General features: G+C 50.4%; 2 protein-coding genes across 3 annotated transcripts; one reads left to right on the plus strand and one right to left on the minus strand.

Annotated features, from left to right (window-relative positions):
* The first annotated feature begins 1,690 nt into the window (after positions 1–1,690).
* CLDN18 (claudin 18) lies at positions 1,691–18,091 on the plus strand. Of its 2 annotated transcripts, none has more exons than XM_056499178.1 (5): positions 1,691–1,910; positions 13,477–13,641; positions 15,139–15,256; positions 15,616–15,726; positions 16,522–18,053. In XM_056499178.1, exons 1-5 carry the CDS (start codon positions 1,691–1,693, stop codon positions 16,697–16,699), a joined length of 792 nt encoding a protein of 263 aa, XP_056355153.1. In that variant the 3' UTR covers positions 16,700–18,053. The 2 variants fall into 2 exon arrangements, with proteins under 2 accessions (XP_056355153.1, XP_056355152.1); XM_056499177.1 differs by lacking the exon at positions 1,691–1,910 and adding an exon at positions 9,040–9,477 and having other exon boundaries at positions 16,522–18,091.
* Positions 18,092–29,221: 11,130 nt separating this feature from the next.
* A4GNT (alpha-1,4-N-acetylglucosaminyltransferase) lies at positions 29,222–37,449 on the minus strand. The gene is made up of 4 exons (XM_056498896.1): positions 37,190–37,449; positions 33,632–33,843; positions 32,537–32,986; positions 29,222–30,343 (listed from the first exon to the last, which is right to left on the minus strand). Exons 2-4 carry the CDS (start codon positions 33,746–33,748, stop codon positions 29,732–29,734), a joined length of 1,179 nt encoding a protein of 392 aa, XP_056354871.1. The 5' UTR covers positions 33,749–33,843; positions 37,190–37,449; the 3' UTR covers positions 29,222–29,731.
* Positions 37,450–69,741: the final 32,292 nt, after the last annotated feature.

The following is a 69,741-nucleotide window of genomic DNA, read 5'->3' on the forward strand; positions in this document are numbered from 1 at the left end:
GCACCAGGACTGGTCACTGGGCCCAAAAATTGTCTGGGAGAGAGAGCTGGTTGTAAAAGCACATGAATCACCAATCCTGTTCTTTTGGGGAAAAAGGAAAATGGGGTAGTGTTCTGTTTAAACCTGAGGACTGTTTGGAGCTGTCTTTTCCCTGGTTGGTGTTTAATTTTGGGCGTTAATTTAATGATGATGTGTAACATCAGTACTAGGCACAACATTTTTGGAATTGGTAATTGGGGCTCTGGAATCTTAAGTGAGAGTGACATCTCCCTGCTTCATGAGTAGAGCTGCTGTGCTTTGCACATGGTTCCTTGCTTGGTTCTCTCAAAAAAGGGCAGGACCAAAATAATCTCTGGGAAATTTTGCTGCCACAACAGGTTGGAACTTCCTCAGAAGCAGCTGTACAGGGAAATCCTCAAGGCAGTGAGGCCAAGCATCTGGGAGAGACTGCAGGGTCCTTGAGCAAGGGTAAATTCAGCCAGGTGATGGAGGTCCACTCCATGCTTCTTCCTGACCTTCCACTTCCTAAATATCACCCCACTGAGCTCCACTTCTCCCAAGGGTCCCTCCCTGACCCATCCATGCTCTGTGTGTCTGGCACTGCTGAAACAAGGCTCCTCATCTCCTCCTGCTCATTCCCTGCTTTTCTCCAACCCCTAGCAGGCTGGTACTTGTGGAAAACTGGGCTAGGAAGAAAGTGGTGAGGGGTGGAGCAGAATGGGCAAACAAAGCATTGCCCTACAAAGGCATTCTCTGTAATAAGGCCAGGCCTCTTAGGGTGCTCTGTTCTTAACAGCAGGTCTGCCCTGCCATCTTCCTTTGTCCATGGAAACAAGTCCAGATTCCTATTTGGATGAGGGGTATAAAACAATAATAAATGAGGATATGCAGTTTTGTCTATGTTTTCCCCTTGGTCCTCCCACAACAAACTGCAGGTTCACTCTTCAGCAACTGCTGCCTTTCCTGTGGGCTCCCAGCCCAACCTTCCTGAGCTCTGCCCAAACACCCATTGCTATAAGATTCCCTTTTTTACACATTAAACTTGGCTTAAACGTTTTGGTTGAGCCAGGTGGAGCCATGCTAACAAATCATGGAGCCATTTAGGTTGGAAATGCCCTCTAGGATCAGGTCCAACTGCTCCTTCAGCACTCCCAGGTCAGTCACGTCCCCAAGTGCCACATTCTGTGAAATCCAACCAGGGATAGGGACTCCACACTGCTGCTCCAATGCTTGAACACCCATCCCATGAAGGAATTTTCCCTAGTATCCAATTTGAACCTCCCAACTTGCCCCAAAAGCATCGCCCTTGCCAGGAAGGGATTAAGCTTTCCATAATCTTTACGTTTCGTCTGATTCAAGCCCCTCTGTGCTCGGTGTCCCAAACCACCCTGGCGTTTCTGTGGGAGCTTTCCAGAGGGACCCACTGGTCCCACTGGTCCCACTGGCCGTGCTGGCTGCACCCCTGCCTGGAGGGAGAAGGTAAACAGAGAGCGAGGTGGAACAAACGGCTCTTGGTACCGGGCGAGGGAATTATCTCACCGAAACAGATAAAGGCAGGGGGAGGTTTGCCTGGTGCACCAGGGCTCTCCTGGCTGCTGGCCTGACGTGGGCAGTGCCTGCAGCTAAAAGTGCCGGGTGTGCTGGCCGCCTGCCCCAGAGCCGGCGTGCGGAGCTCGGCGCGCCCGGCACCATGTCGGTGACCATCTGCCAGTCCATGGGCTTCGTGGTGTCCGCCCTGGGCGTCGCTGGCATCGTTGCCTCCACCTGCATGGACCAGTGGAGCACCCAGGACCTGTACAACAACCCGGTGACCGCCGTCTTCAACTACCAGGGGCTGTGGCGCACCTGCGTGCGGGAGAGCTCCGGCTTCACCGAGTGCCGCGCCTACTTCACCATCCTGGGGCTGCCAGGTAGGGCTGCTGGAGCCAGGGGAGGGCTGGGAGGGACGGCCACAGTCTCCGTGTGGGTTTCTGTGGGCAACCCAAATTTCAGCCCAAAAGGACCTGGCGTGCTTGCCCCGTTTGGAAAGCGCGTCCTTGGAGATGCCGCAAGGCAAACCATGGCCAAGCTGAGGATCAGCAAAGCTCATCGCAGCTAATTGTGCATCCTGAGGTTTGTCCAGGCTGCTCCATGGGGAGGTTCGTCCCTTGTGCCGTGGCTCAGATTCCTGCCCCAGCTGTGTGGCTCTGTGTGGCGCTAATAGTCTTGTCACTGGAGAAGATCCTTTCCTAAGAGGATATGTCACAGTTCAGCTCACTGTATTTCTATTTGGGCTAACACCACCAGGCTGGATTTCTCCCTAATTCTCCTTTGGTTCCAGTTTTTTCTGCCACGGGAATCATTCCTGTCCCGGTTGTGCCCAGAGTATCTCGGGGTGCAAACAATTAGGTTACAACAGGATTATCTGGGGTTTCTTCTTGCCTTAATACAGGGAGAAAAAAGGCACTTAGGCTCTTATACCCATCTGGCCTCTGTGCTTTGATACAGCCAGAATGGAGGGAAGAAGCCAATTATATCAGGAAATCACTGCAGAACTTCTGCAAAATGGCATTTCCAAAACACACAGAGAGGGGCATTGTGCACAGAAATTGCTTCTCTCAAGAGAAGGCACAAATCAAACCAGTATAACCCAGTGTGGCTGTGGCCTCAGACACCAGCTGAGAGGTGTTTCATCCCCTGAGCTGTGTTTTTGTGCTGCTCCTCTCTGGATCCTCATTCCCAGCTGGCTGTGGTGCAGCTTCCCCAGGCAGGTGCCAGGAATGTCTCTGAGCATTATCATCCTGCTGGAGCTGTGGCTTGGAATGTCCCTGTTTGGACTGTCAGGTACAGAGATGCATTTTCCTAGAAGGACATGAGCCTGATCCTGCCTGGTCATCCAGCTGAGGGATGACATCCAAAGAAAGGTGTTTGTGCAGGGCTGAGCAGCTTCACCAAAGGAAAACTCAGGGAGCAAAGGGCAGGACAGGTGGGAAAACTCACTGGACTTGATCTTAGAGGTCTTTTCCAACCTTAATGGTTTCAGAAAGAGATTAAATTTACCATGCATGGAGTAAATTGAGATGTGAAAACCAAACCCTCCCCACACAGGTGCTCCCACTAGACACTGCAGTTCTTCCAGTTTTTGCAGTTCTTCTGCTCAAAAATCTTAAAATGGCAAAAACTGTAACTCTACGAAAGAAGCAATTAACCTTTTCCAGTTTCAGCTCTGGGAACCACTCCAATCTTTGAAGAAATCAGCATACTTGAGATTTGGGGGGTTTTGTTCTTTCAAAACACCTTTGTCGCTGACCTGAGCCCTACAGCAAAAAGCAGAACATTAGGGATGGTTTTTTTTGCAATTCCAAAACCTCCAGACTAGTGTCTGTCAGGTGGGTATTTATATTCCAAAATGGGAATGTTGAGGGGATGGATTTCCTGCATTAGCAGGATTTTTCTGCATTTAGAGGGGCTGCTGGAGTTCAGTCCTGGGGTGGAACAAGAGGGTCCCTAAAGCCTCTTCCAACCCAAACCCTCTGGGATTCTGTGTTTCCATGATTCCTCAGCTCCATCCCACAATTTCTGTTGATCCCTCCCAGCCACAGACAGAAATGAGCATCCTACCCTAAATAGTGGGGGTTTCTGATGAAGCCCTCATCCTAGAGGGGAATTCCCACTTGTGTTTGCCAGGTTTACTGCAGTCACCTACAAAAAGGGATATAAAAGAGCCCCAGGAATAAAGGACAACCATAAAAAATGAAGGTGGTGGATGCCTGAGCCCTGCAAAGTTGCTGTCCTCACCCTTAGTGGGCTCAGTGTGAGGGAATATGAATATTTATGTGCTTTGTCCCAAACGATCCTTTTCCTGACCAGTGCTACCAGCACTGCCCTACAAAACGAGGTGGAATTTCTCCTTTTCTTTTTAATGAACTGGGCTTGTTCTTCTGTAGTTTCCCCCCTCCCTGCTCCCGTTTTCCATCCTGTTATGGATTGTCTGACACTTGCAGTCTCTGGAGAAGCTGGAGCAAAGCCTCACGTCCCACTGCTGTGCTTTGTGGATTGGCTCTGTCTCCTATGGGCATTTCTTCCCACCCACCACCAGCAAAGGTGGTTCCCCAGCCAGAGGGGGCTGGAATGATGCTAAAAATCCTGTTATTAATTTGTTCAGATACCATTTAAGTGCACCATCCCCATGTTTATTTTAAGTGTGCGGCATCTTGATCTCCATGAAACCCCCCTCACAAACTCCCCCAGAGTTAATGGTTTGTCAGCATTTCCATTATCAACCCCTATTTATTATCCTGACAATGGCAATTTATATTGGGAACAATAGTGCCAGAGTGAATAAAAATAATAGGACTCTGGCAAAGCAGCGAGGTGACCCAAGCACATCGAGGAAGTTTTGGGTTCCAAGGTTTTTTTTTTACCTCAATCCCTCGCTCCCACAGCAAAGATTAAACTTGTCTTGCCCATCATCTATCTTCCATTTAGTTGGGAGTTTTAATTTCAAATAGATTGAGGGAAAATCAAGATAATAGATAGCAATGAGAAATTACCCAGGCAGTTTATGGCTCTGGCTGCTCAGCTATAAACAGTTGCTCTCTGGTGAAATGTGGTGCTGGAGGACTGGATGTATTTGTTCTGATTTTGCTTCCTCCTGTTGTTTTTTGCTCCTTGCTTTGGCCTGAGATGGTCTGGAGGACATAGTTGGAAACTGAGCACACAAATAAAGGATAAATAGCAAAATCTGAGCTGGGCAAGGCTGGTGGTTTCACCTTGTGTGGAGATCATGAGGTGATTTCTGCTCAAAGCAGAATTTTGCAGTTTCTCCCAGTTTTGCTGGACTGAAATTGCATGGGTGGTGATTTCCCTGGTTTCTGTGTCAGTGTCTTTTTTCCACACCTGTTCAGGGAACCTTTTCCAACAGTTTTTCCAAGGATGTTTCTCCCTCAGGTTCAAAGCTCTTTTTATGGGCTGAGATATCTTTGCTGTGGACCAAAGGGTTGTTGGCTTGAAATGGGAGAATATTCTTGCTTTTCCAATGGCAAACTTTGAGTGTCTGAGAGCAACTTCAACTTCTCCAACTGATAAAAATGCCCATGTTCTTAGAGTGCTCAGAGGGAAAAGAACTCATGGGAATGCAATCATGACTGCCCAGATTTTCCATAAATTTCAGTTTGGCTGGTGCAGGGTAGCAGCAGTGCATAGATGTTTCCCTAGGAAGCACCAACATTGGCTTCTCTGGATTTTTCCCTTCTATATTGATACTCTGACAAAGTTTTCTTTCATTTCATACAACCCACAACCATTTTGTGTCACAACCATAGCAAATAACCTGATTTTGGAGACAGGGCAGCCACTGGCCAAGGTGACAGCATCTCTTTTGCCTGGAACTATTCCATGCCCAAAATTTGTAAAGATGGGAAGTGCTAATTGCCATGTCATGATCCTCCACCAGTGATGGCCATGGCAAAGTCTCTTTCAAGGTCTGTTTGCTACTTGAAGTCCTTTCAGCCAGCCAAGTCAGCTCTGAATTTTGAAACATCTGCAGGCAACCGCTGTAACCTTCTTTAAGTCTTTTGAGGTCAAATTTTGGGTGCAGAAGGATTTAGGTGGCCCAGGTAAGCTGGAGACTTGATATATGCTACCAGGACATGTGTGAGGCTCTGATGAGTGGATCTGAGCTGGGATAGGGTCCTTCCATCACCCATTTTCCTCACTGAATTCCAGAAAGGTCATTCAGCCCTTCCTGTCGAGGAGCACACACTCATGGACCCTGAGGGGGTCCCAACAGTGGAGGGGCAGGAAGAGAAGGGTGGGTTTGCTCAGCCTGGGCCTGAGCAGGCTGGGCTGGTGTGAGCAGCTGGCAGGGTGTGAGCTGTGTTTGCAAATTTGAGAGCAAACATGAGCTGGAGGTGATTTTTGTGGGAGAGGCGGCGATAACATTCAGGAGCTGCCTGGGCCCGGGACCGGTTTGAGATAACACAGAGTCAACGCCTGGAGAGATAAAGCAACTATGAGCTGGAATAAAGGGGCACAGGGGAGTGGCCACAAAGCCCCCTTCTTTTCCTCATTTGGGTAAACCACTGGAGTTGTCATAATGCCCAGTGGGAGCCCTGTTCTCTGCTCCTTGGTGAGCTGCAGCCTCGCCGTTCCCCTTCCTCAGACACAGCCCAGCATTCCCACGTGGATTGGGAAACCCTCTGGCCAAGCATTCAGCCACTGGAGACCATCCACAGATTGCTTGGAGAGAGATTCCCATCCTTCAACCAGTCCTGGCTGTGGTCATCCCCATGGGGGGCTGGAGATGAGCATCAGGTTGTGGTGGAGATGCTCAGACTTGCTCCACAGCTTTCCTCTCACCCAACCCCTTCTTGGGTTGTGCTCTGAGCCAACAGTTCAGATGAAACTCCCAGGGGATCTTCTGTTATCTGGGAAAACGGGGTGAATGTATTTTTCCCTATAGTGGCCATCTCAGAAACAACCATTAAAAATAAGCTTAAAATCTGAATAGTTGAGAAAGGCAAAGGAAATGTGCTGGGGAGGGGTTGGGAAGGAAACAAGTTTGGATTTTGTCTCCAGAACTCTGCCTCAAGCATCCACTGAGGAAGGTGTGGGGGCTTTGAGTGCCCACTTTTTCCAAGGATGGTTCTAGTCAGAGCAGGAGAAATGGCAATGGGATAGCTGGAAGACACTTCAGCCAGTGCTTTTAGGGATGAGCAAACAGAAGCCCCCCAAAATAAAATAATTCTTCAAAGATGAGAACATGAGGAATGCTGAGCATGGCTGGGTGTTTAACTCTTAACTGAGGACTGCAGCATGACCATCAATAGCAGAATTCCTTCCTCAGCTCCATTTTTGGGGATGGCACATGAAGCTTCAGTGGGGAATGTCCAACCTTGTGTTGGTTTCTCTTATTTAGAGATATGGCTCCATCTGGCCCTTCAAATCAAAGCCAGACTGGTTCTCCTGGATTTTACTGCACACCTGGAGATTTTGGTGATGCTTTTTTGACTGTTCCACCATTTCTCTGGGGTTTTGATGCCCCCAAGTAAGAGCCATGATGAGAATCAGCATCTCCATGCTCAGGAGAAAATTCCATTCCCAAGGAAGGGATACTGAGGTGACAGACTGGACATGGGCACATCCAGGGATGGCTCTCTTTCCAATAGGTTTCTTGGGGGAGGATCAGCAGAGTTTGGGATGTGAAATACTGGAGAAAGAGAAGAAAAGGTCTCTGTTGGTTTGAGAGCAGCTCCTGCTGCACGTGGCCAGAACCAGCAGCCAGGTTGGAAAAGGAGTGGTGTGTCCCCTCCCACCAAAGGAAATGTGGATAGAGGGATGGAAGGGAATACTGCTGGTGTTCCTGTAACCACCCTGGTGTCCAACAGAGCAGGAAAAAACCCAACCATTTAAAATGTGGCAGAGGTATTGGGGGAGAAAACTGGCTAAAAAAATATTTTAGCCCCTTTAATTCTCCCCCTTCTCTTCCCTCTTCCTCCCAAGGGGTTATTTTTAGCTATGACCAGTCTGTGGGTTGATTTCTCTGTGCACTGCTGCACACACTTGGGAATAGGGGTTATGTCTCAAAGGAATATTGCTCCCTCTGACATGTTCTGATGGGGTTCAGCCCAGAAAAAGGGATGTGGGCCCTTATCACTGGATGGCCAGAAACAAGAAGTGAGTCCTGGGGTGTGGGAAGGACAGGAGTCATCCTGGAGAGCTTCTCAGAAGCATCAGGGCTTGGATGAAACCAGATTTTCTGGACTGAGACACAGTTCTGGCTCTGGGACCACGAGGGATGGGATGGAAGACTGAGCACCTTTTAGCACTTTTTGTCCTTCTGTCTGCCAGGTCCTTCTCATCCCTAGTTGTTGTGTCAGCTTCTAAGTCTTCTCCAGCCCTAATCTATCACAAATTATTATTCAAACTGAGGAATTCATCAGCATTCCCTGTTCTTCACAGAGGATGAGCAGCTCTTTACCTGTTTTTTTAGGGTTCCCTTCTATGGTTTTCATTCACTTTATTATTCTTGCTGGCAACTTTAGGTAGGTCGGAACTGCCCCTTCCTGTGATATAGACTTGCCAAAGTGACAACATTTGAATAAAACTGATGGAAGCAAAAGTATCTTGTGCCTGATCTGAGAAGTCTGTAATTGCCACAAAACATGGAATTGTGCTCTGGCTGCCTCAGCAGAGCCCCACAGGCTGAGGACTGTCCCTCCCTTTTGTTCTCCAGAAGGCAGGAGCAATATCCAGGGTGTAGTAACCCCACTGTAGCTCCTCCATGGACACAAATCAGCCTTTCCTCTCTTCCTGGTGGCTTTCACATGGCATCACATCCAGGTGCTGGTGTGGACAGTTTAAAGTAGGAATTTGTTTCTAGGTCAGGACTGAAGTAAGTCAATTGGAGGGGGATACTGGATAAGAATGCATGAGTGTGAAGCCTGGAAGGTCCTTGTACCTCACTGACTCCATTGGCAGAGTGGCACAGTGGATTTACACTGCTCCCATGAGCCCAGCACCACTGTAATAATGAATTTCCCACTTTTTACATCCCCCATTCCTTTCCCAGGGCCATCCCTCCAGTCAATAGAGACAAGCATCCCTCAGAAAGGCCATCTCCCCATGGTTCCTGTGCTTTCCTCTCTCCCACATGGGTGTCAGTGTGTCCTCAGGATGGCAGTGGGGATATGGGCAGGTGGAGAGCAGGGCTGGAGGAGCTTTGCTGGATCAGTTTGGGGCTCTTGGCTTGGTGCCCTGGGTTGTGCCATGATCAGCATCCAATGGAGGCTTAGTGAGGACACTGGGCTGGGCTGGTGGCCCCAAATCCTGTGACAGAGCCCTGTCTCTCATTGTGTGGACACCTCCACGGGCACAGATTGTCTGGTGGCATCAGCAGAGGGATGGGGAGGTGGTGGCCAGGGCCAGGTGCTGAATCCCTCTGGGGACACAGTCCTTGCCCTGTGCCAAGCAGGCAGGAGAGGCCCAATGGGCAGCAAAGGGTTTCAGGGGGCTGGCCAAGCCCCAAGTGGGTTGCCCAACACTCGTCAGAGCGTGGCTGCTTGAAAGAAGGACAAGCACTTCTAAAGGACAAAAGCTCCTATCTCCAGCCCTCCCCGGCAGCGAGAGTGAAACTGGACTATCTTGCAAAAACACTTTGAGCAAACAGCCCTCAGTGGAAGGCATCTGATAAGAGCAGCTGCAGGGCTGGTGGCCGGGCGCGAGGCCGGGGCGCCCATTCCCAGCGCGGCTGCCGGGCCGTGCCGCCGCTCCGCGCCATGCCCACCACCCTCTGCCAGGTGATGGGCTTCCTCCTGTCCTCGCTGGGCGTCGGGGGCAGCATCATGGCCACGGCCATGGACACCTGGAGCACGCAGGACCTCTATGACAACCCGGTCACCGCCGTCTTCCAGTACCAGGGGCTCTGGAGGAGCTGCGTGCGGCAGAGCTCCGGCTTCACCGAGTGCCGGCCGTACTTCACCATCCTCGGGCTGCCAGGTAGGGGCAAAGCCACTCCAGGTGTCGCCCAGGGGCTCTCCTGGAGCTCTGCACCTTTTTCATCTGAAGGGAGGAGCAGGTGTCTTGAAGCACTTTGCGAGGAATAACGTTTCCAGTGTTGTGTTGTGAGCACAAAAATAGGAGCGCATCTGTCGCCAAAATAACTTTTGTGGTGGGGATTTTTGGTGGAGCATGTGTGGGGGAGCTCTGGGTGAGCATCACGGGTTCAGCACCACTGCTGGCATAAATCAGCACAGCTCCACTGAGGTGAGGAGAGCGAGGATGTTTAACCCCCCAGGTATTGACCCCTGGAATGGAAACACAAGGTGAGGAGAGCGAGGATGTTTAACTCCCCCAGGTATTGACCCCTGGAATGGAAACACAAGGAGGTGAGGAGAGTGAGAATGTTTAACTCCTGAAGGTATTGACCTCTGGAATGGAAACACAAGGTGAGGAGAGTGAGGATGTTTAGCCCCCCAGGTATCGACCCCTGGAATGGAAACACAAGGAAAAGGGCTCTATGCAATTGTGTAGTGTTACAGGATAATGGAAATAATTGAAATGTGCTGTTTTTCCAAAGACAGAACTGGAATGGGAGAAATCTGCCAGTGAGAGGTGCAGGTAGGAAGGGCATGAAGGGGAAGGTGTGTTCAGTCATTCCCCATCACCTGGGCAGTGTCAGTGCCTGCAGAAGCAGAGTCCAGAGGCATATTGCTGTCCTGTTTGCTTGCTAATGTTCCCAAAAGAGCTGTTCTTCCCACCCCACTGCATGTGAGGGTATGCCAGTGCTCCCAGCCCAGCAGTAAATTTGGCCCTGGGAGCATTTCTCACTCCTGGTGCATAACCACAAAAATGTCCAAGCAAGCACTGCTGTGCATACACAGACCTTTTATAACTGTTGATCCAAGTGTGATGTGGGTTCCAGCTCTGTATCCTCAGGGATGCCATCCTCAGGGATGCCCTCAAGCTCTGCTGAGGACCTGTGATGGAATAAATGTGTCTCTGTGTACCCAGCTTCAGGATTGCCAGGTGAATTCTTTCCCGTTTGGAAGAGCAAACCTGATATTTAGAGTCACCTCTCCCATGGGATTTTTTAGTTTAAAGACTAAAAATTTGATTTATCCAACTATCTCTACAAAATGTTGCCCACTATATCTCTTCATAAAGCTGTGGGCAGGTGATTGTGTTTTAAATGAGCCATAAAGAAATGGGAACCATCATTCTGATGTCAATTTATCCAAATCAAGATTTTACTTTTTCAGTTATTTTTAAGTAATATGGCAATAAAGAAATGTGCAAAGCACTCACAGCAATTTCTGTTGTTAGAGATATCTTGTCAGATTTATCTTTATGAATCCATTTAATTGATTAATTCATTCAAAGGTATAGAAAAAATGTCGCTGCTGGGATTTGCTTAACTTAAACTCCAGCTGGAATTCACTTAATTTCCCTAAAATTTCTATATCCCATCAATCATTATGTGTCATAAAGTCAGATTCCACCTTTTTATTATGTATTAGCAACAGAAATGCAGGTGATGACTTTGAAATTTAAATGACTTGAAGCTGTTTTACTTCACTCACCTCTTACCACTCACAAGGGGGAGGAAGATGACTTTCCAGTTTCCTTTAACTCTGGAAAAAACAGGGATACAGGCAGTGGTTTCACTGGCATTTATTTTGGTGGAGAAGCTATTTCTGTTGGTGCTTTTGCTATTCCCTTGTTATGGAACACCAGCCCTTGTGTGGAAGCCAAGTTTATCCTCCCCCATGTGAAAGGTGTGTGCAAAAGGCAGGTTTGTAACTCCGGGGCTGTTTGCTTCCTACTGCTCCTGATACCACTTTTCCTTAGTCTCCCACTTTGTTTGTCTAAGCCCTTCCACTCCTTCCTCCAAGCAGAGGTCATTCACCTTTGGAAAAGCAGCTCTTTTCAGAGGGCTTTTAATGGATGCCAAAATTCCCTTGAAACTGCCGTGCTGCCTTTCCAAAGAGCTCCCATTCGAGTCCCGTGAGCCAAGTGGAGAGGCCTTCGTGCCACAGCAGGCCTGGGACAACTTCCTTCTGCTTTCCATCCATAACTCAGACTCCTGGAGGCAGGAATGGCTGCTGATGGTTATTTGGGATCTTTTCCTGTCGTGTCCTCCTGTGTTCCTCTCCCCTCCCTTTCCAGCAGCTCCTTTCGATGGAGATTCACGGCAGTGCTCCAGCAAAAGTGGAGCATCCTTGGCTGCTTGGCCTGGCCCTGCCTGTTGAGTCCTTCCATGGGCACTGGGAACACCTCTCCTGAGAACCAACAAACTCTCCTTGGTGGGATCTTTGTTTGGGGTTGAAAACAGCCCGGTGATGACACCCAGGAACCTGCAGGAAACTCCCAGGAGTGAAGCACTGTCTCGGGGACCACGATCTTCCATCATGATCCATAGTCTTGGATTACCAGCCTCTCCTGCCTGCCCTGAAACAAAAGCATTTGCAGAGAAAATTTGGTGGTTGCAAAGCCAAACGGAGATTGAAATTTCCTCCTCTTTCTGCTTCCCCATCAGGTGCTGCGGAACAACCTCCGAGGGCTGATAAGGCGTATCCGCCGTTCCCTGCTGGATCATAACTAATGAGCTTCTACCTGGGGGCTGATGAATGGGAGATTGAAAACCCCCGGCTCGTTAGCACTCGTTATCAGCTGATAAGGGCAAATTGAGTCATAAGAGCAGAGCTGAGGCGGTGGGACTGCCGGATGGGACGGGAGAAGCTGGTGTATTCCCGGCCTGTGGAATGGCAGCCCGCCCGCTTCCGCCAGCGCCGCGGTGCCAGCGCGGGTCTGCTCTGCTTCCTGACACCCCACAGGCCAGGAGAGCCTCCCAGGCACCCAGCACCCTCCTGGGAAGGGCTTACAAAGCCTTCTGCCAGCCTGGGCGAGGGCTCTGTGCTCCCCTGCTTGGGCACTGCAGTCACCCAGCACAGCGGTGACAGAGAATCCCTTGGGGTGTGGAACGTGTTTTCCACCTGTCACTCCATCACCAGCCCACTTTTTCTTCTCAGTCATGCCTGGGGAGAACCAGAGCCAGACCCAGGGCTGTGGCAGGGCAAGGAGAGGCTGCAAAGTGTCCCAGCCAAATCCCAACAGCCCTTGAAATGCCTCCCAGCTCCCCTCCAGGGCTCTGCCGCCGTCTCAACCGGGGAGGAGAAGGGTCTGGAAAAAGATGGGATACATGCCACCTCATTAGAGAATCACCTTGGTATTCAAGTGCTCTTTCCCCCACCACTTCTCCAGTTTTAAAGGTGCAAGCTTCCCCTTGTTTTCCCTTCTGCTTTTCTACTCCACCCAAAGGTTTTTGCCTCCTTTAGGCCTCAGCTCCCATGGGCATGACCCACCAGCATTCCCAGCTCATGGCACGCTGCTGAACAAGTTCAGGATGGGGGTATTTGGATGTTTTATTCATTAACATAGATTTATCCAGGACTGATGTTCCAAATAACCCTGGGAAGGAGATGGTGAGGGAGACTGGTGCCAGAGCTTTGATGCTCTCTCCTGCCCATGTAATATTTGTCAAGGTGATTTTTCTCTTTTCCAAGTGCCTTACTAGGGAGCAGGAACACACAGAACTGTATTTTGAGTCATGCAGTAGTTGGAAATATCCTGGATAGGTGGGTGGAGCTGTCTGCTTCCATTGCTGCCTGGGGAGGACAGAAGAGCCTCTTCCCAACCACTGTATTATGGAACAATCCATGCTTATCCCAGCTCCTCACTAACTCTTCTCCATTAATTTCATGACTGCTGCTATTGAACATTTCTAATAAAATGCTGCCTAAACCATCAAACTCTTTGGGAAGTTAAGTAAAACAGCTGCACTTCCAGAGGTAATACAGAGTAGATCCAGTGCCCATTTCCCAAAGCTTTCTTCTTTAATATTTCTATTTTCAGACAAAGGCAATCTTTGAAAATCCCCCAGACTCTGACAAATCCCATTTCAGTCACTCAGCCAGGCTCCTGCTGTTTGTTTTGCAGCGATGTTCCAGGCTGTGAGGGCCCTCATGATCGTGGGCATTGTCCTGGGAATCCTTGGCCTCTTCGTGTGCATTTTTGCTCTGAAATGCATCCGGATTGGGAGCATGGAGGACACTGCCAAAGCCAACATGACTCTGACCTCTGGCATCATGTTCATCGTTGCTGGTGAGTGGGAACTGTCGTGTCTTCCACATTGCATTTCCCTGGAATTGAGGACTGGGCAAGTCTTGGTGCATTTCTGAAGTTATTGGCATTGTCCTCCAGCCTGATTTCCTGGGATCAAGTGGTTTTTAACTCTGATTAGGAAAAAAAAAAAAAAAAAAAAAAAAATCTCTGGAAACCAGAAGTTTGTATGGACAAAACATGGAAGGCTGAAAAAACATCCCACAGATGGAGAAGGGAGTATATATCTGGATTTGTTTTATGTATGTGGTTGCCATATATTATTATAGCCCTTATTTATATAGAATATTTTTTCCAGTTTCAGACTTTATCGATAAGAGTTTTAGGAAGATTCCCAGGACGGTTGTAGCCTGGTGTGTAGGTTTTAAATACGAGGCTACAGGAATGCCCAGCTCCCTCAAACCTGCAAATGCTTAATACATCACTTACAGGTTTTCCTACATTATTTTTGAGATAAGAATGAAATGAAATCCATATCGTAACAAAGGTAAGGAGAATGTCCCTATTTAAAAATCTTCAAATCCCAATGCTTAATTTTCATTGGGATATGAGACACTCAACACAATTTCAATAAGTACAAGCTGGAAAGAAAAAAACACTTTCTGCCACACAGCTTTAATTTTGTATTTTACATCCATCATTTTAGAATCACGGAATCATGGAATGAGTTGGGTTGGGTTGGGTTGGGTTGGGTTGGGTTGGATTGGAAGGATCTTAAAATCATCCAGTTCCACCCCCTGCCATGGGCAGGGTCACCTTCCACAGGACCAGGGCTCCAAGCCCCATCCAACCTGACTTTGGACACTGTGGAAGGAAGAAAAAAACAAAACTGCCATAGGAGAGTTTTTTGCCAAATGTTTTGAACTTCAGCTCTTCTGGACACCTATCTATCCTTGGTCTTTAAGGTCCCTCCCAACCCCAACCAGTCTGTGATTCCATGTTCCAGTGTTCTGTGAATTCCTCTGGTGAGAAATACCAAAGGCTGGCCATCCCAGACATCCCTGTTTGGATGAATGGAAAAAGTGCCCACCTCCTGGGGCTGGTCTTCCTCATCTGGTGATAAACAGGCTGTGAACTAAAGACATCTCCTCTTTCACATGACAGAAAGTGTGTTTTCCCATTAAAATAATTCTGTCAGGGAATTTTTGGTCCACGTTTTTCACTGTAAAACAAATGTTTAAAATTAAATACTGGGTATTTTACACAATGATCTGTTTGTTAAACTCATTTGTATGACAAAACACATCAGGAGGAAGATTTCTGCTGGTCTGACTTGGGATAGTGTTGTGTAACATTGAATTCCTGATGGTTGATTTTAAATGCAAGGAAAACCTGGAAGAAAGTGTAACACATTGTGGGTCCCCCTTTGTGCTGAAGGGCACAGAGCAGTGTCTCACCCACCTTTCCAGAGGTGTGAGATGCTTCCCTGAGGCCCCAGCTGGCTTCTTGCACTGTGTGTGTCCTTCTGTCCCATGCCAGGCCTGTGTGCCATCACTGGAGTGTCCGTGTTTGCCAACATGCTGGTCACCAACTTCTGGATGTCCACCACCAACATGTACCAGGGAATGGGAATGGGAATGCAGAACGTCCAGAACAGGTGGGTGCTCAGCTGGCTCTGCATGCTCTGGGGTGGAGATCTCCCTCAGGGCTGCTGCTGAAGGACTGGCAAACTCTGGGAGGGTGTAGGGAAGATTGCAGGACTTGGAAGATTATTCTTAGGAGACAGAACCTCTTGTCTGGGCTGGAGACCAGCAAATGGGCTGGGATGTCTCTGTCCTTGCAGCTCAAGAGCGAGGTAGCAAGGCCATTGGGGTTCAGAGTGTTGGTGGGACTTCTGGGGACTTTTGGGGACTTTTGGGTACAGCTGTAGGGCCAGAGGGAGGTTGCCAGTGCTCAGTGTGTCTCGCAGCAGCAGACAGCGCCTGTCCCAGCCTAACCAGCCCCCCTGTTTTGCAGGTACACCTTTGGCTCAGCCCTCTTCGTGGGATGGGTGGCAGGGGGCCTGGCCCTCGTGGGAGGCATCATGATGTGCCTTGCTTGCAAAGGGCTCATCCCAGAGGAGTCCCGGTAAGCTGAGCTGGGTGCACGGGGGAAGGTACTGCAGGGTGTCCAGATGTCCCACAGCTGGCCCAGATCACACCCCTGTCGTGATAGTCCTTGTGATGATGGAAACAGAGTCCTTTAGGTTGGAAAAGAGCTTTGAGATCAGAGCCCAGCCATTAATTCAGCACTGTCAAGCCACCACTACCTGAAGTCCATGATTAGTGAGTTGCCCTCTGTGGGTCCAAAGTGAGAATTTGCCCTCCCTGACCCTGTGACTAACACACAAACAGAAGATATGAGAACCAACCTCAAAATGTGGCATTTGCACTGTGCTGGTGGATTCAGGCCCACGGATTGCAGGTTGCACAGCAGACCATTAGCAGGGGTAGATTGCATCAGCTGAGCCATGATTTATACGGAATCATAGAATTCCAGAGTGGTTTGGGTTGGGAGGGAAGTAAAGCTCATCCCATTCCACCCCTGCCACGTGCAGGGACACCTTCCACAGACCAGGTAGCTCCAAGCCTTGCCCAACCTGGCCTGGAACACTTCCAGGGATGGTGTAACATCACCAGGAATCTACTCCAACACAATCAGTTATTGCAGTGGGTCCATCACTGAATAAATGATTTTTTCGAGGGAAAGAAAGTGTATGTTTATAAAAGACCCTGAAAGGGGCTTGCAGCTTTCCATGGACGGTGGGCTGAGCTCTCTGAGTCCCTCCAAGTGGTGACACAGCACAAAGTTCCCTGAAACACGAGCACAGGGTGCAATGCTGGGCAGCCAGGGGCTGATGTTCCTCCTGTGTCTCCTTTCCAGCTACAAAGCCGTGTCCTACAACGCCTCTGGCAGGAACATCTCCTACAGGACGGGGCCCTACAAGCCTGGCCCGGGGTATGAAGCTGACCCAAAGGCCAGGAAGGGCATGGGATATGAAGAAGCTCCTCGGAGTGAGGATGGGAGACGCCCCTACCCTTCGAAATACGACTACGTCTAGCAGACCTCCTGGCCTTGAGCTGTGCTCTCTGATATTTTTAACTTCACCAGCAAAAAGTGCAGCAAACCAAGCAGTCTGTAAACAGGATTGTGTTTTCTAGCAGGTTTTCTCTACTCTGAGGTTGCATCTTTGTTGTGAGCATCAGTTTTACTCGACTGCTCATGAGTATTAACAGCACCACCAGGTCTGTGAGTAAAGTTAAAACAAGAAGTGCTCTCAGAGTAGAACATTTTGCTCCTATTTTCTGTATAAACTGATATCTGGGAGCAATGCCTTGTGCCCTTTCTAAATTGCTCAAATAGTGAAAATCCCCCTTTGATAATCGCTGTGTATTTGAAATAAATTCAGTTGTGTCCCCTTGGCTGTGCCCAAAGCAAACAGAGCCGGTGGTCAGGGCATTTTCCTCCCTGGTGACTTCTCTACACAGTCCCACCTTTGCTTTGCTGGCTGTACTCCAACTCTGATCTGTTCTGATATTTAATCTGATTTGTGTTTGCTGGAGCCTGTGATAGCAAAGTGTATTTATTTCTTTGGATCTCTCCAGGGAGTGTGCATAATCCATTGTTATTCCTGCTCTAATAGCTCCGTGTGCCACCGGTGCTCCCGCAGATGTCGTCGTTAATGGAGCCAGGAGAATTTCCCATTTAGAATTAATTAGAGGTACCTTTGGAGCAGGAATCCCGGGGAGCATGAGATGTGTAACTCCACACTGACATCAGGGCTTCCCTGTGGTAATTCTCCCCCCAGTGATGGGAAGATTAATCCACTCTGTAGTGGAATGTTGCCTCCTCCAGCCAATCCATCAGAGAGGGAGTTTATTTGAAGGGGGAACTGTCAGAACTTTTGTAGGAAGAAACAACTGTGAGCTCTTAGCAGGTCCTCCCACCTGGCTCCAGAGCACATCCTAAAAAAGCTCTAGACAATGCCAATGAATAGAAAAAAGGGATAAATTAGAGAGAAGAAAGGGGTCCAGACCCTCCAGAATAACCATTTTAATGGCATCTGCAGTGGGCTTGAGCACCACCCCTCAGGGTTACAAATTCTCTGAAGGAATTCAGTTCAGGTGAAATTGTTTTGGTGAAATGCTGGTGTTCCCTGAGTGTTTGATATCTTGGAGGGATCAGAATCTACAGCTGAACACTTCTGCAGAGTTGGACCTTTGGAAAGTCAAGTTACCACCAGCTGCTCTGTTTTTAAAATATTGCTATTCTTTACTATGGTTTGTATCTCTCAGTATAAACTTATTTTTTCTGCTTTTTTTTTTTTTTTTTTTTTTTTTTTTTTGCCTGCTGGATTTTATTTTTTGCTTGTTTGTTTTGTTGGTTGTTGTTTTCTTTTTTTTTACATGAATATTAAAAAAAAAAAAGAGAAAGTCTTAAAGACCAAAATCACAGTTTCCAGTTGTTCTCTTCTTGTCAAAATCATCAGCTCCAACTTTCCTGGAGCCAAAGCCCCCAGCTCATGTTCTTCATGAACTTGGGAGGAATATGGATGCAGATGGGTGGTTGAGGGAAAAGGGAAAAGATTTGGGTGTTGTATTTCCTTAGTAAGATATAATGAGTCACACAATGAGAGAAAATATCAGAAAATCAGATTAATAATTATTGGGGGAGCCCAACTCAGTGATGTGATGAAGTCAGAGATCCTTGGTGGGACCCTGATCTTGCTGAGGAGTGGAGTCCAGCAAGTTTCAGGGCAGAGATTAAACACTTCTAAACACTTTACTGTTCTTAGCAGGGCAGAAAAATTGTGGGTATGTTCTCAGCCTCCACTGGAAAGGGGCTGAAAAGCCCAGGAATGTTTGATTTAGATAGGAAACACATAAGTGGTGCTGAGGGAAAGGTACACAGGGGACTGCAAAAGGCAGGAAAACACCCAGAAAAATTCAAAATGCAGATTCACGACTGACTTAGAACTAAAAAAAATTCCCAAGGAAACAGCTTTGAAAGTTACATTTTATTTTTCTGCTGCACAAATTCTGTGAGAGAGTCCCCGAGCCGGCTATCTGCCGGTCACACTTTGGTGTGTGCAGCCGTGTAGATGACAAGATTAGGGGCAGGAGCCGTGTGGGGAGCTGAGAGGGCTGTACCCAGGAATTCCTGCTCCTAATCTTCCCACATCAGTTTTCATTTCCTTGCCTCGCAAATCTCGCAGGATGGAATATTCTAATGTAGTGAACTCCAGTGAAAAAATCCCGTTCTGGAGGAGAGAATCGTTTATTTATGAGCCTGGTGGTGCTGTAGCTACACTTGGTGTTACAGCTGCTCCTGTGTTTGTGGCCCCAAGGGATCTTATCTCGTGCTTGGCACCATGGAGGGTGGTGAGCATCACTGTTGGGAATGACACTGGGAGAATCCACATCCAAAACCATGGAACTGCAGAGAGAACTTGGGGTTTGGACCTGGAGCTGCTGGAGAGTCCAGAGGAGGCACCAGGATGAGCAGAGGATGGAGCAGCTCTGCTGGGAGGAAAGGCTGGGAGAGCTGGGATTGTTCAAATGGAGAAGCTTTGGGGTGACCTCATTGTGACCTTCCAGTACCTGAAGGAGTCAACAAGAAACATGGAGACAGAATATTTCCAAGGGATGGAAAGGACAAGGGGAAACTGAAAGAGGGGAGATTTAGGTTGGATATACAGAAGAAATTCTTGGCTGTGAGGATAGGGAGGCCCTGGCACAGGGTGCCCAGAGGAGTTTAGGCTGCCCCTGGATCCCTGGAAGTGTCCAAGGCCAGTCTGGACAGGGCTTGGAGAAACTGGGAAAGGGGAAGGGAAGTTTCTGGGAAGGGAAGTTTCAGGGAAGAGAAGTTTCAGGGAAGTTTCAGGGAAGGGAAGTTTCAGGGAAGTTTCAGGGAAGTTTCAGGGAAGGGAAGTTTCAGGGAAGTTTCAGGGAAGTTTCAGGGAAGTTTCAAGGAAGGGAAGTTTCAGGGAAGGGAAGTTTCAGGGAAGTTTCAGGGAAGTTTCAGGGAAGGCAAGGCAAGGCAAGGCACTTGCCCAGGTGCTGCCTGGGGACCATCCTGGGGCCACCCAGCCCAAGCACAACCTCTGTCCCCACCCCATGCATTGCAGGGAGACACTCCACCCCCAAGGATGTGAATCTGGGCTCTGAGATCCATGGCATGGGGCCAGAGCTGCTGGAATGGGCAGCACGTGTGGAGCACACAGAGCTGGACCAAATCCATCCTGCCTGGCTGTGGGCTGGGAGGAGCAGGTCTGTGCTTGCTGGGCTGAACTGGGCTTGCTGGTTTGACCAATTGATCAGCAGCAAGGAGGTTTGGGCCTCTGGAGTTGCTTGGCTGAGTAGAATCTGGAAAAAACCAGATCCCAGAGAGTGCAGAACACGTGGGCTGTGAGTAAATCCAGTGTTTCCAGCTGCTGCTCCTGGGAGGGAGGGAAGAGAACCCTCTCCCACCTTTTATTTTGCCTTTTTTGACTGTCAGCTGCAAGGGATGGATTTGGTGGCACTTGTAGAACCAAAGGAGATGAGTCAGGGAACTCAGGAACAGTTGTTGGGGTTTTGCTTCCATCAATTTGATCGTCCTCTAAAAAATGCATTTCCTGCTCAGAGGAGCTAATTAAATCTAGGCTTGTCTAATAAAGCCAAGCTTGCAAAGGCTGGGTGCATTATCTGACAGCCCTGAGCAGGTTCTTCCCAAGCCCCTGCAACATCTGGAGTGGGTGAGAGCTGGCTGGATTTGCATGGAATTTGACCAAGGGACAAACTGGAGCTACAAATTGGACTAGGAGATAAGAACTCTCCTGAAATCTATATGCAATTAAAAGCCCAATCTTCCTCCCTATAGTGACAAGGTTATTGCTTTTATGGAGTTGAACAGAGATGAATGAGTCTATGGATTAATGGCACTAAGATTTATGGCACTGTGCTTGCCCCAAATATTATGGGAGAATAGCTCTCTGGGTGAGATATTCCAGCTGAATAAATTTGATAGGATTTTTATTTTCCTTTATTATGTTTTTTCAGCTTTGGGAGAGCTGTGCTGCATTCAGAGCTTGTTAGTGCTGTGGGATGAATATTTACTGATATCCGCTTGGTTATTCATGATTTATAAAAGTATTACCAGTAACAGGAGCCCATGAAAAAAAAAAAGTCATGGGGAAAAACAAACCCCACAAACTCACTGATTTGTGTGATTTCTCCTTCATTTAATTGGCCAGGTCTTTATCTTGCTGGCTCTGGGCTTGTCTTACTTTTCCCTGAGATTCCAGAGAGGATAAAGCCAAAGGAGTCACTTGTGGCAGGAGAAATGAGGTGTCAGCAGCTGGTGGAGACCATGGAAAACCCTCTGTGCTGTGCTGAGATAAAAAATTAAAAAATTAGGAAGGGTCAAATAAAAACCTGTGGGAATTTAAGGAGAGCAGTTTGGAAGGGATGGAGTTACACACCAAGGGCAGGGCAGAAGGGTGAGGACAGGGAAAACCATGCCCAGGAAAAACCAGGGGTGTGGGACAGGCCCTGCTCCTCCAATCCTGTCACCCCCTCCGTGGAACAAACTCTCACTGCCACCTGTAACTTCTTACAGGTACAAAGGGTTTTTCTGCTTATTTGTGAACAGTTGTGCTGAAAACATTTTTATTTTATTTTTTTAATTTTTAGAGGAATTAAGTTAGCTCCCCTTGTTCTGCTCAGCCCCACTTGTGTGTGTCCTGTTTCCTAATATAAAAACCCACCTGGAAATGTAGGAAATAGAGAGGGGTAAGACTAAAAAAAAAATGGAATGGGTTAGAAAAGAGAAGAGGAATTGAGTGCCAGTTTTCAATCATCTTCAAATTCTTGAAAAATTTCGTACCTTGAGGAGACCAAGCTCATAAATGCTCTGCTAGAAATGTCCAAAATAGAGACAGAATTAGGAAAATGAATTTAATTCACACAGATGAGCTCTAGAAGGGAGCTGAGGAGGCGGCCATGTCCACAGTGCAAAGAGTCATCCCTGGGGCTGGATTTCCCACTGATTCCAGGAGGGAAGGAGGGAGGGCACAGCAGCTGTGGCTGGGCTCTGTCCAAGTAAATTCAAGTTCCCCCTGCAGCAGAAAATGAGGCTTTTCCCATCACCTTCTGGAGTTTGGCAGAGAGGAGAGTGAGGCAAGAGGAGAAAGAGGAAAATGAGGAGAAGGAAAGCTGCTAAAGACTCCAGAAGCCCCACAGGAGTGTGGAGAGCTGCCCCCAGGCTGTGGGATGCCACATCCCATGGGAAGGGGTCCTGCCTGTGCCCTGGGGATGTCCAGAGCTGCTGGCACCACCAGCCCCTCTTATTGCTTAGTGTGTGATGAAGGGAGAGGAGAAATCACACCTAGGAAATGCCATTTATCCTCCTCGGTGACAGGTCCCAGACCTTGGGGATGCTCGAAAGGAGAGCCCTGGAGCAGCCCTGGGCGGCTGCTCTCGTTCCTGGTCCTGTGGCACCATCCAGTGGCTGCTGGCAGAGCGCTGCCACCTCCCTGTGTCCCCTCCCCGGCATCCCTGGTCCCCAGGGAAGGCTCTGACAGATTTGGAGAGGCAGATCTGCAGGAGAAATCCTAAAATAATTAAAGCCAAGAGGGTCAAACACCATTCCTCTACTTCCATGGCTTGAAAAAAATCTTCGTTTTTTACTTTGAATTTGCCAGACTAAGACCTGGAAATTCATTTTTATTGCAATAAGGAAAATAAACTTTCCCAGTGTTTCTGCCAGGCCTTCCTTGGGTAAAATCTTCGTAATTTTTTTTTTTTCTTTGCAAGAAGCAATTTAATTCTGACACTGCCACCACTGTAATTACACCAGTTCTTCTCATAAAGTGAGGTTGTTTTAAATCCTCTTTTAGTAATTCCATCATTTCACCATTACATCACTCCAATTATCTCTAGATTTGTTTCAGAGAGTTTTTCCCAAGTTAATTCTCTGGTAGTTACTCTTTTGTTCCCAGTTGCATGAAAAATGATTTTTTTTCTCCCAAAAAAAAGGGTGAATGGACAAACATTAGGGAAAGCTGGATGAAGGGCCAAGGGCCACATCTGCTGCTGTTGGTTTGAATTCCCAAACTCTTCCCTGTGTCTCTGCTGATGGGCAGGAGCTGGGAAGAATGTACCACATGACTTTTCTTTTTATAATTTTAATATAAATGATGTCCAAAAGCATCCCCGTGGGTTTACAGAGGATACCTGGAGTTTCTTGGCTGGTTTTGGGCCTTGCTGAGCTCACACAGTTTCCCCTGCTGGGTGATCTCTGTCTCAGCACCCAGGGGTTTTTCCAGGAGCAGTGTGGATGTGGCTGTGACCCAGCCCCACATTCCCCATGGGCAGACCCATCACATCCACTGCCCTGGCTGCTGGAACATCCAGCAATTCCTGCTTGGGCCTGCTCTGTGCTCAGTGTTGCTCTGCTGCTGCTTAAAACCAATCCCTCAGCTCCTTAAATCCTATAAATCCCACTCCTCTTGCTCCTGGAGCAAGCAGCTCACTCCTCTTCCTCACCTGCTCTTGGACTCCTCTGCTGCCACCTCATTCCCACCCTTCTCTGCATTCATGCCCACTTGCTCCAAGTTTTTATTTTATACCTTTATTACTTTTGTTTCCAAACCCCAAGACAATTTTTTCACCCCCATGCCCAAGGTTCAGGGAAGGCACTAAGGATAAATTCCATGTTTGTCCCCAGTCCCACAGAGTGGGTAAAGCCCTCAGGTTGCTTTGGTTTGTTGTTTGAGTTATCCCATGTGGGCAGGGAGTCCTCAGGAAAGTCCTGTGCCAAACAAACCCTCCTGGGGTGGGTTCACCCACATTTGAGAACTTCCAAAGGTGTTGGGGCAGCACCTGGAATACTCAGGGCCAGGGAGCTGCCTGGAGACCAAGGGGATCTGATGGGACTCATTCCTCCACGGAATGGGTGGAATTCCACAGGTCCTTGGTGGGGTTTCTGCCTCTGCAGGTCTGCAGGATGCTCCAGGGAGTGCTGGGGGGTTTGGAGCAGCCTCTGCTCCAAGGAGCAGCTTTGGGACCAGCAAAGGTTCAGCCCTACTGCAGCTGATGCCCCTCCAGGGACCTGGGGGCTTTGGGATTTGAGCTGGGAGAGAGCAAGGAAATTTTGTAGGAAAAGGGATTTGCAAGCACTGCCAGAGCTGTATTTCACCCTGCTCTGGTTTTGGGAACAGGCAGTGTTGTTTGTTTTTTTTAATACTCCCTGCTTTTCCCATCCCACCCATCTCTCAGAGCATCCTCCGAGCTGCAAGCCCTGCCCAAATCCCAGGAAAGGTCCCTGACACCCATCATTTCCCAGCTGCACACATCCCAACACACAGCCCATGCTTGCTGAAGGGTCAATTTTGGGAATTTTCAGGCTATAGGGAATGTGCAGCATTTTCCCTAGGGAGTTATTTACAGCTCAAGGGCGTTTTGTGACCACGAATGTCCTGAGGATGTAAAATATGAGAAGAGAAGGGAGGGGTGTGGGTCTGGCTTTGGGCACCTCTGCTGCCTCCCACACCCCAGCAGCATTCCCAAAAAGTGAAACAAACCCAGGAATGCTCCTCAAAAACACCTCCAGGAGACATCCACGGGAAAAGTCACCGGGTCACTGCTTCTCCTCTGTGCTTTGGGCACCCGAAGCAGAAGTGGTGCCGTGCTCTGAGGCTGGAGCATCCCCGGCTGCCCGTGTCCCTGCGCCCTGCTAGGTGGTGGTGTTGCATCGCAGCCAGATCGGGAATGCTCCCAGGGAGAGCTCTTTGAGATGCCTGGCGTGAAGAGGGTGAATATCCCCTTGAAATCCCCGTGCCAGGCTGTGCCCTCACACTCCCTCCTTCCCGCAGGGAGAAGGAGCTCTGGGAAATGAAGCACAGGAAATGCTGCTGGAGAGGCAGAATTGCTGGAGAGATCCTAAAGGCAGCCTCAGAGGTGGGAGCAGGGAGGTTTATTCCCCGTGTGACCCTGTGGGTCTGCCCCCACCATCCCATCTGCCTCTCAGAGGGGCATTTTTCCAGATGTGGGTGGGTTTTTACTGCTGTTTGGGTGGCTCCTCCCTGTGGACACTGCTCGTGGAAAAATCCAATCTGGATTTTCCCCAGCCTGATGACTTTTCTCAGCTCCAGCTCGAATCTTTCCCAAGTTGGGGATCTTTCACAGAGACAAAACAAGGGAAGGCAGAAAGAAAACACAGATTAACACCTGGTGTTGACCACCGAGCAGTGTGAGTGTCTCGTGATATTTTGCATAAGGCAAGTTTTCAAAGAGGTGTTGCCTTCTTGGACCAACGAGCCTTTTCCACTTTGGTTTCCATGATCTCCCTTATATAAATGCCATGGCTTTTCAATAAATCACTTCTTCTTGCTGTTTGGAAGGAGTTTTGTTGCTGTGTTCTTTTGCTGTTCCCCAGCCCCTCAGCAACACCTCCCCATAAAAATAAAACCATTTTGGGGGCAGATTTTGTGTCCCTGGAGCAGCTCAGGGCTGGTGGCATGGAAAGGACAGACTGACCCACAGGCTCTCCAGCTTTTCCTCCAGCATATCCTCCAGGATGGGGTGGCACTGCCCCCAGAGTTTGGGTTTCTCTGCAGGGCTTTCATCCTCCCTGAGGTGGGTGCTGGTACCAGTGCAGCAGGGACTGGGCAGGGGCTGGGGGGCCCTTCTCCCCTTGATGGGTCCCAGCAGCCCCAGAGTGAGGAGTTCCTTCTTCTCACAGCCTACATCCCTGTAAGAAGGAGCAACTTCCTCCCCTAATTCAATTAATTCCTGCCCACAGCACCTGGGGCTGGGAAGTGCTGGTCATGGAGCTGCCCAGCTGAGGGGAGCAGGGAATTCATCCCCCCTGTACCCCCATCATCTCTGCTCATCCCCATCCCATCCCATCCCATCCCATCCCATCCCATCCCATCCCATCCCATCCCATCCCATCCCATCCCATCCCATGAAGGATCCACAGCAAGTCCTTGTTTGTGTTGGCAGAGTTTGAAGGGGGAAAGGTCACCCCTTTGCTGTGAAAAATGGTGGGAATCTCATGGAAATCTCATTCCTTTGGGATCTGGCTGTGATGCCAAGGGACAATTTTGGTTTGTGAGCTGTGCTAATGTGGAAGAACTGGAGGTGCCATGTGAAGGGAAACACAGGCAGCTCCCTGCAGGGACTCCATGGCTGCTAGAGAGGGAGACAGAGAAGGGATTGTGCTCTGACGGGAAGGAAGTTATGAAAAATGCATCTACATCCAAATTGATTCACTTCAAGGTGCCATCATTACTTTCAGCTTTGTTTGCTGGGAGCAGATGGATCTGTAAAGAAACAGACAGGGCATCACAGATCATTTTTTGGTAATTTTTGGCAATTTTTCATCTCTCTGCGGAATATTTTTATGAAATGCATTCAAAACCAGAGCAGAAAAGAGCAAATTGAGCATGGAGATTCCCCAAGAGCTGTGTCCCTTCAGCTGACCATACCTGAGAGGGACCAGCCCACCCCATGTGTCACTTAGATTTGATGGCAAGGAAAGGATGCTCCCAACTGGAATTTAAAGCATTGCTCTGATGGATGACACCCCAGTGGGTGACTCTGCTGTCAATATTCGTGTGATACTTTGTGTTTAATGAGTGCCAAATAGTGTAAAACATCACAGGATGGGCTTGAAATGGGGCTTGAAATCAGGCTTAGTCTAAGCTCAGCTAATATTTTACGGCTGCTTAGAGTTAAACATCTGCTTAAACGCTCTTAATGAGCCAAGGACTTTTTTTTTTTTTTTTTTTCATTATTATTATTTCACTTGTCTTCTTTTCCCAGGTGTTCGTGGCCCTGGGCTGCTGCCCAGGAAAGGAATGAGAAGATGGGAATGTGGTAAAATGGATTTGCAGCCACCTCTTCCCTTCACCAGCCAGGGAAGCCCTCTGGATTTTTATTCATTATTGGCATGTCTTCCAAAGGGCAGAAGACCAGGTACAAAGTCTGCTGGTGACAAATTTGGGTCTTCTCACTGGCCACAACTTCAGTCATTCCTGGTGTTATTTCCTGTAATAATTAAATCATGGAATCCCAGAGGACCTTAAAGCCCATGCCTTGGGCAGGGACACCTCCCACTATCCCAGGGTGCTCCAAGCCCTGTCCAAACTTGAGGGTTCCTTGTGGCACAGTCTCACCCATGCTCAGAGTAGATTTAGATGGGATATTGGGAAGGAATTGTTCCCTGAGAGGGTGCTGAGGCCCTGCATCTGCATCCCAACCTGCTTGGGAAAGTGAGAGCAGGAATTGTGTCAGAGCTCACCTGGCTCAGTGGAGGGAGGAGCTGGTCACAAAGGATTTGTGGCAGAGGTGGCTCTGTCAGCAGAAGGACTGGGATCTGCAGGAAGGGACATTCCTCATGTTCCCAGTGAGGCAGGCAGGGCTTTGGTGCTTTACAGCAAGAGGGGAGACCTCCAAAGACAAGGATGTGTGGGGAGGATGGAGATGGAGAGGTCAGGAGCTGCTTCTGTCTGAAAGAGTGGGGAAGGAAGAGGCCAGGATGGGCAGGGATAATGCTCAGGGAAAAATGCTGCTTTTCCAATGGAGCAGTGAAATGAGGGGAGCAGAGCACCGTGAGGTCCTGGTTATAAGGGGATCCTGTGCTTCAGGGATGCCTGGGCAGGATGAATGATCTGGTCTGGGTAGATTTACTGCCCAGGAAGGAAGGAGGGGATTGATCTGGTGATGGGGCAGAAGCAGCAAAGGGAGGCACATCCAGGAGACTTCCTGATGGAAAGGTGGAGAAAGAAAATCATCATCAAATCCAGGAGCATCCAGAAGCCTTTCACTGATGTGGAGGATGCTTAAATTCTCCATGGCATGAGATATCCATCAGGAGACAGGCATCACACAACCCCTGCAGCTGGCACCTCCCAAAAACACAGATTTCCCCAGGGGCTGGCAGGGAATCTGCCCTCTCCATGAAGGGGAGGAACCAGCAGCAGGGCTGGCTGGCACTTTTTCCTGGGGCCAAGGTGTTGGATACACAGGCAGGATGCAGCAACAGGCACTGTGCCCAGGGGTGTTTCACACCCTCCCACCAGGCACCTTGCAGCTGCTGCTGGGACCAAAATCAGCTTCTTCCACCTCCTGCTCTCCTCCTTTTCCCTCCAGAGCTGTGCTGCTCCATCCCTGCTGCTGGCACCTGGTGTGGATGGCCAGGCTGGTGCCCAGTGTTCCTGGCAGTGCAGCAGGTACTGGAGACCCAGAATCTGCTCAGCACCTGCTCCAACAGCCTCCCCACCTCTTCCAGACCTTTCCCAAATGCAGCCAGCACCTCCTGCTCTTTCCCAGCTTCTCCTGGAACTCACAGGAGATGAGCACAAGAGACATCTTCCATGTGAGAACTTTGCTGAGGTTGGCTGTGCTTGGTGCCCTGCTTTGCTACAAGTCCTGGCAGGATTTTTCTTCTCCTGGCAGGAGAGAGGAATAGGATGGGATTTGACTTATCTTCAGAGGAGCCACCAGATAACAGAGCCTTGGAAATGCCTCTTCCTTGAGCTCACCTGTGAAGGAGCTGGAGTGGTGAAGTTCCCCAGTCCCATCCCTCCCCTCATGGACACTCCCATAGAGTCGAGTCACAGGGTAGAAAAGGCAAATCCTCACTTGTTGCCAGAGACAGAGAGAAACTGGAGAGCAGAGATGAGGATGGGAGCAGAGTGAGGAGTGTGGGTGGTCAAAAGGAGTGGGGAGCAATGGGGGCTGTCCATGTGGGAAACAGGGAGAACTTCCTGGGCTTTAATGTTCCTCCCCTGCATCCCCTCAGTGCTGGGAGGGAAATCCATGGGCAGGAAAACCCTGCTGTAACAGAGAGTGGAGCAAAGCTAAACCAGACTGTGACACTCATGGCTGGGGCTGAGGGAAGGGAAGGGAGAGGAAAAGTGTTCCCTTGTGTCCTGCTCCTGCTCCAACAATCACCAGCACTGGGCTTGGCCCCACCTGGCCTTACACTGGAGTGACTGTGGAGGAGCACAGGGCAAGCAGGAGCCCCCAGCCCAAACACATGAGCACACAAACCCTGTGTGCAGAGCGCTGCCTTCTCCCCCTGGATCCCAAATTCTGAGCTGCAGCCAGCTCAGCAGCTGCAGTGTTTGCAGGAGATAGCATTGTGCACATGGCAAACATTGGATGACGGAGGCTGATCCCCACCTCTCTGCTCCTGGGTTAAAACCAGCTGCTCAGAGAGACTCGGCAGAGATCTGCAAGCTGGGCTTCTCTTTAGGGAATTGGGTGGGTTGGCATTATCCTGGGAAGGAGAGTATCTGGGAGGGGATTGCTCACTGCTGGGATTAAATGGGATTTTTGCTGGACATGGGTGACCACCTCATGTCCGTTGCATTCCATTTATTTAAGAGGGATTTGGGAAGCTGGAGGGCCATCCCTATCCTTCCTTGGTGTCTCAGCATCCCCTTTCCAGGCACACTTCCTACAGCTGGGTTTGACCTGGGAGGATGGGGCAGAGCAGCCACTGCCTGGCAAAACACGAAGTAAAAGTGTGGGAGCACAAGTCTTTGGAAAATGTGACTCATTTCTTGGAGAGAAGTGAGCTCAGAGGAGTTATGGCTTATGAACTCTTTTATTTTCACTCGCACGAAAGTCCCTCTCAAAAACGTAGGGTGTAAAGTCCATGTGAGGAAAACACCAGGAGAAGACTGGTCTGGTTTGTGCTTCTCCTTTTTTGCCCAGGGGGCTGCAGTCCAAAATCTGTTGTGCTTCCAACTTTTCTGACGTGGGAAGCTGCTGTTAGTTCCAAGAGGAGCAGAGACAATTTTCCTCCTGTAAGGCCATTCCTCTCTTTAGGAATTTTTCCCTTGGAGAAGCTCATGAAAAGGCTCAAAGTCTGTCAGATTTAGGAAGGTTTGGTTCATGAGCACCTATCAGGAAACAGAACTGAGTCAAAGCTGTCCTTGGAGGCTACCCTGGATGGATACCCACCACCGTTCTCAGCATCCCAAGGGAATAGGAACGGTTGTTATGGAAAGTTCTTTATTTCTCCTACAAAGGCGGATACCGACAGAGTGGGGACTGTGTTTGGCTGGAACGATCACCCCTCTCCTCCTTGCTGCACGTCACTCAACATCCTCAGGGCCTGGGAGATCCCTGTGCTTGGCATTCCGGATCAGGTCCTCGTAGGTGGAGGGGCAGTAGGTTTTGTAGAGTTTCTCAGCCAGGGTGTTGCTGCCGGCCACCACGACCTTGCGGTTGCGGTTCATGAAGTTCCACAGGTGCAGAGCATAGGAGTGGTTGAAACTGGGGCTTTTATCCCACACCTGGTAGTACCGGCTCCAGGCTGGGTATGGGATGGGGTAGAAACGCTGGGGGTTGAGGAAGGAGATGTTCTGGCAGCTGTGGTCCTCGGTGCCTTGGAAATCCGTGAGGTTGCAGAGCGTTTTGAGCATCCTCGTCATCAGGAAGGGGCCCTGGTTGCCCCAGATGTTGCCGTTGTACTTGAGAACGAAGTTCTCCATGCAGTCCCAGATGAACTTGTGGCGGGCGGGGAAGCCGAAGATGCCGTTGCTGGAGAAGCGCGACTTCTGCGCGGCCAGGAAGCTCTCCTGGGGGATGGGCCGGATGGAGATCACGTCCGTGTCCATGTAGATGCCCCCGTACTTCCAGATGAGCGCCAGTCTGCTGGCGTCCGAGCTGACGTGCACCCAGTTCTTCTCCTGCTCCGGGACCACCTGCGGAGTGGGAAAGGTGAGATGTTGTGTTGGGCTGATGTGGCCAGAAATGTGTATTCTGTCACCATCTGCTGAAGCCGGGTGGGGCAGCGATTCCTTATCTCCATGGCACATATTATCTGCTAATGGGCCATCTTTAAACCAGCTGGGCAATCATCTTTATCTTTCCCACAGCCCATCCTCCCTCCAGGAGATATCTCCTGTTAATGGGCCATTGAGTCCCACTGTATGACTGATAAAATTACATCATCCCACTGGGAGATGCTCCAGCCAGGGGAGCAGCCAAGCCTTTCCTACCTAGATAAAAACTGAGATTTTGGACAGCAAGGTACCTTCTTTCCACTGGATTCCAGAGGAAAACTGGACTGTTTCCCATCATCTCTGGACCTTCAGAGGAAAACTGCACCTTCTACAGGAGCACTGCTCCAGCTGAACCACATCTGCCACTGCAGGAGGATGCAGCCACCATTTAATGGGACTGTGCCAACACCCTGACTGACTGACGGGTGTCAGCTTGGATTCTGACTCTGTCAGGGTTTGGGATCGTTCTATGCAATACTGTATTTCTATTTTAATTTTCTTACTAGAGAACTGTTATTCCTAATTCCCATATCTTTGCCTGAGAGCCCCTTAATTTCAAAATTACAATAATTTGAAAGGAGAGGGTTTACATTCTCCATTTCAAAGAGAAGCTTCTGCCTTTATTGGCAGACACCTGTCCTCCAAACCAGGACAGATTTGATGCTGCCAGCAGGTGTGGAAGGAGCAGAAACCCTGACAGGGCCTCCCTGGAAAATCATCCCTTAGATTAGAAATTGCTTACTTAGAATGACTAATACTAGAAAAGTTTCACCTCCTTTGCAGACCCCCGCTTTATCTCCTTGTGATTTCATTGGTCCATTTCTGATCCCTTAGGTGATAGGTCACTTTTTACCTAAAATCCTTAGTAGTTGGTGAGTTTTACAATCCCCTGTACCATTGGTTCGTTTCTAAGGCACCCTGACCCTAGAAAAGCCTTCTTTGTACCTTATGTGTTTGGACTGCTGCCTGGGACCCTTTGTGGAAGAAATAACCTGTCTGCAGAACCTCCGTGCAGATTTCTTGATCTCTTTTCTCTGCTGGCCAAAAAGGTTCTTTGCAAGCTGAGCAGAAATCACCATAAGAGCTGATGGCCTAGACTCTAGGCATTGCTTGCATCCAAGTACCTTGTGGCTGAAACCTGCCTGAGACACCAGGAGAAGCTGTTCCTTATGGGACACCTTATCCAGGCTTGTTATGGCAGCGTGGGGCAAACCCTAAACCCCAGCAGTCACAGGCAAGGAACAGATCCAATCCATCCACAAATGGCACCACAAACCTGCACCTGCATGGCTGCAAATGTCACTGACAGCTTTTGCTGCCTCCAGCCATCGGATTTTACTGGGATAAGATAAGGAGCTGGAGCAGAGCAGCGCTTTGTTAAGATTAGGAGTGCAGGAACATTTCCCAGGTGGTTTGATGGCACCTACAGTGTTAAACCAATGGCACCATGAGTCACTCACTGCTATTTCAGTGGGACACAACCCACTTAACACACTCCCAGATCCCTCCCAGCTCTTTGAACCAGGCTGCAGGCTTTTCATCAGTGTTTGTTGGCATTTGGAGTCATTTTTTCTCAGGAGAAGAAAGAGTTTGGAGGAAATCTGCCTGCCCTGCCCAAGCAGTTCGACCAAAGCTCCTTGTGGGCAGTTTGCCAGGAACTTTTTCCAGGGTGGAGCTCACCAGATCCCACCTTGGCTTTGCATGTTGCTGTTATAGAACCTGAAATCTCTCTCCTATCTCTTATCTCCTGCAGGCTCCGTCAGAGCGAGGCAGCTCTATCAAGTGCTCAAGGCAGCACATTTTGTTCAACCAGCTTCTGTTGGGGAAGATTATTAAGGCTGTTTTCTCAAAACACGTCTGCAATCTATTTTTACCGATGTTTCCTTTGCCAGAAAATCCAATTCTCCAGATAAGGCCGATCATGTACGCCACAAACAGAGAGATGAATACACAGCAAAACGCGGCCAAAACGAATCTGTTCCCAACCAAAACAATAAAAGTCAACAATAACTTCACACAGTCCTGCATTCCTCATTCTTTTTAAAGGTGGAATTCCTTTCCCCACCCCTAGTTATGACACCTTTCCTGTTTTCCCCTTGCCTTGACCCTCACCTGGTTGTACCACTGGAGCAGAGGGGTCTCCTGGAAGACCGTTTCCATCTGGAGAGGGAAAATGAAGACATTCTTCATGGAAGACAGGAGGGAGAAGGCTGCGTAGCTGGTGTTCATGTCCAAGGCTGTCTCGTTGGTGAGTCCCCTCAGGAAGAGGATGATGGGCCTGTCCTGGTAAATCCGGGCAGCGGATTCCACGGAGCACGACACCAGCGGGGGCGGCTCCAGGCGCTCCGTCGTCTCCAGGAAAATGATGCTCTTGCCAAGGTTCAGCACCTGCTCAGGTGTCAGGTAGTGCTGGGCCATGGGCAAGTAGGAGAAGACACAGCCGGACAAGAGGGAGATCTCGTACAAAATGCCCGAGACAAAGCAGAAACAGAGGCATATCTGGATTTTCCTCAACATTCTTTCTCTCCTGGAGCGTTTGGGGGCGTGCCTCCGACATGGGTGCTGAGGAGAGACAAGGAACAGCAAAAGAGGAGTCAGTTATTGCTCAGCAGGACTGGAAAGTGGAGGTACATGGCTTTGGACAGTGGAAGGTGAAGGCAGTTTGGTGACAAGCCTGGTGATGATCCCTCTATGGGTATAGAGGGCCCTTCCCTCTGGGATGAAGATCTGGGGTCCCAATTCCTTGGCCCCTGCCAGGCAGGGAGAACCAGGAGAGGTGTTGGAGAAGGGATGGGCAGCTGTGTCCCATGGTGTTGGGCAGAGAGGGAAGGACCCAGGGAAGGCAGGTGAGAAGGGTCACCATGCCAAGCCAAGGAGCCCCAAGAACATCCCTGGGGCAGACTGGTGTGGGGAACTGTTCCCAAGCACTGCAGTGCCATTCCAACACACACTAATTCCGTGTGCCCATGGAATTAGGTGCCCAAGGGGGCTGTGAGGGGGAAGGTTGTGATGACAGTTCAGGGTGTGTCACCCAAAGCTAAGACATCAGCATTCCAAAGGCTTTCTCCCAATCCATCCCTTCTGCTAACAGCCCTGAGGGATGTGAGGGATTTGTGTCCTGCAGGGATGGAGTATTGTCATGGACCAGAGAGAAGCAGGTGAGGATGGAAAGTGTATGTTTCATGCAAGGAAGGAATTACGACCTACCCGGATTATAGTCCTGACAAATCTACATTTCCAGCACCTTTTCTTGCCCCGGCGGTGGCTCCTGGACTCCTGCAAAGCCCAGCTCCTTGGTGAGGACACCCAAACTGTCTGGAGCATGCAAAGGGATTTCTGGAGGTGTGAGAATGGCGCAAGGGGGAAAACCAGCTCTGCTGCTGGCTCAGTCTCAGTCCCAGGAAAGGTGTGGGATCCACCTAAAAGGACAAAGAAGGGTTTGGTGAGACCTATCTTGTGCCTGGCACAGTTCCCCCTTCCCAATGCCACCAGGACACGAGGCCATACAGCCACAGGGAGTTCCTGCTGGTAAGAGGCAGGATGGAATGGGATCTGCACTGCACTGTCTGGTGACACAAGGGAATTCCCTCCTGAAATGCCACCTGGTTGCACCTGAGTGGCTCTGCAAGGTCCACCTGGAATGACAACCCAATGTCCAAGAGGCTCTGAAAGCGTCCAGAGCTTGATTGATTGAAAGGAATGGCAGGAAACACAGCTCTGTGTGCTGGGATAATTAATGAGCCTCATTCCATGTCACCCTTCCAGAATACAGATAAGTCTGGAGCAGAGCAAACCCCATGGAAATTCTCTGCCAGAGCTGAGCTTGCACTTGGAGCTGTGGCAGCTCCCCATCCATTTCTCAGGGCTGGATCTCATCAAATTAAATATTAAAGCAGTGACTGTTCCCATCAGTGCTGCTTCCTGTGCTGCATGACAGATTTTGTTGTTTTCCCTTCCAACTGCCCAGGGTTTCTCATCACATCCTGGGTTCCCAGGACAGCACAAGAGTTTGGGAAGAAATTCTTGGGTGTGAAGGTGGTTAGGCCTGGCTCAGGTTGCCCAGAGCAGCTGTGGCTGCCCCATCCCTGGAAGTGCTCAGGGCCAGGTTGGGGCTCTGGGCTAGTGGAAGGTGTCCCTGCCCATAGCAGGGCTGGCACTGGATGAGCTTCAAGCTCCCCTCCAGCCCAAACCTTCCTGGGATTCCATATTCCATGCCAGTTTCCAACCCCATCCCCAGTTCCTGCCGCTGTCCCTGCATTCTGCACTCTGCTGTGAGTGGCAGCACTGGGGCCTCCCTGCAGATACGGAATTGGAGCGGAAGACAGGGATGGAGAGCAAATATCCGCGGTTTGGGAAGATAAGGCAGCCCCGTGGGGCTCAGGTGGAGCACACATCCAGCCCAGCCCAGCCCCACAGGGCTCAGGAGACACCAGCATTACAATAAACTGCAGTTTATTTTGCCTTTCCCACCTGCCTCTCGATCTCAGATAGGTGCAGGTAATTTACTCCGGTCATTTGAAAAGAAAACAGAAATAAAATTTCTCCCTGACAGCTCTGTCACAATCTCAGCTTGGCCAGGTTTTCAGGCATCAAGTTGTTGTTTTTTTTTCAGCCCAGAGTGGTTTGGGTTGGAAGGGACCTTAGAGCTCATTTTGCTCCAAACCCCTGGAGTTCACACCCCTCAGAAAGCTCAGGGGGATCCTTCCAAACTGACCTGGGTCATCCCAGTCCTGGGGTCACCCAATGGTACCCTAAGACAGGAACACCTTCCACTGGCCCAGGTTGCTCCAAGCCCCATCCAAGCTGGTGTTGGACAATTCCAGAGTTGGGGCAACCACAGCTTCCATGGGCACCCTCTGGGCCCTGTCATCCTCACAGGAAGGAATTCCTTCCCAAAATCCATCTAACCTGTGGCAGTAAAAGCCATTCCCCTGTCCTGCCACTCCCTGTAAATCATCCCTGCTGCTGCTGCATGCCGACCAGGGACTGGAGCCCCTTTGCTGCTTTTTAAATCTCGATGCCACTCTCCTGGAGCAGAAACCCCTGGCTTTGCTTTGATTAGAGTTGGGACCGTGAGGACATTCCCATTACTGGATTAATATTTCTCCTTTGATGGCCGACAGATCCGATGTCTCAGGTCTTTATGAGCAGCCCAGCGAAGCCGCGCTGGCAATAGTCCTTCAAATTTAAAACAGTCCGGGAGGCTTTTTATTTGCAAATTGTGGGCAGAGAATGAGGAGCCACTCCAGCACCTCCCCGCTCCGTGCACGACATTGTGAACAGAAACACGCAGCTTCAGCGGCTCGTTCCGGGAAATTGTTTTGCTTGGTTGGTTTTCCAAAACCCCTGTGTGCCGAGTTATGAATTCTCATCACATTTGACCTGCAGGCTGCTGTTATCAAAATGTTCCCTTCCCTGCTCGAGTTAAAAGGACTGCGGAGCTGAATGTTAAAAATAAATCCCGGCCACTGAATAGATTACCCTGCTGAGTGTGATGATTCCGGGACGGGCTGCTGCCTTGATGGCCCATCTCGTCAAGAGATTTCTTTCCTTGGGGCAATTTCCGTGTTTCAAGTGCAGCATGAGAACGGCTGGGAGGCTACAAGGGAGATTACTACGGACACCTGTGGTAACTCCTCAAGGTGGCTGTGAGACACAGGTGCTGGGAATACAGCGGGGATTTGCCACCGAGGAGGGGCAGTGATGCTGCTGGGTCCTGGCCCTGCATCCTCTAAACATCACACCCCAGGACAGCCCACGGGGCACCACTGCAGGGACTTGGACTAAAGGGCTAAAACGCCTCATTTGCTAAAAAGGATTTTTTGAAATAAATAAATAAATAAAATAATCCCAGTGCCTGCAGCTCGGAGTTTGCCCAGACCTCATTTCAGTTTCAGGCTCTCCAAAGAGAGAGCTGCATCACAAACTGCAGCTCAAGCACCACAAGCAGAGATTGCACGGTCCTCTGGCAAACCCCACTGTCACTGTGCATCCCCACAGCTCCTGGAATCCCTCGGGATTCAGAGCAGACACCTCCATCCTCCTGCCTATCCCCTCTCTGCAGCTTTCCTCTGGAAAAGGATTTGCCTTTGGGATGCACCCAAGCTGTTTCTGAGGATAACCCCAGGCCAGTCCCTGATTTCCACACAAACTGCGTGTCGTGAGCACACACTGGTTTATTTTTGAGTCTCGATGGGATTTGCTGGAGGAAATTGCAGCTGCAATCACGCTAATGCACGTGCAGGCACTTCAACCCCAGCTTGGTCACACTTAGCACCAGGCGTGTTTGAAAACCCGTGCTAGGAGTACACTGGGTTCATGGCAGATTAATTAATGCAGCCGGTGTGATGCAAATGAAGGGGCTTCTCACCTTGCTGTGCCACACCTGCCTTCCCATTCTCCAGCTCAACAGGTTTAGGGATAGAGAAATCTCACCTGGGGGCTGCCAGGAGCAAGTGAGATGTGCGGCTGCTGGGGAGCCCCGCGGGGAGGGACGCACAGGTGATGGAGAACAGGTTTAGGGACAGAGCAAACCTCACAAAACTCACCTGGGGGCTGCCAGGAGCAGGAGGGCTGTGCAGGATGTGGGGGAGCCCCGCTGCGAGGGATGCACAGGCGATGCAGAGCAGGTTTAGGGACAGAGCAAACTTCACAAATCTCACCTGGGGGCTGCCAGGAGCAGGCGAAATGTGCGGCTGCTGGGGAGCCCCGCTGGGAGGGATGCACAGGCGATGGAGAGCAGGTTTAGGGATGGAGAAATCTCACCTGGGGGCTGCCAGGAGCAGGAGGGGTGTGCAGGCTGCGGGGGAGCCCCGCTGGGAGGGATGCACAGCCGATGCAGAGCCCGAGGACCCGCGCTGTGTCCCCGCTGAGTGCTGCCCTGGCAGGGCTCGGAGCTGCCTCATGGCTCGCTGTGCTCCAGCTCTGCTGTTTGCATTGCCGGGTGCCCAGATAAGGCTCCTGGGGCTGTGCTCTCCCCGCACAGGTCCGCCGGTGGCCAAAGGTGAGTCCCCTGCTCTGCCAGCGTCACGAAGGATGGGCGGGACTGGGGAAAGGCAGCTTTGGGGGTGGTTTGAGGCGTATCAAGCCTTTTCTCTTTGTACCCAGATCCGCACTTAGGGAGGATCTTATAGGACAAGGAAGAACTTTGCTGAATGGATCGGTGCTCTGGATAAGGCAACAACAGGGATTTCTGCACAAACAGCTCCCAAATAACACTGCACATCCTCAAGCATGGCCTGACAGGCAGGTGGGGAGGTTCCCTGATCCCTCAGAGCCTCTGCTTGTTCCCAGCAGGATGCTTTGAGGGCAGCAGAAACAGGATTAGGTGACCCACCGCAGACTGGAAATATTCCCCCAGAGCTTTCCTGACTCTGGAGCCTAAGGGGTGTGAACTCCAGTGGCCATCCTGTGCTTGGCCAGCAGAGTTTGTAAGGAGGCATCAAAGAAAACTCTCCAGTGCATCCCCCCTGATCCAGAGCTGCTCAGCCCGTGTGAGGACACCAGAGCATCCAGCTGGGATGTGACCCAGCACCAACAGCAATCAGGTTCTTTGCAGCTCTTCTCCTCTCTTTTTCCTTTCTCTCCCTATTTCTGGCCAAGCTGTATATCCAGAAATGCCAGGAGCGCTGGAAGCTTTGCCCAGCCAAGGGGTGCTGGCATCACCATGTGTTGCACACAGGCAAACACGGCAAAAGAAAACATTTTTCCACCCACACCCCCACCTCTCTCCACCAGCAGAGCTTAGAAATCACAAAAAAAAAACCCTTTTGGTGCATTACCCCCGCAGCCTGTGATGGCACCAAAAACCCAGCCAGCTCTTCAGAATCAGCCATTAACACTTTAGCCAGCCCGGGGCGGGATGCAGAGATGCTGCCCCGGTCCGTGATTCCTGCCGGGAGGGCTGGGGAGGATGCGGAGCCGCTAAAGCTGCTCCCGGCAGAGCAAACAGCGCCCACGGGCAGGCAGCGACATACCCAGGGCTTATCGGCTGATAAGAGCCCGGGTAAAAATGGCAGGAGGGTTCCAGGTGTGAAAAACATCCCCGGGGCAGTGACGCGGGCGAGGAGCGGCACAGCCCTGGGGAGGAGCGCTCCCTTCGGCAAACAGCGCATCGCTCGGGGGTGCCCTGGGGATTGGGGCGGACAGAACACACCTGCAAGGCTGGCAGCTGCTCTGGGGGTGAACACACCCATCCACCATCCAGCGGGTCCATGGCACCCCTGCCCATTGAAAGGGATGATCTTCAGGGTGCCCTCCAACCAAAATGAGTCTGTGATTCATGGTGCTCCGTTCTTCCCTCCCTTCCCAGGGCGCTGGGAGGATGCAGCAACACCGGGACACAGAGAGCAGCTGAAATTAGAAGTTCCAGCCCAGTTTTTATCTTATCCACAGCATGGAAACTTCCCCCATCCTGCCCCAGTTCTCCCCATTGCCCTAATGCCCTACTGAGACTCTTGGCACAGATTTAGGAGGAGATTTTTCCATGGAGCTCACTCCAGCAGAAACTTACAGCCTGGAGCAGCCTCATCCTGCCCCTTAATTCCAGAGGGACTGAGGCCAATCTCTTGGCACCCCACTGGATGCTGCAGGCTGAGCATCCCACCAGGACCTGCTCCAGGTGCCACTGCCAGCCCAGCATGGGAGTTTGGGTCCCCAAAATTCTGCTGAGGAGACAATAAGCAGGGTCACACACCCCACAGCTGGTCCACAGCTGGGGCTTGGACTGAGACTGCTGAGTGCTTCACACTCACACTAAACACAGGGAGCAGCCAAAGTGCTGCTGCTGCTGCTCTGCATTGCCCTCTATGGGAGCCTGTTTTCCAAAGGAAAAAAAAAAAGAAAATAAAAAGAAAAAATAAAATAAAAATGGGAGCCTGGAGGCAGAGCCTGTGCCTGAACCTCCTGCATCCCCAAGGGATGGGTGGCATGGCCAGGGAGGCTGAAATCACCCCTCAGTGTCACATAAGCAGGAGGCCCCAGCTCCCAGGGATGGGACAGGAGCAAAGTCAGGCTTTCCCTTCCCTTCTCCACATCCAACATGCCCAGAGCAACCTCTGGGACTCAAACACCACAGGACAATCCCCAGAGCCATGGGGAAAGTGTCTCACCACTCTTGGTCCCTGGTCTGCCTGCTCAGGTAGGGTTCACTGGGACATGGATCACAGGATCATGGAATGCTTTGGGTGGAGAGGACCATAAAACCCATCCCATGCCACTCCCTGCCATGAGCAGGGACACTTTCCTCCATCCCAGGTTGTTCCAAGCCCTGTCCAGGCTGGCCTTGGCCACTTCCTCCCAGAGCAGGGGAGCATTGATGTGGCTGCTTGGGGACTGCTCTCCAGGAGCCCAGCCAGCCACTGGGCTGGAGCTGCACTATCTGCTGGGTCTGGATTGGGCAGAAGTACCATTCAAAAGGATGATTCAAAAGAGGAGTGAGGACCTGGAGGCAAGAATCCCATGCAGACATTGCCATTTGCCATGAAACATATTAATATTACATGATAACATCATTATATAATAACATTTTATTTCTGTACACACTCTCAGTATCACCCAAACCAGCCTGGCTCAGCTTTAACAAGAAACTATTAGATAGGGAGAGACAGTGACCAGATTCCCTTTTCCTCTGCTGTTCTGAGCATCTCCCTCAACCTCTTCTTCCACACCCTCTATACTCATCCTGATGGATTTCCAGGAGTAGCTCTCCTGTGAGGAAAGGGAAATTTGGGATTGTACAGCCTGGCAAAAAGAAGGGTCTCAGGTGACCTCACTGTGGCCTTGCAGTGCCTGAAGGAGCCAACAGGAAACATGGAGAGAGAATGTGGGCAAGGGATGGAGGGACAGGACAAGGGGAATGGCTTCCCACTGCCAGAGGGCAGGGCTAGGTGGGATTTTGGGAAAAATCCTTCCCTGTCAGGGTGCTGAGGCCCTGGTACAGGCTGCCCCTGGATCCCTGGCAGTGTCCCAGGCCAGGCTGGACAGGGTTTGGAGCAGCCTGGGACAGTGGAAGGTGTCCCTGGCCATGGCACAGGGTGGGACAGGGTGGGCTTTGAGGTGCAACCCAAACCATTCTGGAATTCCATCACCATCTCAGTGATAGAGGACCACCCTCCACACTGCTCTTAACTCCTGGCATTTACATCTCTTGGTATTTATTGAAAGCCTGTGTCTTTTTTTAGAATTATGTTGATACGGTAGAAAAGTCATTTGCTCCTATTGAGCAACAGGGAAGTTATAAATTAATGTTTTCTTAGTTATTTCCCCAAAAATCAATAGCTGTGCTTGGAAAACAATAAAGCACTTAGAGCTTACATGCAGATGAACACAAAAGGAGAGGAGCTCATCTAAACAGATCCTGAGTTACATCTCCCAGAGGAGAGCTTGGCAGTCAATCCACAGGCAGGCAGGGCCAGGAAAGCACGGAGGGAAAAATCTCAGAGGAAGGAATGCAAGGAGCTGATCTGTGCCAAATTACAGCCAGTTGTAAAGCAATACCTTTGTGCTGGTTTGGGCTGGGGTAGAGTTGATTTCCCTGGGAGGAGCTGGGATGGGGCTGTGCTTGCTGGTGAAAGAAGGAGGAAGAAAGGGATTTTTGGGGTGGTGGCATTTCCCTTCCTGAGTCACCTGTCTGTGATGGAGCCTGGCTTTCCAGGGAATGGCTGAGCCCATGGGAAGTGGGGAATGGATTCCTTGGGTTTGTTTGCTTGTGCACAGCTTTTATTTCCCCTATTGAACTGCCATTACCTCAACCCACAAACTGTCTCACTTTTGGCCTTCCAGTCCCCTCCCCACCTCCAGAGCAAAGGGAATTGGGTTAGCCAGGGGTTAGCCCCTAAATCTGCCTCTGCAGCACCAGGGTTGTGCTTTTTGCTGGTTTTTGTGCTGCTGAATCAGAGTGCAGCACCATTAGGCTGGGGAGCCTCATGAGGCAAAGCTGCTTTTTCTTCTCCTCCCATTAGAAACAGATCTGTTTCCCCTGAGCAGGGCCAGTGCAAACTCCCAGTTTACCTGCTGCAGATTATATTTGAGCCCCTGAGATCTGGGTTGTGCCAATCCTGAAGTCCCTGCAAGGCAAAGAAACCCACCAAACCCACCTCATCAGAAATTTTTAGGGTTTCTGCTTGGGGCAGAGCAAAACTTGGTTTTACTGGACCCCACAGAGCTCCCAGCCCCTGGAAAAGAGAAACACCAGGGAGTGAAAAGCTCAAAATTATTGGTTGTTTTGCCTATAAGAAAAGGGTTTCTTATAACACAACAAACAATTGTAAATAATAGTAAATATCAGATTTTGAGAAAAAACCTGTGAGGGTGGTGAGGCCCTGGCACAGGGTGCCCAGAGAAGCTGTGGCTGCCCCTGGCAGTGTCCATGGCCAGGTTGGACAGGGCTTGGAGCAGCCTGGGACAGTGGAAAGTGTCCCTGCCCATAGCAGAGGTGGGACTGGGTGGGCTTTAAGGTGCCTTCCCACCCAAATCAACCTGGGATTTTGGGGATGCTGTCAGCACAGTGCCCTGAGCAGGGTGAGGTGCCCCAAGCTGATTTTTCCCTCCCTGTGCTCCAAATACCCAGAGGGGCCAGGAAACAGATGCTGAGAGGTGTTGGATGCACATCTGGAGCAACAGCATTAGAAATGTCCAGAAAAATTCCATCAGAAAATCCTGCTCTGTTCCATCAGCAGCCAGCAACAAGAGCTTTCTATATTCATGACTTCATCAGAGTCATATTTCAAAAATAATAAATGCTGTTATTATTGTTATTATTGGAATGAATTTCTCCATTATGTACTGAGTGATTGTAAGCACTTGCTGCCTCCAGCACAGGCACCACCTCAGGAATAATCCAAGCAAATGATATTTGTGTTGTGGCTGCCACGGGGTCATGTTGGGGGGTTTTTAAGTGAGGAAGGCATTAACCAGAACAACAGCAACAATCACAGCAGAAAGAAAGTCATTATAAGTTGGTGTAAAACACTGTCAGGGTGGGTTTTTTTTCAGGCAAATTTAGTTTGGGGCACATGACTCATGCCTTAGTGAGGTTTGTCCTGGTTTCTTGGAGCTCTGCCTGCACTCAGAGCCTCCTGCTCTCTGCTTGCTTTGCTTGTGTACAGAGGAAGGGAAGGAGAGAGGTCAGGGAGTGAGGACTGGGATGGAGCACTGCTTGCTCCAGCCCCCTTATCACCCCAGTTTGTCCCCATGGCCCCTGGTGCCTCCTGAGCCCCAGAGGTGGAGCTCTCCCTGCTCCTGGCCCCTTCCCTGCCCTGCCTGGGCTCTTGGCCACAAAATGCTGCAAAGGGCAGAGGAGATGAAACAACTGACCAGGGAGTTAAATCTGGATAACAAGGATGGGCTGGGATTGATGGCTTTCCTCCAGAAAACCGGAGATGGGAAGAAAAGGCAGTAAAGTAAATCCTGGCATCCCATACCATCCCAAAAGGGTTTGAGGTAGAAGCAGAGTCCCTCCTCACCCTCATCCCCCTGAGTCCCCTCCCTGGCTCCATCCTGACCTCCCTTTCCCCATGATCCAAGAGCTGCTGGGGTTGTAAAATACAACTTGGGAACAGCCCAAGATTTTTCCAAGAGGCCCAGCCGAGCTGTCAGCACGTTTTGACACCAGGCCAGTAAGATGGATTCCAAAAAGATGGGATCCCACCATGCCAAAAAGGAACATTTGGTTGAGCATCTGCCAAAACAAAACTAGCAGACTGCTGGGAAGGCTGCATTTTCCAAGGGTTTTTTTAGGCATGAGGAGCAGCGAGGAGGATCTCTGTGAGCATCCTCAGCTTCCCAGGCTACGAGGGCAAGGACCTGTGTATAGCTGGAGGGGACATTTACTCCAAATGGCAGGCAAAATTTCAATTTCTGGCCCTGGTGGGATGGCAAATTGTACTGCTGCTGCACTAGAATAATCTCAGCATATCCAGAATTCAGGATTTTGCCCTGGATTAACATGGAATCATTTAAACTGCATGCCCTTTGTCATGACAAAGTAAATGAAGAACTTCCAGACTGCCTTCATTTCAGTCACATCATGCCTTTACCTGTTAAAGAAACACTAAAATTTTATTTTGGTGGCTAAAATTCCCAGGGAACTTGGCCTCACTAACTCCTGTGTGCCCACGAGGTCAGAGATGGGGGGAAGACCTTCCTATGAGCAACAATCTGGCTCCAGGTATTAAAGATGAAATGAAGAATTATTTAAAATGAGGGTGCTGAGGCCCTGGCACAGGGTGCCCAGAGAAGCTGTGGCTGCCCCTGGATCCCTGGCAGTGTCCAAGGCCAGGCTGGACAGGGCTTGGAGCAACCTGGGGTAGTGGAAGGGAGTGGAACTGGGTGAATTTTAGGTGCCTCCCAACCCAAACCACTTTAGGATTCCATGATCTCCAGATCAGAGAGGTGGCAGGGATGGATAAAAGTGTCAGGACAGCTGCCAGGACCTATCCAGGACCAGGCTGTTCCCTGGTGTCCAGGAATTCAGGGAGAAGGGACACATGGTGTGCAGGGAGGGCAGCAGAGCTTTCTAATGAGCTTTGTGGGTCAAGTGGGACAGATTGAGGCCCTACAAACAACTGGATTATAGGGAAAGCAAGGAAGATAAGGAGAATAAAAGCAGGAGCATCCAGCTGTGGATGTGTGTTTGTAGTCAGACCTGGGACTGCAGGACAAATTCTGAAGGAAACATTAATTAAAGGCACTGAGAAAAATGAGATAAAGTGCAACCTAGGTTAACCAAAGGCAGTTTGTGCCAGCCTGTGCTGACATCTTCCTTTGATAAGATAATTGGTTTTCCAGACAAGGGAAATTTGGTAGATCTAATCTATCTGGAGTTCAATAAAGCATTTGATATGGGGCCGCATGGGAAATTATTAGTGAGGCTGGAGAAAATGAGAATTAACAGAACCCGGGAGCGGGCACAGAGAGAATCGCCAGGGGAATTCGGGATCGAGAGGACGGCGATGGGTGCCCTGGGGCCATCCTGGAATTCCCCATCCCCGAGGCTGGGAGCGGAGTTTGCCGGCGTTGCTGAGTTTGCTGCGCGGGCAGCGGGAGCATCGCGGCAGGGATGCGGAGATGCGGGGATGCGGGGATGCAGGATGTAGGGATGCGGGGATGCGGGGATGCGGGGATGCAGGATGTAGGGATGCGGGGATGCGGGGGATGCGGGGATGCGGGGATGCGGGGATGCGGGGATGCAGGATGTAGGGATGCGGGGATGCAGGATGTAGGGATGCGGGGATGCGGGGATGCGGGGATGCAGGATGTAGGGATGCGGGGATGCGGGGATGCGGGGATGCAGGATGTAGGGATGCGGGGATGCGGGATGCGGGGATGCAGGGATGCGGGGATGCGGGGATGCGGGGATGCGGGGATGCGGGGATGCGGGGATGCGGGGATGCGGGGATGCGGGGAGGTAGGATGCAGGGATGCGGGGATGCAGGATGTGGGGATGCGGGGATGCGGGGATGCGGGGATGTAGGAATGCGGGGATGTAGGGATGCAGGGATGCGGGATGCAGGGATGCGGGGATGCAGGATGCGGGGATGCAGAGATGCGGGGATGCGGGGATGCGGGGATGCGGGGATGCAGGGATGCAGGATGTGGGGATGCGGGGATGCGGGGATGCGGGGATGTAGGAATGCGGGGATGTAGGGATGCAGGGATGCGGGGATGCGGGGATGCGGGGATGCGGGGATGCAGGATGTGGGGATGCGGGGATGCGGGGATGCGGGGATGCAGGATGTAGGGATGCGGGGATGCGGGGATGCAGGATGTGGGGATGCGGGGATGCGGGGATGCAGGGATGCAGGGATGCAGGATGTGGGGATGCGGGGATGCAGGATGTAGGGATGCAGGGATGCGGGGATGCGGGGATGCGGGGATGCAGGGATGCAGGGATGCGGGGATGCGGGGATGCGGGGATGCAGGATGTAGGGATGCAGGGAGGCGCTGCACCGTGAGATGGCAATGTTGGTCCGTGCGCTGCATCCCAGCTCCGCTCCTCTCCCAGAAACCTGCGACTGCAGCCGCAAACCGGCTCTGGACAATCAGCTCTGGCGCCACGGCAAGGGGTTTAAATCCATCAGAGGGGACCAAGGCACAGCCCTGCAGCCCCAAGAACCCTCCCCAGTGCACAAACAGCCCCAATCCACCCGAAGCAGGCAGAGCTGCTGAGGGTAAGTGCGAACCCATCGTGCATGGCACAGGGAGAGGAGGAGACGATTTTATATAGAAATAAAATCTGCTTATCCCTTGCCTGTATTTTTAGCTGAAATTAAACCTAAATGCCATCTGATCAATTCAGCTAAAATGAGCCCTTAATCCTAATAAGTCTTGATCACCTTTTCAAGGCTCGTGAAACAGCAGGGAGGGTGTTTGCATTGAGTAATAACACCTTGATTCGAATTCCTTTGGCACGGAGCAAACTTATGTAAGCACGAGGTGCTCCTGTCAATATTAAACAAGGACTTGGAGAGAGCCAAAGGAATGCCTTGGGCTGCTTTTTTGCCCTTTGCATCACATCTGCATCACTCCAGCTCCATCCCCAGGTATGGAAGACACATGAAATCCTTAGGAATTCACCAGCCAAGGCAGCAGGAGGTCACTCTGCTGGGATGGCAAACCCCACTCGGGCCATTTCCATTTCCCAGGGATGTTCTAATCCAAAGGAAAGCAGAGGAGATCGAGCAAGCAATGGTGGCCTTGATGACCTCAGAGGTCTTTCCTGTGATTCTGAGGACGAGCTGCTGCTGCATTTCACTCACCTGTGCTGCAGCAGATTTAGCCACGGATGGGACTCACGGTTCTCTATATTCTTTCACAAAAAAAAAAAAAAAAAAAAAAAAAAAAAAAAAAAAAAAAAAAAAAAAAAATTGGAGGAGCTCATTATTCCTCAAACCCAGCACAACTTTGTCAGTTTTAATAAATCTTCAGGAGGACTTTGAATTGCTGAATTGCCAAAGGATGCTGTTTCAGGGAGACGTGGGTGGTGCCACCCACTGCACCCCTGCCTTCCATCATTAGCCATTATGATGCCTCCTGAGTGCTGGGATTTATACATTATTATTATTATTGTGGCTTCCCAGATTCCTTCCCTTTTTTTAGCACAAGCACTGCTTTGCCAGTGGTAGCCTATACAATAAAATGGTTCCTTTCTGCCTCTCATTTTCCAGCTACCCAGGAATTTCTTTAGGTCATCTCTCACTCAGTAAATTATGGGTTAGAGCTGTAAGAGAGCAGGAGCTGGGAGGCAGAGGCTCTTTTTATAGGAGTCTTGAACAAGCCTGGCCCCAGCTGCACCAAATGAATGTGGATGCAGTGGTGTGAATGGAGATGCATTCATTGGAATGCAGCTGGGATTTTAGCTCCCAGCTGAGTGTTTGATGGGGGGTGGCTTTCCTGGTAACCTGCTCATCCCTAGACTGGTGCTGAGCTCGAGGTGTGGGAGCTTCCATGGAAAAAGAGGGAAGGTGTGGGGGAATCCTGAAGGTGGTGGTGTTTCCATGGCTAACCAAGAGCAGTTTCACTGTCAGCAGCAGCTGGGAGAAGCAGGATGGAGCTGGAGGTGCCCCACGGAGATGGGGTCAGCTGGAGCAGGGCAGGGGATGGGATGCAGCATCCCTGCAGGTGGCTGTGGGGATGGGGTGAGGAGAGCAGGGCAAAACTGCCTGGTCTGGGGGAAAAAAACAGTGGGAAAGGGAGGGAAATTGGGATTGCAGCATATTCTGCAGATCAGTGCTTGCAGGTGTGGGCCAGATGGATGTGAGCCCATGCTCAGGTGTGGATTGGCTGGGGGGCTCCAGCTCAGGTGTGGGTCAGTGGGTGGGACCCCACACTCAGTTTCCTTGTGGGAATACTGAGTATAATTCACAGGGAGTGGCTCTCACCCTTCATGTTCACCTCCAGTGCAGGGTGGTGGTAAAAAGTCTCCAGGATCTCATTTCCTGAGGGATCCGTGGGAATGGGGCTCCCTCCTGGGATCCCCTGAAGGGCAGGCTGATCTCTGATCTCACACCCCTGAGCACTGAGAGTCTGAGTGTTTGCTCTCCACCTTCCACACGTTCTCCAAAGGCTGCCTTTGTCAATCCCTTGGGGCTCCATCCCACGGTTCCTCCTGTCACTGTGTGCAGGTGTCTGTCCTTCCCCATGTCAGCATTTCCCAGCTGCAGCCCTGGGGTGGCTGCAGAGCTCCCCTGACACTCATGAATAAAAGGATCAAGGCCCTGACCCCTGGAATCTCCTGGTGACCCTGGCATTGTGCAGCCCTGCCCAAAGCTCTGCATGGAGCTGGCAGGGAACATAAATCTGGGAAGAGCTAATGAAGACCCCCAGGGCCACGGCTCTCCATGGCTGTCTTGTTAACATGATCTAGGAAAGACAGGGGGCCCTGCAAAAGATCAAACCCAGGGCTAATAAGTAACTCATCAATGTCAGGGAGAGCCAGAGCACTGTCAATGAATGCTGGATGAAGGTTTGCAGGGCATCCCACCCCCAGCTGGGAGGGGGAGCAGTTATCCCCCAAACCTCATGGCTCACCAAAAATCAGCTCCATGGTGAAAAGGCACTGAAACCTTCCCTCCTTTGGCACATCTCTCTTCTCACTGGCAAGAGCCCTTTTGGTTTTGTCTTGATGCCAGCAGGGTCTGCAGCCCCGTGGGTGGTGGGATACTGAGCTCTCCCACTCGTCCCAAGGGCCTGGGATCAATGTTTCATGAGGGATTCTCAGAGGTCCCAGGGTGGAGCCCTCAGGGCAATCAGAGAGGGGTGGGCTGTTCTCCTGGTAAAATGAGCCCCTGCCAATCCAAGATCCTGAAGCTGGAAATGGAACTCAGGGTGTCCTGGCAAGGAAGTGGCACTGACAACGATTTTGGGTTCAAATGTCAGCTCTGTGATGGCTGATGCAGGCTGGGTGGGGATGGCTGGGGAGGAAGCCTTGGTGGCCAGGGCCAGCTGTCTGTGGGTGACAGCCAAGCAGAGAGGAGCCTCAGGTCCCCAGACTTGCACATCCTTGCTCTGACCTCCCCAAATGACTGGCAGATGGATGGGGAAATTGCATGGGACAACAGAGAGCCAGGCAACGATTGTAAAACTGTTTCCAAGCTGGCTGCTCCATCCCGGCTCTGCAGTGCTGCAGGACAGAATCCCACTGCCCTTCCAGGTGCTGCAGGCTCTGATTTCCCCCAAAATTGTCTTTTGGCTGCTCCTGATGCCGTGGCTGTCCGAGCTGCCGTGGGGATCCCAGTGGCCCCAGGAATCAGGTGGGTTCCCGTTGTGTTCATCTGTCAGCAGGCTGGCGTGCCAAGAACGATGAGAGCCCGGCACCAGAGCCCTGGGGAGAGCTGCTAGCAGCCTGTGTCCCTGCTAATCCCATTCCCTATTAATTTGTTATCCCATTAACACCTTGCACATTTCTCTCTCTCGCTGCTATGCTACCCTGAGAGACTCCTGGGGACCTTGTAATGTGGTGTTTTGTTGTTTAGAGCACAAGGCAGAGAACTCTTCTCATCTGAGCCCAGAAATCCCTGGACAGAGAGAAAGAAAACTGCTGCTTTGTTTCTTCCAATCAATACCATCCATTAAGACCCGTGTCTAACAGAGTGAGTAAGTGAACTGGCACCTCCTGCTCCCTCAAACCTTTGGAAACAGCAAATGCTCTTCAAAAAAGAACAATTGGATAGCACAGCCCTGGCTGGAGCAGGCAGGGTGGAGGGGGCAGCTTTATTTGCAGAGGTGTGGAATTGCTCCAGAGGAATTGCTCCATTGACTTTTCCATAGGAAAGGAAGTTCTGTGGAGAGCAGGCAGTGGTGGGTGATGGCAGATGGGACAGGTCCCCTCCCCAGCACTCCTGCACAGACCCTGAGGGGTAAAATCCATCGAGCCATGGCTGGTGGGAATTGTGCACTGCTAGGGCTGGGCTGTGCTGAGCCCAGCCTTGCTGTGCTGGTGGGGGCTGTGGGATGCAGCAGGGCGTGGGATCACTGGGAATGTGGTCCCAGAGCTCAGCTGGATCGTGGGGCTGCACCCCAGCATGGGCAGGGTCCTGCTGCCCTCTACCCACACCAAAAGTGAGTTTTACTCTCCAGATGGTTAGAAACCTTCTCATTCCATCCTAAACCTGGCTGAGTCCAGCTCTTACCCCGTTGTCCTTGTGCCTGTTCCTGCAGGGAAAATCCATATTATCACAATCAAAGCAGTGCAGGTCCTGGTGTTCTTGAGAACCCCAAACCAAGTTCTGTCTGAAGAGGGACCCTGAGAGAAAAAGGCCAGGTATTCAGTCTGCTGTGGCAAACTCCGTGTGATCCTGCTGGCAAACCATAAACACAGCCCTCAAACCGAGGGGCTCTGGTGCAGTTAGGGAATGCTCCCTGCCCAGGCAGCTGCATTTCAGAGACATTCCAGCCACAGCCAGGCTCAGCAAAGGCTGAGAGGGGGTGACAGCAATGGGAGGGGTGTACAGAAACGAGCCCATCAGGCAGTGCCCTGCAGGGCTGGCAATGCGCTCCCTCCCCGGAACGCGATCTGCTCCTCATTGATCGCGGGGCGCATCGGCTCCGGCACCCCGCTCAATACTGCATCATTCCACCCATCGATCCCGCTTTGCTCCTGAACTTTACCCCATTGATATCCATTAAGAACTTTAGCGGCGCTGATGAGGTTTAAATTTCCAGCTCCAGACGGGGGAGAGAAGCCGGTTTTAGCCCTGAGCTGCCGATCCTGACGCATCTCAGGGCACTGGGACCTCGCAGGCAGGTTCTGCTTGCATAACCTGGGATGCTCCTCTCTCCAGGTGGGCAGGGAAATGACCTCTTGGTCTCTTAAAGCCTAATTAGAGCCAGACCCTGCACTGGAATAAGGTGCCGAGGTTTAGGAGGGTGTGTGCATCACTCAAGAAGTTTTGTTCCCTGGTTGTGTCCCCTTTGGTCCCTTCCTGGCTAAGGTGCTGGCTGAGGGGTGGGAATGGGAATCATTCTCCAAAGGATAGCTGAGCCTGGGCTACCAGAGAGTGGTGGTGGTGTCCCTCAATGAGCTTTCTGCCACTCCTGCCTCAATTCAGGACATCCTGACATAGCTCTTCTATTTCAGCCCTGAACATCCTCAGGGTGATCCTGGTAAGAAGAGTCTGACATGAGTAACAAGAAATCTCGTGACAATTGAGGGAATTCAAAATTCCATGCAGTCCAAACCCGCACAGAGGCCTTGGAAAGAGTCCAAGCAGTTCTTTCCTCCACGAGCAGGACATCACTCCTCTGCCCCATATTCCCGTGGCCATCCCATGGCTGCAGAAAGCTCTTGGATTAAGCTGTAGATCAGAAGTGAAATCCAGTGGTTTGCCTTAGGGTCAGATTCCAAAGGACAAAGGGTCCCACACAATGATTTTACAAGACAAGGAATGCCAGGGAGGTGCAGCCAGAGTGGTGTTGGGGCTGGGCACGGAGCATTTTCCCACCATCCCCACTTTTCTCCCAGTGCAGGGAGCTGCTCTCCAGATCTGAGACTGATCTGCCACTGACCACACATCTACTATCCCAGATTTTAAGTTTCTCTGGCTGCTCATCCAGCTGCTGTTGGCAGCATCCCCTCCTCTGCAAACACAGGAGGGGAGCGAGTGTGGGAATTCCAGTGCATAGTGGTGAAAACTTCCCTGAAAGCTGGGAATGCTCCACTTCAGCTGGTGCCCTGAGGATCCCCACGGCTGGGGAGGCTTTTTTCTACATATGCTGGTTTGAAAAGACCCTGGTGCAGAGTGCCCAAGAGCAGTCCTGGATGTCCCATCCCTGGAAGTGCCCAAGGCCAGCTTGGATTGGGTTTGGAGCAAACTGGGCTAGGGGAAGGATGGAACTAAATGGTCTTTAGGGCCCTTTCCAACCATTTGGTCTGTAAGGCCCAATTCCAATCCCAAACCATTCTGGGATTTTATTTGCATTCTAGGATTCTCTGATTTCTACATTTTTAACCGAGTGCAGGTTCTCTCCTGGCTCCAGTGAAGAGTCACACACTCCTTCTACACATCCCATTTCTGGCTTTGAAGGCACTGGAGATGTGGAGAATCTGCCCTTCCAGCAGGGCATCCTCACACACTGGACCTGGCACTTCTTCAGTGCCAGACCATTCCACTCAGTGACATAATCCTTCATCCTGCCCCCTTCCCTTTCCCTCCAGTGCCCACCGAGGCAGGTGTAAAAAACATCAAGCAGCTTCAGGAAAAGCCAAGCACATCCCTGCACTACCCCAAGCACCCTGATCAGAAGTGGTTTTATTGCAGGATGTGAGCTGCAGCTGCAGTCAGCATCCGAGGGGCCAGCCCTGCTCTCCCCACACTCCCCCTGCCTTATTCACAGCTGCAAATTGCTTGGAGGTTTCTGGAAGACATCAGAGCCCATCAAACCTGATTTCTCTGCAGTCCTTTTAAACGTCCCATTGTAAAATGGATTAACATTCACGGGGATGCTTGGGGATGAAAGGCAGGGGGGGAAAAAAATCACATCACCAGGAGGATGCGGTGCCTGGAGCTTCGTGCAATTTTACCTGAAAATGAAGCTTTTGTCAGTGTCTTTTCTCCACGAGGCTTTTCCATTCCCTGATGTAATCTGAACATTTTACTGTTTGTGTCATTAGTGAACAAAAGGGGGAAAGTGTGGGGTTTTTTTTTTCTTTCTTAAATTAAAGGGCTTTCCCCCCCTCCCCCACAGGAATGGTAAAAGAATATCAAATTATGGGCTGACAAGGTGCACTTGTGAGAGAGAATCACCAGGGTACAGCAGATCTATATCTTATCTCTGCCTGAAATTGCATGGCTGGGCCGTGGCATTGGAACCCATTTCAGCAGGGCAGGAATTTGGAGCTTTGCAGGCTCAGAATAAGGAGCTCAGTGGAGCTATGCATGGACCAATTTCAGTACTGATGAGCAGCAAGAGGCTGTGGGGGAGACTGGGGGATTAACTGTGAGCCCCCAAATCCCCAAAATCTGGGCCTGCAGCTGGGACAGGGATGAGGGGAGGTGTGGTTCTTCTTCTCCCCAAGCTCTCACTTCTCTCCTCACTCACTTCTTGGCCACTGTGAGGAGCAGGGCATCTCCTGCTTCTTGGAAGCAAAGGGCAGCCTGAGGTGGACTGGCTGCAGCAGACCCAGCATGTTCATGTGGTTTATTTTACACAAAAAATAGGAATTTTGAACGTGAGCAGAGGATGGAGATGCCATGGCTTAGAGTGGCCAGAGAAGCTGTGGCTGCTCCATACCTGGAAGTGTCCAAGGCCAGGTTGGATGAGGGTTGGAGTGACCTGGGACAGTGGAAGATGTCTCTGCCCATGGTGGGACTGGATGAGATTTAAGGTCCTTTCCCACCCAAACCATCTTGGGATTCTATGAAAAGCAGTTTTGATGATATATTAACAGAATCATGGAAAAGTTTGAGTTGGAAGAGATCTTAAAGATCATCTCATTCTATCCCTGCTTTGGACAGAGTTTGTGTTTCATAGTCCAGACTTTAGGGAGACTCCTCAAAGATCCAGACATCCACCTGAGGAGTGCCACAAACTCAGGGCATTTCTTTAATTAAATATGAAATAAACACTTCCCCCTCCTGACCCACCACGAGCCACAAGTCCTTGGCTGTTTTTAATTGGTGGGGGTTTATTTTCATTCTCCTTCCTCTCTGCACCCTCGCAGTCACTCCCTCCAATCAGGAAATATTTTTAACAAACATTTTCCCCAACGCCGCTCAGATTAGCAGCTCTGGCCTTCCAAAACAGCTTCTCCTGATCCCAGGGCTCCACCTCTGCTTCAACAGGGAGAGCTGCTGATTTATGGCCACGTTAAGCACGGACGTGGACTCACATTGGAGCCTGATAAATACAAGTCTTTAATATGCGCATGCATCATTTTTATGTTTCTTTTACAAAGAGGCTTTGAGTTGTGCACGTTATAAAATTACACTGAGAGAATGGCTGCAGTCTGCATGGGAGCCAGGGCTGCTGAGGGGGATGAAAGATGCATTTGCTGGAATACTGGGACGCTCTGGGAGCAGTATAAAATTTATGATATCCTGAGCTATTCATTTTCACGGCTTTGGAGAGCTTGGGCCTTGTAAAGGCTGTTAGGGATAACTGTGCAAGCAGTTGTTTGTTTGCAGCCCTAACTGCTTTTTTAATGGCCGAGTTTGATTGTTATTGTAATTAGTAAATGAGCAGTTTTTTGATTTTTGGGCTGGTTTCTTAAGGTTGGCAAGCTCTCCTGTAACTCTTGCTAAACTCTGGGCTTCTTCCAAACTCCGCTTGGGAGGGCAGATGAGGTTTCTGAGATAATGAAGTCCCTGCAAGCCTTGTGAAAACTTCTGAGTAGAGGAGGGGAGAGACTCCCACTGCTGCTGCCAGGGAGGAAGAGGGTGGCAGGGTTTGGGGCTGGCTGCTCACATCCCCCAAAATCATCCCACAGCTGGATTTCTGACCAAGGCATTCACGTGTTGGTAAGCAGGAAGTCTTTGTTCCAGAGCAGAGCTGCAAACCATGGAACTGGGAGAGGAGGGATCTGATCCAGGGGAAGGTGAGTTAGGGGTGAATGGACTTTGGAAGTGCAGCCACTCTGTGCCCATCCATCTTCTGCCCTCTGGAAGTGTCCAAGTGCAGGTTGGACTGGGCTTGGAGCAGCCTGGGATGGTGGAAGGTGTCCCTGCCCATGGCAGAAGGTGGAACAAGATGAGCTTTAAGGTCCCTGCAGCCCAAATCATTCCAGTGTGTGACTGGTTTGGGGCACACACAGCATGGGACAAACATCCAGCTCTTTAAAAACAAAGAAATGGTGAGGTCACTACACAGTGAACCCATCTGGGATGGTCTCAGCAGCTCTGACCTGGAAAACCTCACCCAGAAAAGGAGCCAAACTCAAAAACCTGACCCAGAAAAGGAGGGCCCAGACAGGAGCCAGAGCACAGCCTCCCCAAGGAGACCTTTGGGAGCCTGATGACTTTGTCTGCACTTGAAGCCCTCAGCGTTTTCCCAGGAAAGGAGAGGATAATGAGCCACATAAGCATCGAGAGGAGCAGCAGCAGGAGGGAGAGGAGGTTTCTCCAGGTGCAGGGAGGTGGGAAGGGCCCTTACTCTGTAATTCCCATTAATTCTCAGTGGCCATGGAAAAAGGTTTTCTCACCCCAGCCAAGGCCCTCTGAGGGACAGGAGTAACCCACTGGATGCTGAGTCACAAAAAAACACAGAAAAGGGAAATAAAGAGGCCCTTGCTGCTAAACAGGAAAATAAAATCTTATTTCTGTAAAGCCTTCCAGTGATGAACAGTATCCCAGTGATGATCAATATCCCAGGGACAGCTTGGGGCTGGCTGTGGGGGATGGTCACACCTGGGGAGTTAGGAATGGAAAAGATCAACCAGATTTTGCAGGTTTTCACTCTGTTCCCATCCTTAAAAATGATCCAACCCCTAAAATGAAGCTGTGTGCTTTTCTCTCTCTCTAGATGGATAAAACAATGGAATTCCAGAATGATCTGGGTGGGAAGGGGCTTTGAAGAACATCTACTCCCAGCTCTGCTGCCATGGGCAGGGACACTTCCACTGTCCCAGGTCACTCCAAGCCCCATCCAACCTGGCCTTGGACACTCCCAGGCATGGGGCAGCCACATGCCTGTGCCATCAGATTTTATGGTTTAATTTTAATTTTAGTGATTAGTAACACTTTTGTCCAGGATAGTGCAAAAGATGTGTTTTATTAGTTTAAGGGGCAATAATCTGATGTAGCTCAAGCTCACCATACTCAACTGAGTCCAAGCATCCTTCTGGATGATTTGGATGTTTTTGTGGGAAAAAACCATCCCTGAAAGAGGATTCATCACCCTACAAGACAAGGAGAGGTGAGAAATCTCCCATTACAACCCTTACATCTGCAAGGTGCCCAGATCTCCAAACAACCCAAATATTCCCTTATATCAGGCTTTAGGAACATGTCCCACCAAAGGCAACAGCCTATGGCACTTCCATAACAAGTATTGAAATATAAATCAGTGCCTGCAGCCTGGAGCTGGCTTGGAGGATGGAAAAGCTTTTCCTGGCTGTCCTGGATGGAGGATGCCTGGGAATGGTGCCCCACACTCAGTTCCTGCCAGGAACACGCTTCTCTAATCCTCCCTTTCACATCTGAACGATCCCCAAGTGGTGTGATTGGGGATATCCTCTGCTCAAGGGTATCAGCTGTGCTCATTGGCCTTGGAATGTTGCTCCAGCAGCAAGGGAGAACCTGTGATGTGCAACTGGTGAGTGCATTTTTCACATCTCCTTCAGAAGTGCAGCATTCCAAAAAGGAAAATTTTTGTGAATTTTTTTAAATTTTTTTTTTTTTTTTTAAACCAAGCTCTGGGCTCCAGCTCCCAAAATATCCCAGGGCTTGTCGTTTGAAGAGGGTTTTGGAAATGAATGGAGCACTGATCACAATTAGTACAAAGCAATTTAAAATTATTTGAAGGGCTTTTATAACGTGAAGTGTTCCAATAATTTGTAATTACCAAACATTTCACCTGCTCTGAATCCCATTTACTTCCCAAATCAAGCCCTTGAAGGGCTCTGAAGTGGCACATCTCAAACTGAACAGGGCAACCTGGAGGAGCTGCTAATTCTGGAAGCACTTCTGGTGCTCCTGCATAACAACCAGGTTTTTTTGGGATGCAATCCCCAAAAATCTGAAAGAATTATCCCCCACCAGGCATGTGGGGAAGGTGTGGGATGGAAGCAGGATGGGTGTCCCCTCCCACAAGAGCAGCAGCAAGCCTGGGAAGCTCTGCAGACCAACCCCAAGGGAGGTGGCATGAGTTGGAAATTGGTGGAAAAGCCACCAAAAAGGGACAGAGAGGTGCAGGCAGGGGCTGGTCAGAGCAGGGGGAGCAGAGCAGTGGGAAAGGGCCAGAAATGTGTATTCTGTCACCATCTGCTGAAGCCGGGTGGGGCAGTGATTCCTTATCTCCATGGCACATATTATCTGCTAATGGGCCATCTTTAAACCAGCTGGGGCAATCATCTTTATCTTTTCCACAACCCATCCACCCTCCAGGAAGATATCATCTGCTGCTGGGACATTGAGTCCCAGTGCATGACTGATAAAATTACATCATCCCACTGGGAAATGCTCCACCCAAGGGAGGAGCCAAAAATCTCCTACCTAGATAAAAACTGAGATTTTGGATAGCAAGTTACTTTCTTTCCACTGGATTCCAGAGGAAAGCCAGACCTTTCTACATCATCCCTGGACCTTCAGAGGAAACTGCACCTTCTACAGGAGCACTGCTCCAGCTGAACCACATCTGCCACTGCAGGAGGATGCAGCCACCATTGAATGGGACTGTACCAACACCCTGACTGACTGACGGGTGTCAGCTTGGATTCTGACTCTGTCAGGGTTGGGATTGTTCTTTGTAATGCTGTATTTCTATTTTAATTTTCCTAGTAAAGAACTATTATTCCTATTCCCATCTCTTTGCCTGAGAGCCCCTTGATTTCAAAATTATAATAATAATTTGGAGGAAGGGGTTTGCATCCTCCATTTCAGAGAGAGGCTCCTCCTGCCTTTATTGGCAGACACCTGTCCTTCAAACCAGAACACCTCAGGTGATGTCCTCAGGCAGAGCAGCTCCAGGAGGTCACAGCTGAACACAAACCCCAGGGACTTCCTTCAGATGCTTGTGCACCTCTGGGAATGTCTTTGCTGATTCCTGTTCCCATTCCTGCCTGTTCCCAGGGCTCTGAGAGGATTCCTGTGGAGAGGTTCTCCTGAAGAGTTTTCACTCACTTTGTGCCTAATCAAGGCTCAGAATTGATGCTGGCAGTTGTTCCACAAAGATGTTTTACATCCTGGCGTGGCACAGCATGGGACCTCCCTGCTGCAAGACCCCAGCAGCATCCAAATTTAACCTCTCCCTTCAGAGAAGGCCTGAATCCAGCAGAAAAACCTGGCTGGGGTCAGGAGCAAACCTTAAACCTCAGGATATGGAGGACAACCAAGCCACCATCCACTGAGGGAATGAGTAATTGTATTTTCATGGTGCTGGCCACTCACCCCTCTGTGAAATACCTTCTCTGGGAGGTTTGGATTGGGAATGGAGGATTTTATATCAGATTGGAGCTCAGCCTTCATGGAAGAGGCTGCTTCCAAAGGGTCTCTGCAGAGATTTTTTTTTGCCAACAAGTCTAACAAAGACAGGTGGGATTTTTTGGTTTTTTTCTTCTCCTCCAGAATCAGTTACAGCAAGAACAAAAGTTCAAGGTGACACCTGTGCACAAGTGGCCACCAGCTGGGAGGGGATGCATGGCCAGCAAACATCTGGAGGGCTGGAGCCAAAGGGCCACAGCTGGTGGCCAGGAAAATGCTCTGCATGTCCTCCCCTGCTAATCAAGGCAGAATCAGCTTTACTGGATGTCTGCACTCCTAAAATGGTTATTTTTTCTTCTGGAAGGCAAAGAGAATCTTTGAACAAAGATGAAGGAGAATGGAGAAAAGGTCCTGCATGGGTCTGTGGTGATGGTGATGCCTTGAGAGGCTCCCTAGGAGCTGGGCAGAGTTAAAGGAATAAAGCAGGGATTTATTAAAAGGCCTTCAAAGGATTCACCTTGGGCAGTACAAGATGCATCCCTGGTCACAAGTTTTCACACTTTTACAAGTTTTGGTCCATTTACACATTGGGGTTCATTGTCCAGTTCCAGCTCCAGGTTCTGCAGTCCCATCCTCCCAGATTCTCTCCTCAATTCACTGCTGTTTGCACTTTTTGGGCTGAAGCTGCAGCAGTGTCCTTGGTTCTGGGGGTGGAAAAGGATTGTTTTGTGTGACTGAGCTGTGAGGAGAACTTGCTGAGATTTTATATGAAGTTCAGAGTTATACACTAATGCAGTACAGAATCTGGAAAATATGAAAGCTCAAACTTAAGGCATCAATGGCTCTGGATCCCAGCAGTGGCAGCCCTGAGGGGCTGATGATGGGGCTCATTAACCCCTGAGCTGCTAGCTGGGGACAGCTGGTACAAAAATGGAGTGCTGGAAGTTGTGGGCAGTGCTGGGATGCTGGGAAAGGGGCAGAGGGCTCTGAGAATGATTTCAGCTTAAGGGAAATACCTTTCTTTAAGCTGAGGAGGGGTCCAGAGCCCCCACTTTTGGAGGTTAGACTGGGCTTGGTCTGTGGAAGGTGTCCCTGCAGGGGGTGGGATGGGATGAGCTTTGATGTCTCTTCCAACCCAAACCATTCTGGGATATGATTCTGTGATAGTCCCCTCAATCAGCAGACAGATAAAAATGTTTTATCCTGAGTTTGATTTCATAGTCACAGAATGGTTTGTGCTGCAAGGGCTGGTTAGTGCTGGGCTCAAAGCCCAGCTCATTCCAGCACCCTGCCATGGATAAGGACACTTCCACTAGACCAAGTTGCTCCAAGCCTGAAATTGGACGTGTTTTCTTTCACTAATCACAGGTTTTTCCCCCAGGAGAGCCCCCAGGAGGCTCCTGAGTCTCCAGTGAGCTGCAGTTTGGTTGGGAAGCCCAGGAGCTGCCAGCCCATGTGTGCTCCCAGCTCACACCCTCCTGGCTATGAGGAAATCCCTGGTGTGGGTTTCTGAGCACACAGACCCAAATCGATGGAATAAACAAGGAAATGGGTCCCTGAGTGGGGCTCTGGGGCCCCAAACGTGCTGAGCAGCTGAGCAAACACAGCCTGACCCAAGGGCTGGGCAGGCAAAGCCCACAGCCCAGCAAAGCCCCTCTGCTCACATCCAGCCCTAATCCTCAGGATTTAATGAGTGCCACGAGAAAGGGCAAATATTTACACTGAGGAGCTCAAGTGGGCAAATAAACCAGGCTTTTACAAGTGGAGCAAACACAGCACGGGCTGGGATTCAAAGGGAAGTTTGTGGCTGGGGCTGGGTCTCCAAAGTTGCATTTCTGCTTTGACAAACTGCTCCCTGTCAAGGCATCAGAGGCAGGGATGTTGAATTTAGTCTGAGCAAACACACGTGGTACTGGGATGGAGGAAAAAAACGGGTTCTCCTGAGGTCTGCAGGCACTTTGGATTAATTTTTGCCACTTTCACAAGCAGGGAGCAGCTTCCCTGTCCTCACACTGCTGAAGCTGCAATTCCAGACACCTCCTCCCCAGGAGACCTTTGTGACAAAAACCTTCAGCTGAAAGGATGAATCCCTGCAGAGCCTCAAGCCAGCACAGCAGTGACCTGTCTGTGGCTCACCTGGAGAAAGGGAGGGAGGTGGTGCTGGGGCTGGGGCTGCTGTAGCTGCACACAGGGTCTGAGCTGCTCTGGAGCAGCACAGAGCATCCCTGTCTGCAGCCAGATAAACCCATCCCCTCCTGCTCCTGCAGTGAGGCAGATGCTCTGGCAATCCAGGATCTCAGAGGAGTGTCCACCAGGCTGGGCCAGCAGCTGCCCTGGCAGGATGCAGAGCATCCTCCTGCACCCAGAGAGCTCCTGCTGGCTGGGGAGCCCTGGAGACACACCAGAGCTCCCTGCAGTGGGGTTGGGGGCCATACCCACCCATGGGGACTGGGGCCTCAGATCCCAGATCTCTGCTGCCCTGCAGAGCAGAGTGCAGGGGAAGCTGGAGAGGGGCAGAGTGGCCAGGCAGCGATTTGGGGTCAGATTTTGGGGTCAGACTGAGACCAGGAGCTGGGTTTAGGGTGTCTGCAGCTTTCCCTGGTGTGCCTGGCCGGGGTGGGGGATGCCCCAGCCCCAAAACATCCCTGCACAGCCCCAGGAGTGGGAGCTATGGATCTGGGGGCATCAGGAGCTCGTTGGAACAGATGGGCTTTTAGCAGTGAATTAGGGGAAGAGTGCAGCGAGCAGAGCATGAGCAATGTCTCTGATTCCTCGGGCTAATCCCAGCAATAATGCATATTTACTGACAGGGCTCTCTGCACGCCAGGAGCAGCTCCCATTTATCCCATTTATCCACTTATCTGGGAAGCACATATCAGGGTAAATGACTCCAAGGCGAGTCCACGGCCATAAATCAGCATTTCTTTTTTTTTTTTTTCCTAAGAGCAAACAGAAGCACAGCAGCTTCTCACCTCGAGGAGAAATGACTCAATTCAGAGCTGAGAGGACACAGCAGACCTTGCTCTGGGTTTTAGTCAAGTTCCTTCTTCCTCCTCCATTCCAGCACCAGGCTCTGAGTTAAAAATATTCACTTTGCTCTGCTCTAACAGAGGACCATACTCCATCCCCATTGCTTCTAGGAAATAACTGTAAATTCTTATTACTGCTCATGATCCCTCACAATCAAATCACTTCTTATTCTCTTCTCTAAGCTGAACGACTTCAGAGCTTCTGGTGCCTCTCTTGTTCTGGTTAATTATTTATTTTCTCACTTCCAAGACTGTATAGAAAGGCATTAAGTGAGTGGGGAAAAAAAGACAAATAATTTTAAAACCTCACAAAAATTTATTGTGGTTGAAAGATATTTGGGTTTTTTTGTATGAAAGGTGACTTTAAATTTCCAAGTTCAGCAGAGAAAAGTGATTTCTGCTCGTAATTAAATTCTTAGATTGAGTCTGCATCCAAGTTTGTGTTCCATAAACAGGAAGGCAATTAATGAAATTAATGATTGGCATCAATGCAAGGGTTGGAACTCAAGGATTTTTAGAGTTCCTTCCAACCCAAACCTTTCCTTAATCCATGGTATTTGTCTCCTTCAAGTCCTCCTGGGAGAATAACAGTGTGTTCCAAGGAGGAGGAACCTATTTGGGTTCCAAAAATGCTTTTTCTAGGAATATGGATTTGCAGTCCCAGCCTGCTGCTGATCTGTGCCTGCAGTTCCCATCATAAACTGGAAGATTCATTAAGGAGGGATGGGGAAGGCAGAGCCAGGCTGGGGGATGCATTAAAAAGCCTCTTTGTTATTTCTGCGAGGTGAGAGGCACCTCAATGGATTGGTTTCCATTAGAAGGAGAGAAAACAATCCTTCAAAAAAATCCTTCTCTAATGGTGCTGACAACTTCCTCTCCTCATCCATTCTGGAGGAGGAGTCACATTTTTGTTGGATGTGTGGGCAAAGGGCACAAACATCGGGGTAAGCTCAGAGCTGTCCCTCCCCAGCTGTGCCCTGGGCTCTCCTTGCTCAAAAATCAGTGTACAGCTCACTCCCTGCTGTTCACAGCCCCATCTATCATCCTCTCCCGAGGCTTTCCTACCTCTGGCACTGCAGTGCAGCCTGTGGATGGAGAGCCCAGCTTTGCTGGGAGCTCCCTGGCAGTTTTTGAGCCCTTAAACCCAAACAGAACAGCTTTGCCAGGCTGCATTTCGCTCTGAACTGTGTTCCTGGGTCGTGTTCACACGTTTGATGTCCCCAAAGTGCCAGACTCGCCAGATGTGCGATGGGATTGTTTCTGCTAATGCTCCAGCTTCCCTCCAGGATGTGCTGGGGGCGAGATGTGCCAGCCCTGGCAGCTCTGGGGATGTGTGCCACCAAAACCCTCGGCAGAGGGGCAGCCCCAGGTCCAGGCACAGGAGGAGCTGCACAAGGTGGGAAAAGCTTCCTCAGCTGCAGAGGGTGGGTCAGAGCAGCCTTGTGGGGAGCACCGGGTCGGGGGATATCACTGCACCTCCCAGCCCCAGCTCCCTGCCAGGACCAAGAGGGTTTGGGGTGGAAATCAGGAAGAATGAGCAGAGTCCCCTCAGCAGAGCTTCTGTCACCTCGTGCTGGGTATTCTGCAGGACTCACATTGTGCATGATGTATTTTATACTTTATTTATGTTATTGTAAAGAGTGACAGTGGTTGAGGGAGGGGATTCTGCCCCTCTGCTCTGCTCAGGTGAGACCCCACCTGCAGAGCTGCCTCCAGCCCTGGGGCCCAGCATCAGAAGGATGTTGGAGCTGTTGGAATGAGTCCAGAGGAGGCCACAGAGATGCTCCAAGGGCTGCAGCCCCTCTGCTCTGGAGCCAGGCTGAGAGAGCTGGGGGTGCTCACCTGGAGAAGGGAAGGATCCAGGGAGAGCTCAGAGCCCTTTAAAGGGGCTCCAGGAGAGCTGGAGAGGGATTTTGGATAAGGATCTGCAGGGACAGGACAAGGGGGAATGGCTTAAGCTGGAAGAGAGGAGGTTTAGACTGGATTTTGGGAGAGAATTCCTCCCTGTCAGGGTGGGGAGGCCCTGGCACAGGTTCCCAGAGAAGCTGTGGCTGCCCCTGGATCCCTGGAAGTGTCCAAGGCCAGGCTGGATGGGTTTGCACCTCATCCCAGCTCTTCCTCTGCAGCTTTTCCAGCCCTCTCCCACTTCTTCGGCCCTCTTTCCTCCTTCCCATTCTTTCACTGCATTTCCCCTTGGCTAGAGCCCAGATTTGGAGGTTTCAGCTTCCACTCACCAAAAAAGAGGCACAGGGATGGTGCAACCTGGCTTTTCCAGGAGCTCTTGGCTGGGACCAAGTTTGGATTATTTCCAAGAGGCCACCACTGACCTCAGCTGCTCTGCCAAACAGCCAAGACTCTTATTTTCCTGGAGCACAGAAATCCCTCAAAGTTCTACAATTGCTCAAATGGGAGAGGAGAAAAGAAGAGTTTGGAAAAAAAAAGTTTGCTTCCTTCCTGTTTCAAGGAAAGCTGAACCCTGTTAGACACAAGCCAGGGAAGTTTCAGCCCCAGGAATTAAAATCTAGAAAATGATAAGCAGGGTGGTGTTTTGATTTAAGGAGATCCTGTCAGGAAACTGTAAATTGAAGCTGGTTTTGCTCTGTCTACTAGAGAATAGTAATAATTGTGTGCCATGTATGTGCTCTCACCTGCTTCTTCTCCCTCAGAAAAAGCATTTAAAAATCATTTCTTATGAAGAAACATTCTGAAAGGAGTAATGCTGAATTTATTATTATTATATATTATTCATATAATGACAACACCCAGACTTTTCTCAGCACTGTGCAGAAAGAGAGAAGATAAAGCCTCTGGCCCAAAGAGACTTTGAAATAAATGGAAATAAGGTTTGGATCTGCCTCTGTGTGTGTGTGTGCATGGAAAGTTTTTAAGTATTACTGAAGAAAGTGGAGGGGGGGGAAATTGAATTATACATCAGCTTTTTCACCACCAGAAAAAAAAAAAAAAAAAAAAAAAAATAGGCAAGTCTCCACACTCTTGATAACATTTTAATAATTTACAACCTCAAATTTCACCCTGGGAGTGACTTTCAGGAGGGGGAAGGAATCCTGTGGCTGTAAACACAGCTGGAAGGGAATGGAAAATCTGGGATCTTGTGTCCAGGGAAGAGGGATGGCAGGAGGAGAGGGGGAGAGGTTGAGCAGGGTGGGGAGGGGGGAGTTCTCTATGGGAACCCTCCCTGGGGACCTTGGAGGGGACAGCAGCTTTTACAGCCCTGGCCACTGCATCCCTTGGCAGTGCTTGGAGGAAATCCTCATTCCCATCCTCACTCCCCACTGGGGCAGCCTGGGCTGGTGGAAGTGTCCCTGTGGTGGAATGAGATGGTCTCAAGGTCCCTTCCAAGCCAAACCATCCTGGGATTCTGTGGAAACAGGCAAACTGCTCCCTGCTTTCCCTGTTGCCTGGAACAGAGCAAAAGGAATAAAATAGGGATTTATTGGAAGGATTCATCTTGGGCAGTGCAAGAGCCTGGCCTGGGCTGCACCCAGATCAGATCAAGGTGGGTCCTGGTCATGAGTTTTTACACTTTTAAAAGTTTTGGTTCATCTGCATATTGGGGTCAATTGTCCAAGCACAGCCCCAGGCTATGGAGTCTCAGCCCCTTTCCCTCACTGATGTTTCTGCTTTTTGGGTACCAGTTGTCCTTGATTCTCCAGCTAGGAAGGGATTGTTTTGTCCAACTCCCCTGTGAAGAGACCTTACTAACACCTAATATGAAGTTTCAGAGTTACACACTGAGCAGCAGAGATTCTGAAAAACACAAAAGATAAAACCCAAGGCATCATCCCTTGGGGAGTTTTTCCCTGTGGCAAAGCACCAGGATTTCAGGTCCTCTGGTGAGTTCCACTGCCCTCAGCACAGCAGAAGCTCCAACACCTCAGAAATGCTGATGGGGTGTCTGCCCAGGCACCATTTCTTGCACCCACAAGGTCTGGGTGCCCCAAAGCTGCTGGGGGGGATCCTTGGGCAGGATTTCCAGCTGCATCAGGGTCTGGGGATGTGGCAGCAGAGTTTGGACACCCAGCTGGTGGCACTGCCAGGGGACAGGGACACCAAAACTGGGTGAACTGAGACATTGTCTTGCCTGGTCAGCTGCAGGAGGGCAGCCAGAACTCCCACATCTCCCAAAACCATTCCCTTGGAGAGCAGGCAGAGGGTGTCCTGCTCAGGGAAGGCTTTGTTAGGTAATCCTCCTCCAAAAGCCACCTTGGCAGCAGGAGTGGGAAGCTGGGACCTCCACTCTCCATTAAAATGGAATTTTAAGCATTCATATGGGAAGAGGTGACAGTGAAAGCTCCCTGTCCTTGCACCCCCTCCTGCCTGGACATCCCTGGAGTGTTTCCAGCACACAGGAGGCTGCACAGACCTTTGTCTGGTGAAACCCATTGCCCCACACTTTGATTTCCCAAGGAGCCCGTGGAAAAACTTCCCTTGGGCAAGGCTCCCAGGGCAAGCTCAGCTTTGGGGCTGCCAAAACCCAACAGCCTGTTTAAAAAACAAAAAAAATCCTTGGTGCCATATATGTGGAAAAGCTGCATCCCTGGGAAGCATGGATGCCTTTGGACAGCCTGTGGTGCCTCCTGCTCATCCCTGCTCTCCCAGCTGGGGTGGCCAGGGAGCCACTAGATGTCAGGGTTACTCCGTGCAGCTGTGACACCTCCAGATGTGGCACAGCTGGCTTGGCCTGGAGGTCCCCTGAGCGTCCCCCAGGGCAGGCACAGCCCGTGTCATAGCAGGAGTCACAGGAAAAGGCAGGAGAAGGTGGGATGAAGGCTTTGTCTCCCTCTGGAATGACAGCCACGGGTTGGTTTGCCCAGGGGATTTCTGACTCTGCAGGAAAAAACTGTCCCCAGAGTGGTGGGTGTCTCCAGAACTGCCAGAAATGTGCATGGGCAGCCTGAGAGGGTTTGGAATTCCTGCTGGACACAGGTCAAGGCATCACCTGAATCCCCCACACCTCGGCTGACCATGAGTGTGACCAACAGCAACCCCTGAGCTCCCTGTCCCACCTGGAATCACATTTTAATCAAATATAATTTAACCTTTACAATCACCCTCTTCTTTAAAACCCTCAGCACCCAGATTTTGGTGGGAAAAAAAGTGGGAAATTGTTCTGATTTTTACAGGAAATGTGAAAAAGTTCAGGTTTTACAAAGACCCCAAGGTTTTCTGTAGATTGAAAAATATTCAGCTGAAGCTGCCCAATTTTCTGAAGCATGCCAGTTGTTTATTGCATTTATTCTAATATTGAGTGCTGAGTTCACATTATAGATAAGGATTATTAACAGCTCATTTTAATGTATAAGGAATTGAAGGAAGTAATTTCATTATAAACAGGGGAATGTGGCAGCTTAAATAAGAATTAAGGAGGGGAAATGGCTTCCTACTGCTGCAGGGTTGGGTTAGATGGGATTTTGGGAAGGGATTGCTCCCTTTGAGGGTGGTGAGGCCCTGGCAAAAGGTGCCCAGAGAAGTTTTGGCTCTCCCATCACTGGAAATATCCAAGGCCAGGTTGGATGGGACTTGGAGCAAGTTGGAAAAGTGAAAGGTGTCCTTGCCTGTAGCAGAAGGTGGGACTGGATGTGAATTTTTTGCCTTTACTGGAAAGCAGATCATTTATTAGGAGGGAAAAAAAAAAATAACTCAATGGCTTTTTGTAGTTAGAGCTTCTCAAATCCCCTTCTCAGCAAAGGAATCAACAATTACAGCTTGCTCTGGGCTCCATCACCACTTAGGCATGATGGATCTGCAATTCCATAGTTTTCATTAGAGCAAATAGGCACCCAAGTCCATCAATAAACCATATGATGTGCAGGGATACTGGTAACAGCAGCCTGTTGGATTCATTAGTGCTAATCAGGAGGGAGGCATCGATGGCAGCTCGTTGATAATGCTCACTTAAAGAAGTGCTTTTTAGGGTGAGTGATTTCAGTGGTGTGGGAGCTCTGGAAAGGCTCTGGAGGGAAATGTCAAACCTGCCTCATTCCCTGGAAAAGAAGGGAAAACCCCCCAGATGAGATCATACAATGAATATTTCAATCAATTATGAGGGCACGCAGTGGCAGCAGGTGAGGAACTGGGAAGAGGGAAGGGAGGGGAAAGATTTCCAGAGGGAATATGTTGGACACTGGTTTGAACCACAGAATTTGGGAGTGTTGGAAGTGCAGCCAGGTGTGGGGGGCAGCCCAGGTTCTCCTGGCACACAGAGGAAAGGGGAGATCAGAAAAACAACCACACTGTGGATGGGATGAGGTTTCTTCAGATGGGATCCAATCCAGCAAATGAATTGTCATCTTAGAATCCCAAAACTTGGTGAACTTGTCATAGCTGCTGAGGTGGTCACAGGGAATAACTGTGGTGACAAACCATTAGAAAATCATTTGGAAGCAGAAGGGAAGAAAGTAAGCGTGGATCTCTCTCAAATCACACAGGCAAACCCAGGAACTTTGATAGAATCTTGCTGGAAAATTTGGGGGCCTGAAAGAGGCTATCTGGAAGTTGGCTGGTAAGCAACAGGGAAAATATGTTGCAAAAAAATTCCAGCTATGGCAGGGTGACTAAACATGAGATGGGAACCCTCCCAAAAGGAGAAGGGAGCAGAAAGGATGGAAAAAAGGCTGATCACCCAAAAAAGATGTGACACAAAAGTTGGGAAATGTCAGGAGAGGATGAAAACTGAGAAATTCATACTTCACTGGAGCTGGCAAAATTTATTAAAACCTCCAACAAAAGGCTGTCCCTGGAGCCTTGGCTCTTCCTTGTTCTTCCCTTGTGTAGCTACAGATTGCAGCTTGTCCAGGAAGGCCCAGGGTGAGGATGATTGTGTCCCTGGGGATTGGGATGGAGGCAGAGAGGAGCTGCAGGAACAGGACAGAGCTGATGAAGAATGGAAACTGTGGGGCACTCAGGCTGGTGGGAGGATGTTGGGTGCTGCTGGGAGCCAGGGGAGAAGCAGCCTTGAAGCTTTGCCTTTCTTAGGCTGCACAAGGACAAGAAATTATGACAGAGCCGTGTGAGTGTCTTGTGATGTTTTGCATAAAGCATGTTTTCAAAAAGGTGTTGCCTTCTTGGACCAAGGAGTCTTTTCTATTCTGTTTTGCATGTACCACCTTATATAAGTGTATTGTTTCTTCAAATAAAGCTCTAAAGGGGAAGGAGACCCTTACAAGATAATGAGGAAAGGCTGGAAGAACTGGGATTGTTCAGCAGGGAGAAGAAAAGCTCCAGGTGATCTTGTTGCCTGAAGGAGCTGTGAAGAGAGACAATTTCCAAGGGGTGGAGTGCCAGGACAAGGGGGATGGCTTCCCACTGCCAGAGGGCAGGGTTAGATGTATTTTGGAAAGGAATTCCTCCCTGTGAGGGTAGTTAGGCCTGGCACAGGGTGCCCAGAGAAGCTGTGGCTGTCACATCCCTGGAATTGTCCAAGGCCAGGCTGGACAGAGCTTGGAACAACCTGGGACAGTGGAAGGTATCCCTGCCCATGGCAGGGGTGAGACTGGGTGGTTTTAAGGTCCCTTCCCACCCAAACCCTCCTGGGACTCTCTGAAGACTCCCAGGCTCATTGGTCACCCTCTGGGAATGCTGACCCTCACTGACCACCCCTGCTCCTGCTCACCCCTCCCAGCTCTCCATTTCTGGGGACAGCTGGATGTATCCAGCAGGGAGTGGCCACCAGCTGGGACTCCCAGCAGACACTGGCCTCTGGTTTCTCTGCACAAAGGAACCTTGGCTTCTCCTCTGGGGCATCACCTTTCATGTGAGCACGGGACTGAAAATTACAGCAGGACTTCATTTGCAGCATCTCAGAGGCACAAAAGGAGCCTTTTCCTCCAGCTTCAACACTGCCACAGCCCCTGGAAGGAGCTCAGAGTCTGGCACAGCCTCGTTCCTCCCTCTGGAGGTCTCTGCCATCCTGCAGACCCCAGGCTGGCTTTGCTGTGCTCTGTGTGTTCCTGTGTCATCTGCCCCATGGTGGTTTGGTCCTGAGTCTGTTGCTCTCATCCCAATGGGAAGCACAGATGTTGGCAGAGGGGAAGCATGGGATCCAGAATCCCACAGAACTGCAGGATTTTCCCTCTGCTCTGGGCAAATATTGACTGGGGCTGGCTTCAGCAGCCTCCTCCCCTCGTGGATGCTCCAACATGGAACACAAGCAGTGATAAACAGGAGCAATTACTCCCCATGTTCCCAATCACCCCATTTCCCTCCCCCCGCTATTGATTTTGGAAACACTGTTTGAAAAGTGAAAAGGCAAAAAAAAAAAACAAACAACCCTTCATGGCCTGTAATACCTAAATGGAAATTTAATCCCTGCTCCATCCAGCATCCCCTGGCTGCATTTGTTTGCCAGGCACATTTGGATTGTTTTGTTTACTGCTGACTGTGTTTATGATTATTTTAATAGAGAGTGTTGCACGATACATTTTGTATGAAGGTCACTGCTCAGATATTCTCGACTGGAGCCTGACGGATTCCTAATGAATTCTCACCGCCTCTTGCAGGGCTGTCTCCATTTCCAGCGGGGCTCCTGCTGCAATCCCACATTAGCCATGTGCTGGGTGCATCCCATTCTCTGCTGCCGGGCTGAGCAGAGTGGGACGGGCACTGGGAAGCTGCTGGTGCCAATCGTTCCACCCAGGGGTTAATGCACTGCCCGCAAACACGGCCAGCAGAAACGGGATAAACCCAGCACTTCAGCGATCCTTATGCGTGCCCCAGGCACTTCCCTCTTTTTGTGCCAAGCTCAGAACGAGCTGTGAGACAGCAGATCTCACTCACAGAGAATCTGCCGTGCAAAGTGTCCGTCTCTCCCCGGGAATCATCGGTATTTGCAGTTCTGGTGCGCTGAGCCTGAGCGCTCCGTGAATCCCTGATGCTCCCACTGCCCTCCTGCCTTTCCCTGCTCCGTATTCATCAGGCAAGGCTTGTTTTGTCTTCCTGACCAACTGGCATAGGGTCCCAGTGAGGAGTTCTGGAGGGAATTCTGCTGGCAGAACTGTTCTGGCCATGTACTGAAAATCAGGGCTACGTCCACTTGCATTCACTGGACATTCACTGCGATCCATTGGAATGCAGGACTTCCCCAGTGTGAGGATAAGGATTGGTAAACAAGGAGTCCAGCCTGCCTCCATGGCAGTTTTAGTGGATTTGGGGAGGAGGATGAAGCAGGGAGAGGGAGAAAGGCTGTACCAGCATC

This window comes from Oenanthe melanoleuca, chromosome 9 (genome assembly GCF_029582105.1).
Source record: "Oenanthe melanoleuca isolate GR-GAL-2019-014 chromosome 9, OMel1.0, whole genome shotgun sequence".
NCBI lineage: Eukaryota > Metazoa > Chordata > Aves > Passeriformes > Muscicapidae > Oenanthe > Oenanthe melanoleuca.

Excerpts from the sequence above, each read along its gene's own strand:
- A4GNT (XM_056498896.1), bottom strand. The coding sequence starts at position 33,748 with ATGCTCCAGACAGTTTGGGTGTCCTCACCAAGGAGCTGGGCTTTGCAG. Across the intron at positions 32,987-33,631 it reads TTGTCAGGACTATAATCCGG|CACCCATGTCGGAGGCACGC; the intron begins GTAGGTCGTAAT and ends GTCTCTCCTCAG. Across the intron at positions 30,344-32,536 it reads TGCTCCAGTGGTACAACCAG|GTGGTCCCGGAGCAGGAGAA; the intron begins GTGAGGGTCAAG and ends CCCACTCCGCAG.
- CLDN18 (XM_056499178.1), top strand. The coding sequence starts at position 1,691 with ATGTCGGTGACCATCTGCCAGTCCATGGGCTTCGTGGTGTCCGCCCTG. Across the intron at positions 1,911-13,476 it reads CACCATCCTGGGGCTGCCAG|CGATGTTCCAGGCTGTGAGG; the intron begins GTAGGGCTGCTG and ends TTTGTTTTGCAG. Across the intron at positions 15,257-15,615 it reads ATGCAGAACGTCCAGAACAG|GTACACCTTTGGCTCAGCCC; the intron begins GTGGGTGCTCAG and ends CCTGTTTTGCAG.